The following is a 72,089-nucleotide window of genomic DNA, read 5'->3' on the forward strand; positions in this document are numbered from 1 at the left end:
GGGGTGTTTCAATGATTCCCGTGAATTTAAAGAAGACATTTTTTTATTTTATCTGGATAATCATGGAAGAATGAAAAATACAAATAATCATGATACTCATAATACTCACATGATAATCATAATACAAATTTACAATCTTTATCTTCTTCGTAATGGCTGCATTGCATTCTGTAGTTCTTAGTTCTTTTGTCATTGAGAGAGGGGGGTTGTGTAAATTAAAGACTGCTACAGTACAAAACTTTTACACATGGCCCCCCCCTTCCTTTTTTTAGTGCAGCAGCTATGAAAAAAAAAATGAGTGCAGTAAAGTGCATTTAAGGCATTGCGTATATCACTATATTGGACTATACAGAAACTACTGTCAAACTATATACTGTACAGTATAACTGTATAAATACAGTAAACTGTACAGTATATACTGTAACTCTATAATACATTATAACTACTGTATAACTATAACAAGTTGAAACAATTTAAAACAAATTTAAAACATTATATATATTTAGAGTAAAAACATGTACTACTGTAGGCTAGACACATCCTGTACAGGATTTAATACTGTACTGTAGAAAGTGGAGAGAAAGGGCTGACATAAAAAGGTTACATTGGTTATTTTGAGTGCCATACTTACCTGTATCATACTTTCTGCACCTGTACTTACAGTACCTTACTACCTTCCTGTTGCCTGCCCATTACGCTGTAAAAGAATGGGCAACAGGGTCGCAATATGATCTATATATTTATTGCATCTCTCTACGGTGAGTATGTTTTTCCAAAAACTCAGTATGCCTTTTGCCAATTCATCCTTTTTTGACGGTTTCACCACTTTTCAGATATAATCCTTGAGCTGATGCCATACCAATTCGATGGGATTCAAATCTGGCGATCTGGAATTGGAGGGGGGAAAGAAGGTGAATTAGTTAAAGAGATATAAACAGTGTAAAATAAAGAGAAACCATTACCGTACTTACTCCGGTAACACAAAAAACTTAAGCGCTACGTGCAATAAAATAAAATACTAACAATAATAACACAATGTGTACAGGGCAGCCAGGAACACTAGCAGAACAACACCAGAGAGAACACAAAGAACATATACAGACCAGCGCCCAAAAAGAATCCAAAGTCCCTAATAGAGTCCAAACAGATGGAAGGGAAGATAATCCAAATGCTCCAATCACTGTAAAATCTCCAATCTGGGGGTCCGTGACATAGGGACAGAAACAAAGAAAAATAATAGTGTAATACGTAATGTTAAAATGGGACAAACAACATGAAACACTTAACAGAAGTCAAACATAAAACAATCAAGCTGAAAGAAAAATAACTGTTTAATAAAACAAACGGAGTCTGCTGCAGCGGGTCATCAAGGGGTTAAAACCCAAAACCCTACTTACAGCAGGACTGGAATAACAAGCATGTGTAGACAAGTGGGGCAGACGCCTGCAGCAGTGGGGGTCCTCAGGGGCTCTCTGTGTAGTATCTTTCCTTCTAGCTTCAAAACACATTCCAAGATGGCTGCCGAGTAAGGGAACTCCACACTCTTGCTTGCCAGCACTGCAGCTTCAATGATGCTGCTTCCTGCTTCACTTGACTGACACTTCTCACAACCAGTGTAACTCCAAGGCACCGTGACCTTTGACCCTACGCGTTTCGTGACTGACGTCACTTCCTCAGCAACCCACTGCACTCACACTCTGCCTGCAGCTGCACTGCACTCAGCCCTGTGTCCTTCTTGTCAGCGCTCAATGCACTGACAGCTGTGACACTGACAAGACTGCACACACACTACCTAAGGGCAGGGTCCCTAACCTAGGGGCCGTCCCTCAGTACCTACCCACTACCCTAACAGGGATTGGGGCCTGCCTGGGACTTGGCGATCTACCTTACTTGGTGTAGGAGCCACTTGCTCCCTACACCCTGCCTCCCCCTTCCTGCTCCCAGCTTCAACTGCCAAATGTGGTCCCCGCAACATTGTAGCCTTCCTGCACAGGAGAAGCTGCAAAACCCTATTTGCTGGCTGGCTGCACGTGATGTGGGTGAAAGGGCAATCCCCAGAGGCTGCTGGGAATTGTAGTCCACTTAGGACCTCTTTAGCATTGGGACCGCGTGCGCTAGCCTTACTGCGCCTGCACGATCCTGTAATGGCTACCGCGGTGGTTCTACGCATGTGCGACTGCACACCAACCTTAACATTGCTACCGGCACTCCTGGCACTGTACAGCGCGTGCTCGACTACACTGCGCAACCGCGAGCAGGCACAATGGCGGCCCCCGCTAGCCGGGTGCGCCGCAGAGCCTCGGAGCGCTCACTGCTCCGGCCCCCACCTTCTCGGCGTGCCGGTGGGTCCGTCGCTGCCTCTGGCGGCACCCGCGACCGCTTGGCGCGCAGGCAAGGGGGTCTCTGAGGCTGAAAAGAGACCGGGGCTACACTTAGATACATTAAATGCATCTAAGGCTGAAAAAGCACACAAGGCCTTTTTGGAAGGAATTAACCCAACCACTGCCTGCACCTAACAGGACTTATACTGGTAGGGCCCAGAAAAATAAGTAGCGGCCGGGAGGCTATGCTACATTCTCCCCCTGGTGAAACTCCAAAGGCTGCGCTTTGACTACAGTAGGCGTAACATCTCATACTGTACAACCTGTAACTTGTCCCTAACACAAAGGTGGTAAACAGTTGCATTAAACATGTGTATACAACAGTGTAACATTAAACAATCCCACCTAACTAACCCTGGCTGGAACCCCAGATCTAATATGGGGATTACATACGGCTATATCAATAGCAGTGGGCCGATCAGGCTTCTTGACCATATTGCCCTGACCGTCAGGTACTTTGACAGAATAGCACCTCCTTCTCCCAGACTCGGATATATATTCCACTGTCTATGTGTACTTTATATTGCGGCCCACTACAAATAGCTTGAGTAGGTATTTTGCCCTATCAAAATTATGGTATCTGGAGTCTCTGGCAGTATTTGAAAATTGTGCTATTATAGCTTCCTCCACCCACTCCATCCTGTGTTCCTCAGCACTTCTCATGAGGTTCTCTGGGAGATATGTATAAACATATCCCATCTTACGAAACCTGTGCACTAGCACTCTCTCTGCTCAGCTATACTTCATTAAACCCTTCTCTCTGGCTGTGCCAGGTAGCACCCAAAACATAATGGAGGTTCTATGGTCGCTTCCCTAACCAGAAGTAAGGCAGTCACTGACCCTGACAGACTACTCTTAGTTGACACCTTCGGTACAGGTACGGATGAGGATTTCTCCTCCTGTTCCATCCAGTTCCCCCATGATACAGACTTTTCCACTGGTGATACAGACATAAAATGCATGGCAGACATATCATCACATTTCACATTTCTGTTTGGGGCCACGGGACTCACCGGGGATAAGGGTCTAGGAGTCAGGGGTCTTACTTTAGGACTGGGGGTGGTAATGATCGGCGGCACAGAAAGGGTAGGTGTGACAGTGACTGGAGCAGAACGGGGCAAAGTGGACACACTAAAGTCTCTGAAGAGGAAACTCATGGGAGTCTCCCCGGGAGAAGCGATAGCAAGGTCCACAGTCCCGGCTAGGTTCAAGTGAAGTAGCCTTAAGGTATCGGGCTTCAGCCTTGGCCGTGGCATTGAGAGAGTCTTGTTCTTCCTTCCGTTCTCTACAATGAAGGAGGAAGGGGTCCTCAACGGACCTGTCACTCACCGGAGCGGCAGCTGTAGCAGGTATGCCCATCCGGCCGGACGCTTTGCGGCCTTCTCAACTCCCGGCGGTGGAGCTGTAATCGAGGGGGACGTCACAGACATTTGGGTGGTGCCGGACAGCACTTTACAAGGGAATTGCTCCAGCAGCCTCAATGCATTGAAGTGCCACTCTGCAGCGGTCACGTAGGCGTCAGCTCTAGCGCGGGCCTTGCGCATCTCCTGTTGGCAGCATAGGGACAGATCAGCAGGCCTCTGCACTTGGTCCCAGCGCGGATCAGCATAGTAGATCTCCCGTGGTCCCCCGGCGACGAATACCGTAACCTGCAGCTCTGCAGCAGACTCGGGTACGTAGGAGGTCTCGGCAGGTACCTCGCTGATGTCATCGGCCTTGTCCTCCGATTCAACGATGGGGATCACCTCCGCAGATTCCTCCCTCTTGGAGCAGCTTTCCGGAGCGGTAGCAGAGCGCACCGTACAATATTCTGGTGGAGCTTCTCCACAAGGCATAGATAGCTGGCTACTCAGGGTAATTGGCACACTGGACACGGTATGGCACAGCTCTGGCAGTGAGGTGGCATTGGGCATGTTATGGAGAGCACTCCCACAGGCTGTAGGCCCCAGAAGGGAAACTTCTTTCCGCCTCACATGGCGCACGGAGTGTAGCTCCATACTCAGCTCAGCTTCTGGATAGTCAATCACCATTTGTAAATCAGGGTAGAACAGTTCATACACCATTGCTAGGTAGTGCTGAGTGACATCGCCGGCAGATCCTTGAACTAGCGCGTCAGCTTGCGCACCAAAGTGTAGAGCGTCCGCAGCTCTTCTGTGCTCATGTCAGGATTGGGCCATAAATTCTCCTCTGGTGTTGGCCGCATGAATGGCACACGACACACTGGGCAACTCCCTTCACTAAAATGTATTTTATTGTAAGTGCGCATTTTTATCACGTATATAAATACCTACCTTTATACCATTGATCTGCACCATGGATATGTCCTTTTGTCTTTACATTTAATCATCACACTGAATACCTGGAGTGGAGTGCATCAAAGCCTAGTTACAGGAGACCGTATTTCTAAAGATACCAATTGTTGCCCCTACACCACTTACATCTAGTAAGTAGGCTACATTCAAGAGCCAAGATTTCTGTGAAATTATTCACTTATACCGATACACCTGCACTGAGATTGCCGTTTTCTGTTGTTTTTTCCGCATGCTCCCCCTGGGTTGCAAGATAAATGTTTCTACTTTCTGGGGACCAGTGAAGACAGTCCCCACCAGAGGGTTCGAGCAGGGAGTTGCAATATTTTATTTTTATTCACACGACATTTGACAAATATATTATTATGTATAAATCACTCTCACAATAATTGATTGGATTTGTTATATGACACTTTAGTATTTAGTGAGCACAAACAGTGTTTAGCGCCTTTTTTCTGCACCATCACTCTGTCACAATTGTCTAGGTAGTACTGAGTGACATCGCCGGCAGATCCTTGAACTAGCGCGTCAGCTTGCGCACCAAAGTGTCGAGCGTCCACAGCTCTTCTGTGCTCATGTCAGGATTGGGCCATAAATTCTCCTCTGGTTTAGGCCGCATGAATGGCACACGACACACTGGGCAACTCCCCATCTCTTAAAGCTGTCTGCCTGGATAATTACACAGCGGGCAAACTCCTAGCAAGAGAGTCTCCTGTGGTTCCTTAAGCACCAGGACTCCTCCGGTCAGCTCGTAGACTTGATGAATTTCTTCCATAGTGCATATGATGAAGCAGCTCTGTATACACGTCAGTGCTGTTAGAGTACACATGCAATCTGGCTCTTCACATCCTGTTTGTTCCGGCACACCCAGCTCCTCCCCCTGGTGAACATGATAGTCCAATCAGGAGCAAGGAAGGGGGCGTAGTTTCGACAGTTCACGCTGTTTTCTTGCAAACTGCATCAGCAAAAGCTTGCAACTGCATGCAACTTTTGCAAAACACCATGTGGCTTCCCTGGTATCGGTGGGAACCGCCATTTTAATAGTTAGAGTCCAGCAACCATTCGGATTCCTTTTCAGGGGGAAAACACCATTATTTGAGTGCTAGACAGTTCCTGTGTAAATCCCTTTTTTTTCCCCTTCAAGAGCCACACACAATAAAGCATCTTTTCTGCTTCAATTACATGAGAACCATGCTCCCTGGGGAAAGCATCAGGGAACGCCTCATTTTTCCTTTCATCAGTACATCGATGAGTGGGTGCACTGGGGTCCCTGGTGACGCCTCAGAGGCTCTGTCCCCTTTTCTTTCTTTATTGGTGGGTACCACGCTCCCCGGTGGCACCTTGGGGAACTCCCCACTATTTGGCTCATCATTATTGCAATGAGAGGGTGCACAGGGGTCTCTGATGAAGCCTCAGAGCCCTGTCCCCAAACTGTATATTCTACGAGCTGACCGGAGGAGTCCTGGTGCTTAAGGAACCAGAGGAGACTCTCTTGCTAGGAGTTTGCCTGCTGTGTAATTATCCAGGCAGACAGCTTTAAGAGATGACCGGACCCCCTACTCTTCTGACACTCAACTGCGCAGGCGCTACGTGTAATGGCCACCGCTGACTCTTCTGCGCTTGCGCGAGCCTTCGCGCATGCACGCGCATACACAACATGGTGGCGCCCTGCGGAGGGAGCCGCCGACGAGCTCGTTGCCACCTGCACCTTCCCGCAACATCCCCCGTGGCCGCGGAGGTAAGGGGAGGGAAACCGGAGGACCGGGGAGCCAGAGGGGATCTGGCTACACATACATACAGGGACAAGCAATGGTTGTTTTGACAAATGCTTGCTTTAATGTATTTTACATGTAGATTGGTAATTTGTTTTTTTATTTATTATGCTCTTTATTTTGTGTTTGTATTTAGTATGCTGGCATTTTTGGTGGTGTTTTAAATTGTTTATTTCTGGCTTTTGATTGGTGTTTGATTTTTAATGTTGGATTATTTTGTGACTTTTGTTTAAGAATGATGCAGTTTATGTGGATATTTATTTTATTTATTCATGGTTTTGTTTTGGTGTTTGAATTGTTTTATGGTCTTTATTTTGAATTTGATTAATTGAATGGTGTTAATTTTGTTGTGTTTACTTCTTAATTTGTTTTTATTTTGTGATTGCTTGGAATGCATAGGAGATTGTTTGTGATTGTTTTTTTAAAAGTTGACCATTGACTGGCACAGTGTTAACTCTTGCTCATATTATATGGACATGATGTACCCACTGTGCCATTCAATTGTTTTATTGCCATTTGTTATGTATTTAGTTGGCTATGTAATGTGTTTTATTTGGCATTGTTATGTGTTTTATTTGGTCCTGTTTTTTTATTCCTTCACCATTTTTTGCTATAGTGGTAAATCATGCCCATATTATATGATATTTATTGAAATGTAGGCTATGTTTATTGTTGTTTTAAATACAGGATTAGTACCGCAGGCCAGCGGGCACCCACGGGGACAACCTGAGGACCCCCGGACGCCCACGGGGACCACCTGAGGACCCACAGATACCTGCGTGGACCACCAGCGGTTAGCCGCTAAGGTAATGAAGTTGCCTGTAAATGCATTTTTCATGCATCTGATTCATGCCGGGGGTCTTTGGTGCTGAAATTAATGGATATCAGCTCTGGAGTCTCCCGGCATCAATCCGATGCAGGAAAAATGCATTTTATTTTTTAAGTGCCGTCTCGCCGCTTCTCCCCACCTTCTTGCTAACTTTTTAGCGAGGCGATTTGGAGAGAAAATCTCAATTCTAGATTGGCGAATAGCCCCGAAAAGCTATTAGGGGCTACTAGAATAGCACGAGTTTGAAAACATGGTGAAAAGTGCCTTTTCGCCGTGCGCTTGGCGAATTTTTTTACATGCTAAAAAAAATTGTCAAAAATCTCTCTTATCACCTACTTTTAATGAATAGCAGTAGGCTTTTTTGGCGAAAACGTGGTGAGAAGTGACTTATTGGAGCTTTCAGCATAGGCCCATAAGTCAGAAAAAGACATCCCCATGCAGAATTTTTTAGATACCTCCAGATCCGAGCATTTTATAACAAATTCAGATCTTGCCCCTGTCACGGGAGACCAATGCTTTTAACACAAAAAATAAATAGTGATTTATTTACACACGAAAAACACAGAGCTAGATATACAAAATAACACGAAAAAACACTTACTGGAACGGTGCAAACCGAAATAAAATGTCCACGGAACAAACTTAACAAAAATAAAGTCTCCAGCCACCAATTCCCGGGAGCAGGGTTGGTGCACAAAAAGAGCAGTGAGACAGTCCTTGGCTAGGGGCACTTCATGCAACCCCTGTTTCTCCGCCGAAAGTAAACTTTTCGTTCTGTCCTTGCAGGATTCGATCGCAAATCCTTAGCTCTAACGAACTCCTGAAGCGGGGTACAATCCTTCATTACGATGGAATTGTCTTTGTACCGCACAATGTTTCTTAGATGAATCTCCTGTCCCCACTGACTGCACAGGCTTTTAAAACCATTCAAGCCTATCTGTACTGTGTGCAGCCAATCTTGGTGTGGGAACCAAATCTCGACACTATGGCAGAGTTGCCCACAGTTCCTGCAGCTGGGCAGGGGGCCTCATGGTATGCCAAGGGTCATGCGCTAACATCATACCTGAGCTGCTTAGCATACCTGACCAAGCCCCCTTTCCGGCGGCAGAATGCCTACCTCTGTTTCGGACATCTGCTGGGCAAACTGTTTATAATAACTCCTAAAGTAAGTTCAGTGTTCTGTCACTGTCTTTGTTAAGTCTGGACTTTTGCCGACAGCCCGGCGATGCATCAGTAGGGTGCCTTATAAGGCCGCACTTACTGTAAGTTATGCATGATTCACACACTACTTCCTGGATGCCTCCCATTGGTCCTTTATATACCCTGTCTGAGCTTCCTTTAATTGCCGAGCATAACCTTGGTTTGTGACGCTGCATCTCGCTGCAATCCTGTACCCTGTCTTGCCTGCCTTTTACTCTTGCTGCCTGACTCTGCCTTGGACCTTGGACTCCCTGATACTCTCCTGTACTGACCCTGTCTTTGGTATACACCGATTCTGCTTTCTCCTGCGCTGACCCTGGCTTTGACTTTACGACAACTCTACTCTCTCCAATCCTAGCCCGTACCCCAATGATCCGCTACTCTCCACTCCTAGACCCGGCAAGTATCACGTTTACGCTTTCTTCTATAATCCCGACCTGGCTTGCAAGACCATCCTACACCCTAGACGCGCCCTCGAAGTTGTGGTCGGCGTTCTATACCAATCCCTACCTCAGCCCCGTGGTCGCGCATCGTTTGTGGTGAGCTACATGTTACATCTGTACGGATAGCAGCACCCCATCTTACAGCTCCACCCCTCTACTGTAAGTATGAAGCCATGTTCACACTAAATATTCACACTATGAAGCTGCATGTTCTAAGTGAAAGATTCACACTATGGAGCCACGCATGGTTCTCTTTATTCTTTTTAAGGTTCTACTGTATTTTGAGATCAGGTCTGTCTGAGCAGCTGCAGTTTGCCTTAGTGTTGGGATCTCTTCACCACCTCCTTGGATTAACCCATTAACATCTAACATTACTGATGGACCTTTTTGTGAGGAATCGCCACTAACACCATTTATTTAGACTTTTATTTCAACTACTTGTTTGGACTTTACAGTACTTTTGGACTTGTCCATTTATCTAATTTTGCATTTTATTTACAGTACATACAGTAGCATAGAACAGAGCAAAACAATCGGACAAACACACATGCAATTAGAATAATTTTAGTTGATAAATAGTGTCCACTAGAAAAATTTTAAACTATTATTCCACTTTTACATATATAGTTATTATTTTTCAAAGGAAATATATGTATACTAATTCTTGTAATTTATATGTATTTATAATAAATGTGTTTCAAAGTTAGGTTTATGTGCCACCATATAAATTTATATAATGGATTGCATCATGACATCATGATATTAGAGACTATTTAAATCAGGATGAAGACTGGACATTCCATAATTCCTGAGAAAGCCCCAAGCGAGTGAAACACGTAGGATTACAGAGACAGTGACACGTGAAGTCAGCAGTCCCCAGGATAGATCAGACAAACACACCGATACCAGCCGGTCCTCCCACAGTGATATCATCCAGATACGATGTGCCAGCTGAGCACTGGAGGTTTCGACATATGACTTTGAGCAACAGCTTCGGCATCTCTCCACAGATATTAGCTGGTCTGATATCCTATTTCAAACCAGCTAATGTGTGAGTTGGTTGTCTTTACCTGATACTTATTTTAAATGTAACGGTATTTCTGGCCCGGCCTGAACCACCCAATCTCACATTGGCCCCTGTGGTCTAACCGGACCCCATTACAGTGTAGATATGCCTGACGGTGCACCTGTTGGCTACAGGACTCCTGAGTCTCCCGCATGATGGTGTGTGGGGAGGACCCGTCAGACAGGCAGCTGAGGTAGTGTGCTGAGTCTCACCTAGTTCCAGTGCAGCGCCTCCACCTCACCAGGGTGTGAGGGGAAACCTCCATAATTACTGCTGGCATGCCCACACTTACCAGGCCTTACTGCCAACAGGAGAGATGACTGTAGGCATTTTACACGACCGCTACATTCTCCCCCTGGTGAATCCCATCGTCCTCGCTGGGACCTAAATTTGTATACCTCTTTCCAGGAAGCACTGTAACGGAAAACATAATTAACATCACACATGAATACAGTCATCCGCCAAGCCCGCCCCGACCAGCAGCCACAGACCCGCAGGATGCGTTAGTACCCCCTAAAAATAGTGATCTGGGTCGGGTTTCCTCACCTCCCTGTTACCCATATCCAGGACCGTGACATAGTAATGCCTAGGCGATCCTCTCTCTGGCATATAGGTCACCCTATGTTTGTGAACATTTCTCCCTATGCTCCACACTCGCATCAGGGTGTCTATCCTTTCTTCCGCCTTCTTACCTACAATGGCGCTCCCCCTATTGACTAAATACAGCTCTATAGTCTCTTGGAGCCACTTTTCCCTATTGTCCTCAATTTCATCCATCAGGGGCTCCGGAACATAGGTATACTCCAACCCATGGGATTTTTTATATTTGACTATTATAGCCCTCTCCGCCCTACTGACCCTGGTCAGATCAGCATTACCTGCCCTCCCAGGTAACACCCATGATAGGGGCTCATCAGGATCGACTGGATCTGACAGTGTGTCAGGACCCATGGGCGCTATGTCTCTACGCTCCAGCTGGAACCACCTCTTCTGTAATTCCCTGTCCCTCTGCTCGGGTGTAAACTCTCCCTCTTTCCACCAGAAATCTACCACGTCCTCCCGCCGGATGAGGAACCGAGTACGGTCCATCCACGCGGAGTACCCTTCAAATAACGGGGCCCACCACCGGGTCTCCTTAAATGGGTTAGGTCCTGGTTCCCTGTCGTCATCAAATGAAAATACCCCTGACGACCTTGTGGATCGCGAGTTGAACCACCTCGAGGACCCCGGAGCCTTTACTGCCGGTTGGGGTGCTGTATCTGCTACCCTCAATTCTCCCCCTCCCCGTGAATCGCCCTCCGTAGCGCCACTGCGCTGCCTTTCCCCAGTCCGTCTTCCCTCACCCCCCGGTGAATTGTCCACGTACTCCAGGCTAGGCGGTGAACCCGGTGACCGTGTGATGGGGGTAGGGGTATTAACTATGGCGGGGGTTTGGGCATAGGGGCACGGAACGGGACCCCACGGGGTTACGACCCGCTCCTGGCTGTCTGTAGACTGGTCCAAGGATGATGTCTCACCCTCCTCAGTCCTGAGATCGTCTCTCCAATTTCTGGGCCTTGTAAGTGATCGGGGACCTTCCCCCGATCGCCGAAACGTCGCTGCTTTTTCTTCCTGGGTTCCGCCGTCGCCACCGGAAGTGACGTCCTCCCCGGAACCGGAAGCGTCGCCATCTCGCGTGGGACCCCCATGCGGGATCTCTTCCTCTATGACGACATCCGGTTGCTCCGCCGTCGCCACCGGAAGTGATGCCGTTTCTCCACGTGCGCGTTGGGCCTGGCGCGGCCCTTCCAGCGCTTCGCCGTCTGCTGCAACCAAGTAAGTAATAGGGCTGCTTGGCTTACCCGTCCGCAGGGGTGTAGGCGTCTCTCTCCCATCTCCGCCAGGTCCTGGGATGGCGGGACTCCGTCGGTCGGATCGCCGATCTGCGGGTGACGTCCTGCCACTCACCCCACGGGGTGTCGTTCTCCCGGTATGCCTTTTCAGCTCCGTTTTTACTACCGCCAGCTCACGGAGGTCCTCGTCTGAGTAATCCCCTCGCCCGGACTTAGGGGTCTCCGGGCGGGGTGACAGTCTCTTTTCCCCGAACGCGGGGGTTGATTCAGCCGCCTCAATCGCCAGTGACCCAGCCGACTTGACCGGCTCCAGTCCCTTGTTTCCGGGACTCGCGCGGTTGATCCATAGCGCGCCCGGGGACTCGGCGGAGCGCCTTGTCACGTCCACCGGGGGGTCAGCAGGCTGTATAGGAATGAATGTGGGCATAGGCCACAGGTACAAGGTCCCGCAATGAGGGCAACGTGCCGCCGTGTTGACCGTGCCTCCGGGCAGCCCGCATTGTAGGCATAGCCCAACCACCGTCTCGGTATTGGCCACCCTCACTACTAGCACCCCGCCGGGCACTGAGTAGGGCTGTGTAGAGACCATTGTGCCCACAGTGGAGGAGCAGGCCATTCTCTTTACAGGAGCCACTTCCTGTACAGGTCTCTCCTTCTCAGTGGTTCCTCGCAACTGACTGATGGAAGTTGCCGGATCCGCCACTCCCTGCTTCGGCTCCTCCCTTCTTTGACAGAGCTGGAACCCGCCCCCAGGGGTTGCAATAATGGGCGGGTCCCACAGGGGAATATCATGCCCCTTAATTAAGGCAGCACCTCTCTCAGTCCTGGTGGGCGCGGTCTGCGTTTTCGCGCCAAATTCCTCCTCAGAGCTGGAGTCTTTTCCCGCGGCTAGTTCCCGCCTTCTCCTTGCAGCAGCTTTTTGCGCAAAGTATCCTTTCTTGCAATTCACCTCCACGGCCGGAACTACTTTTTGTAGTGGCGCCGTCTGAATATCAGTCCCTGGGCCCAGTGGGTGCATCCCCACAGGCCATAGTTGAAAGTCACTCCCCCTGGTAGAAATCAGGGGAGGGTCCCATAAACTCAACGGTTGACTCAGCACAGGGGCTGAATTAGTCACTGTCCATCCCGGCACAGCCATAGCTTTCGCGCCATGCCCCCCTTCAGGGCGGGGCTCTGCTGTTCGCGCCATTCCCGGCCAGCTTTTTGCAAGTCCTGCACCAGCCACATTTTCTGTAACTGTCCCATGCGGTTTCCCTAGCAAGCGGGAACCGCCATTTTGGTTGACTGTTGAGCCCAAAAAGTCCATCTGTTTGCTCTCCTCACGGGCTTCTCCCCCAATTATAACAATTTCTTCACACTCTTCAAGGGTGGCCCCTCGCTGTCCCATACAGGATAAAAACGGGGCAGCCATAGCCTTCGCTCCGCTCCAGAGCAGCCTGGTCAATGACAACTCGGCGACAGTCTGCTCTTCAGTGGGTTGCACGCCACGGGTGCCCTCCCCATCAGCCTCTGTCCGCCATTTCATGTTCTCCGCACCACGCGGATCCTCCACTCTCTCGTAACAGTTGTCGTACATGGGGCTCCACTCTGCGGGGCAGCCACCACACCGGTACAATAAAGATTAGCTTCAGATGCACCACTACATGTGTACCTTATCTAGGTGTGACCCAGTGTTGCACTACCTCAGGCTAGGCTCACTCTCTCAGTGTCTGCTGTGGCTCCTTCCTCCCAGTCTGTGCTCCCTACGGTGAGTGTCTGGAATGGGCTAGGTACTCTGGCTCTGCCATGCAGTACTTGGGGCGTCTACCTGTCTTGGTCAGCCTAGCGCAGACCCTCTCCAGGACTCCTGACCAAGTTAACAGGCTATCCCTTCTGGCATCCTACCAACTAGCACTGCCTGAAGGTGACTCGGTCAGCTATAACCCGGCTCCAGACCCCTCACTCCTTTCAGGCCCCTAGGTCGTCCCTGCGAACTGACAATATCCCGTCAGCCCCTCTGACCACCCCTAGGTCCGTCCCTACGCAGCACAAAGTGGCAGCAGACACTTCTCCCTGTTTCCAAGTGACCTAGCTAAAAGCCTGTCCTGATGACAGATCTGATCTCAGCAGCTCGCCTCCAAATGTAACGGTATTTCTGGCCCGGCCTGACCCACCCAATCTCACATTGGCCCCTGTGGTCTAACCGGACCCCATTACAGTGTAGATATGCCTGACGGTGCACCTGTTGGCTACAGGACTCCTGAGTCTCCCGCATGATGGTGTGTGGGGAGGACCCGTCAGACAGGCAGCTGAGGTAGTGTGCTGAGTCTCACCTAGTTCCAGTGCAGCGCCTCCACCTCACCAGGGTGTGAGGGGAAACCTCCATAATTACTGCTGGCATGCCCACACTTACCAGGCCTTACTGCCAACAGGAGAGATGACTGTAGGCATTTTACACGACCGCTACATAAACATAACAGCATTGTTGCACTATAGTCTCTCTTTTTGTTTCCACTTCTATACTGTACATTGGAGAAAACTTGTGTAAGGGGGTCACCCCCGGTTCCCCTGATTTTCCTTTGCCCCCTGCCTTACCCCTCTGGCAGTGGGGGAAGGGGACGGCGACTTCTCTCGGCGGGCACCTCTTGGTTTTGGCGCGAGCTTCGCCCGTGCGCAGTAAAGATCGCGCACGCGGTCCCCATAGAAAAGAGCTTTGCCAAGGACTACAATTCCCAGCAGCCTTTGGGGACTGCACTTTCACCCTTGTCACAGGCAGCATTGAAGCCAATAGAGCTGGCAGATTCTCATGCTGCAGAGTTGCAACAATGTTGTGTGCAGACAGGGTTTTTGTCAGTTGGAGCACGCTAGTCAGTCAGAGACCGGAGCAGCCCAGGGAAGGAGGTAGGGTACAGGAGTCAGGGACTCCCTGTACTAGGCCAGTACCCCCAGGGCCCGAGATAGCTCAGCTCCCCAGTAAAGTGAGTGTTGCCAGGGACAGCCCTCAGGTTAGGGACCCTGTCACTTGCATTAGTGGGAGCTGGGGAACAGAAGGGAAGAAAGGCAGCAGCGGACTTAGTGTTAAGTTGCAGGGTGTTGCTGCATGCGCTGATAGTTATCAGTAAGTGAGTTGGAGTCAGGGAGCTGTGAGGGAAGGAAGGGTGCGGGGAGCGAGTGCAGCTCCTGCACCCATATAGGTACTCACACCCCAGGTAGGCCCCAACTCCCCACTAGATTAGTGGGTAAGTGCTGAGGGAGGCCCAAGATAGGGACGCTGCCCTTAGTGTAGTGCTGCCTTGTCAGAATCACGGCGGTCAGTGCTGTGAGGTCTGACAGGCAGGCACCTTGTTGTGTAGCACGTTGGCTGCACACATCCAGTGGGCCACAGCTTGTTGCTGCAGGCGCTGGGATTAGTTTAGTAACAGTCAGGGCTGGGAAGAGTTAGGGGAGTGGGGCAGGTCATTAACCCCTATATGCCCCTAGGAGTTTCCCCCAAAGCCATTTCAGGTTGCTGTGCTGTAGGGACGGCCTATAGTATAGCGCGTGACACTTAGTGCTGTAGGGACAGGTCCTATGTTAGGGATCCTGTCACGGTAGGGTAGATTAGACAGGGACACAGCGGACGCTGCGGTTCCTGCTACGAGGTTCGGATCCAAGTTGGGGTCCGCAGAGACTGTTTCCAGGTTCGGATCGCCCCTGGCGGTCCGCGTACAAAGGAGTCCGGTGTAGGATCAGACGGAACCATCACACGACGGATCCTTTGTGAAGCCAATTGGAGATCCGAGCATGGGAGTGCTCGGCAGGTACTATCTAATACACAAGTGCACCAACGGGCCCTTAGTTTAATAGTGACTGCGCAGTCACCCATTGACTCTCTCTGCAAGAGTGCGGGACATTGGGTGGGGTTCTTTGGACACTGGGTGGGATCACCTGGTGTTGGGGAAGCGTCCTGCTGGACGTCGCAGTAAGTGTCTCCTCTAGAGAGAGGGACACCTGTTCTGATATGTTATGTGATACCTGTCATGATGTGTTATATGCTGTTCCCAGTAAATGGTATTAGTTAATATATAAATCACTGTGTATGGTATTATTGATTGTCCTGCGAGGAACCACTCCCCCTCTGGTGGGAGCCATCGCAGGTGGAGGCGCTGCATTGTTGTAAGTGAGTACCCCTAGTATAATTGCCCCAGGTTCCCCGTGGCGGAAGCTCAGCCCTCCTGCGAGCCAACAGGTAATGCACCACACCTATGGTAATCTTGTATGTTCCCTTGCACCCCACACTATATCTGCGATTGGGTGGGGGGGGGAATACCCGTTACACTTGGAAGGACTGATACATGCACAGAAGAATTTGAATTCTTCCAGACCCAATCGCTTGATTAAATCCACCAGCATTTGAGTGATATCACTATATTTTTCCACCCAATTTTGATTTACTTTTTAGTGTTGCACTATATGTTCTTTTCCATTTACTACATATATATGTATATATATATATATATATATATATATATATATATATATATATATATATATATATATATCGGGGATAGTCTGAATACTGAAGTTCCTGCTCTATTTACAATACTGTAAATACCTAATACTGTATATTTTTTGCTCACAGTTATTAACACTTTTTTTTATTAACACAGTTTATTAACACTTAATTAATATAAAAAAAACTAGGTCCTTTAACATCAGTATTAAATTCATTTCACATTTTTAATATTTATTTAGATCAACACTGATCTAGCTAGATTATTTCAACCTATTTTTCAGCTTGTTGGGAGGATAAAAGATAATTTTGCTTTCAATATGAAAATAATTTTCCCATCAAGATTCTAGAAGAAAATGTGCATCAAATATTAATATTTTTTTCTGACACTTACCTTTATTTAAATCTAATGTCTTGTTACATGTTAAATACATATTTGTTTGCAAATTAATTATTGAATGGTAAAGTGTAGTAAACTCTATAAACAAACACAGTGCATAATGCCAAAGATAATTGACATGATTGAAGTCTCTGGATTAAAATATTGTTTTTCCTATTGTTTAGCACAGATGGCAATGGTAATTAATATTGTGCTTGCAGCATTTGTGGAATTCCTGATGACAGAATTTACAGATAATATAATAAATAGGTATGTTATGGTGCATAAAAATGGTTCATGGCAATTTATACATTTATCAATGTGGAATTCTCTTTTGTAGTTGCATTTAAAAACGTTATTACTGTATATTATTTAAGTTGTGGTGGCTCTAAATAAAACACTGGAAGACATGTATTGAAATAAATAAAAATTCTAATTCTAGAGAAATGTCTCTTAACTGGAACTTATCCCAACAATATGGACCATGTGCCACCGGATGGACAGTATATTGCACTGCGTGCCATATTGCTTAAATAGGCAGACATTAAATTGCATCTAATAAGCTTCCACTAATGGCATGAAAACAATAGTACAGATTCATATCTAGCTGTTTCTCCAAAACAGACAAAAAACTTTGTTTGAACATATAAATATATTTTAGTTATACTGGAGGGCAAAGCCCACTATAGGACCATAATCCACACAATAGTTATAATAAGACTCAGGGCCGCCAACAGAAATCATGGGGCCCAGGACAAACGAAAGGAGCAGGCCACCCCCGCCCCTGAAACCCATAGCGCACCTACCACGAAAAAATATTTTTTAGCGTGCAACTTTTACTTAACTGTTGTCTCCTTATTGTACTACGGAAAAAATCTGTTTATTTTTATATTTTCAACAAAAGACAGGTGACTGCCTGCCTGGGTGGGTGGGTGACTGAGTGACTGGGTGGGTGGGTGACTGAGTGACTGGGTGGGTGAGTGACTGGGTGAGTGGGTGGGTGGGTACGTGGTGGGTGACTGAGTGACTGGGTGGGTGACTGGGTGGGTGACTGGGTGGGTGACTGGGTGGGTGACTGGGTGGGTGACTGGGTGGGTGACTGGTGGGTTACTGGGTGGGTGACTGGTGGGTTACTGGGTGGTTGACTGGGTGTGTGGGTTATTTATTTATTTATAAAATGTTTTACCATTGAGAGTTACCTCTCGTTTTCAAGTATGTCCTGGACATAGTTAATATGACAAATAATACATGGTTACAAATACAGTTACATAAATGAACAGGGTATACATTATATACAATACATTGCATGCACAGTTAGAGAAGATGTATATAATAGACTTATGTAACAGTTACAGACCAGATTAACATGTGAGACAGCCTTAGTTTTGAAAGAACTTAAACAGGTGGTGGATGTGAGAGTCTCCGGTAGGTTGTTCCAGTTTTGGGGTGCATGGTAAGAGAAGGAGGAGCGGCCGGATACTTGATGACTGGGTGGGTGGGTGACTGAGTGACTAGTTGGGTGACTGAGTGACTGGGTGGGTGGGTAACTGAGTGACTGGGTGAGTGACTGGGTGGGTGAGTGACTTGAGTGAGTGACTGGGTGGGTGAGTGACTGGGTAGGTGGGTCACTTGAGTGACTTGGTGGGTGGATGAGTGAGTAAGTAAGTGACTGGGTGGGTGAGTGACAGGGTGGGTGAGTTACTTGGGTGAGTGACTGGATGGGTGAGTGAGTGGGTGGGTGACTGGGTGGGTGAGTGGATGAGTGACTGACCTTGACTGGGTGGGTGCTGCTTCCTGCCAAACCAGACGCTTCCCCCTGCCCCCGATATCCCTGCGGCTCCTGTCCAGGGTGGGAGGTAGGCTCGGGGTGCGCTGGAGGTGGGTGGCTGGGGGGGGTGTGACTGAGTGACTGGGTGGGTGACAGGGTGACTGGGTGGGGTAGTGGGTGACTTGACTGAGTGACTGGTGGGTGACAGAGTGACTGGGTGGGTGGATGAGTGAGTGACTGGGTGGGTGAGTGAGTAGGTGGGTAAGTGAGTGGGTGGGTGAATGAATGGGTGAGTGACTGACCTTGACCGGGTGAGTGCTACTTCCTGTCACGCCAGACGCTTCCCCTCTGCCCCCGATATCCCCGGGGCGCCCAGGTGGGCGCTGGGGGAGGTGGAAGGGGGGCGCAGGATGTGGGTGGCTGGGGGGGGGTGCAGGAGGTGGGAGGCTGGGGGGGCACGGGAGGTGGGCGGCTGGGGGGATGGCAAGACTGCGGATTCCTCGGCTGGAGGCAGGCACGCGGGGGAAGTTGGGTTGGCGTGCACAGGGGAGCTGGTTTGGTGTGCGGGGGAAACTGGGTTGGTGCGCACGGGGGAAGCTGGGTTGGTGCGCACAGGTCTGCCATGGCGCTTCCCCTCCATCCCACGTAGAGAGTGGGGGGGAACGGGCCCACAGGCACAGGCCGGACACCCTGCTGTCCCCGCGAATGGGCGCTTGTTCCTCGACTCTGCGCATGCGCACGCGGGGGTCGACGCCATTTTTTAAAAACTTTTTTTACATTTTATATATAAAGGGCCTGGCCGCGCAGGGGGCCCGGGCGACCGGGCCCCCTGATTTATGGGGCCCGGGACGCCATCACCGGCTGTCCCATCCTGTTGACAGCTCTGATAAGACTGGCTCTAATGCATTTGACCATACACTTGTTCGTTAATGCATTTACTCGAGCATACATGATTGCATACACTAATAAATACAAACACACATACTGTAGTTACGCTCATAAACATACAATAAAAACATAAAAATTGATGGCATATGTGATCCACGTGGTCCACTTACTGTAGTCTGTCTATTTTGATATCTTTCAAAGCGTCATGGGAGTTCGTCTCGAAGTCATAGAATGAAAAAACATATCATAGTGTAAAAATGTTTACACAGTGAAAAAAAGGTGAAATTCATCCAAAATGACTACTCACATTTTAAGTAATCAAATCAGACATTCATCCAACTTAAGGGGTGGATGCGCCCTATGTGTATACAGCAGCCACCAATCACAACCTCCAAAGGAGAAAAAAGAGAGACCATATAGTGTAGAGGTAAAACAATTATAATATCAAAACATGATTCAAGGCTTACACTTCATACGGTCGATGTGGGCACTCATAGGTAGCGGTTGACGGATGTCACTTGGACTCGCGATTCCTCGGGGTACTCGGTCACCTCCGCTCTCTCAGGAGACACGTGTATTATCACTGATTTTATTAATTGGATTTATCACGTTGTCACTGTCACAATAGTGGTTATTATTATATTTTGGGTTTGTTTGAGCGCTATTGTCATTGTTTTCATCACACTTTATTTTGCTATCTGTCATGCAATCCCCGACCCTATTAGACCCTTTGGTTTCTTGAATATGCAGACTATCCCAAGCATTTCTAATCAATTTCTGTATTAGTCTCTATCACCTCTTTTGGAAAAGTATTCCATGAATCCACTATCATTTCAGTGAAGAAATACTTCCTCACATTTCCCCCGTGATTCCACCCTCCAGTTTCAGAGCACAACCCTTTTCCAGCATCTTTCTTTCTCTGAACTATGCTTCTCTCGTGTATTTTGTTGAAAACCTTGAAAAATTTGAAGGTTACAGAAGCTAATACCTTTCTCTATACAACCCATTATACTGTTTTCCCCATTGCTACATTACATTGCTTGTCTACTAAGTCAGCGGAAATAATGACTCCCTTTCCTCTGTAGTGGTTGACATTATAGTGCCATTAATCCCGTATTCTGTCTTTGGGTTTTTGTGTATGCTTTTACACATTTTGCCATTAGTTGCCACACTCCATCTTATCTTCCTAATCATTATTTATTTTGTTTATTTCTCCTGGAGTGTAAACTCTGTTACAGATCTTTTTGTCAACTACAAAAAAAGCATGGGCCATCAAAAAGGCCAGATCATCAGTAATGTAGCAAAATAATCTAAAAAGGACTAGTCCCATTAGACTGTAGGTCCACTGGTCACCTTCCCCGCTGTGAGTAGACGCTAGGGGCCACAATTCTATTGCATATTCCTCAACCAGTGTCTTATCCATTCAACCATATTAGAAACCAATTCCAGGCATTGCAACTTGTTTAGTTATCTCCAATGCAGGACGATGTTCAATGTTTTACTAAAATCTAGGTCAACTATATCTACTGCTCCACCCTGTTCTATTACCTACAGTAGTCCCAAATGTATTTGACAGGATCTCCTCATTGTTGATCCCTGCTGTCCGCGATCTTATAAATTGCTGGATTTTAGAAATTCCAGTTTTGTGGTGGGATCACATATTCCCTCCTGCAATCTGGAATTACATTGTTAATAGGCAGTGATTTCATAGCTCTTTTAGAGACCTGTACTGGAACAATGTGATGCACTAGTGTTGCTGTGTGAAAACTGTATGTGTATATGTTCTAGTGCCTATGAAATTATGTACTTAAAGAGGAGGTATTTATTAGTTTAGTGTGTTGTGACAGCGATGTTCGTGACAAGATTTGATGGGGTTATCAACTTCTTTAGCAGAGGATGATGTAACCCCTTGTAAAAGGAATGCAACACTCACACACTATCCCCGGCCAGACTCCTCTCCAATGTACGGTCAGCATTGGACTCATGATGTACACGGCATCAGCCAATGACATTGGACTTGAGAGACGAGGGACTAACAGTGAATGGAGTCTTTAAAAGGCCCTGACAGAGCACGCGGGGGAGAGCTTATGCAGAATGAGGAATCTCAGATCTCCCGGTGTCAATACTGAGCTAAGCAGCGATCTACACACATGCTGGTTGAAGGGAGTGAAGGTTGGTCCCTTGAATAGGGTTCAAAATAAGTATGATCGGCAAAGAGTTGGAGGCACATGCACCGTCAGAGGGGATCCTCAATGGCAGCCAAGTAATGGGTACCAAAGCTTTTACGAAGTCTAGGCCTGCTAAGTATTGTATTGTATTGTATGTCTTTATTTATATAGCGCCATTAATGTACATAGCGCTTCACAGTAGTAATACATGTGGTAATCGAATAAATAAAAGATAATATAAATAACAGATCATGGCAATAAGTGCTTTAGACATAAACATAACATTAAGGAACAGGAGTCCCTGCCCCGAGGAGCTTACAATCTAATTGGTAGGTTGGGAAAACGTACAGAGACAGAAGGAGGGAGTTCTGATAAGTGCGTCTGCAGGGGGCCAAGCTTTATGTATCATGTGTTCAGAATGTTCACAGTGCTATTCGTATGCTTCTTTAAGCAAATGTGTCTTAAGGTGGGTCTTAAAGGTGGATAGAGAGGGTGCTAGTCGGGTACTGAGGGGAAGGGCATTCCAGAGGTGTGGGGCAGTCAGTGAAAAAGGTTTAAGGCGGGAGAGGGCTTTAGATAAAAAGGGGGTAGAAAGAAGACATCCTTGAGCAGAACGCAAGAGTCTGGATGGTGCATAGCGAGAAGTTAGGGCTGAGATGTAAGGAGGGGCAGAAGAGTGTAAAGCTTTAAAAGTGAGGAGAAGAATGGAGTGTGAGATGCGGGATTTGATTGGAAGCCAGGAGAGGGATTTCAGGAGGGGAGATGCAGAGACAGATCTAGGAAAGAGTAGAGTGATTCTGGCAGCAGCATTTAGGATAGATTGTAGGGGAGACAGGTTAGAGGCAGGAAGGCCGGACAGCAGGAAGTTACAGTAATCAAGACGGGAGAGAATGAGGGCCTGAGTCAGAGTTTTAGCAGTCAAGCAACAGAGGAAAGGGCGTATCTTTGTTATATTGCGGAGGAAAAAGCGACAAGTTTTAGAAATGTTTTGAATGTGAGGGGCGAATGTGAGAGAGGAGTCGAGTGTGACCCCTAGGCAGCATGCTTGGGCTACTGGGTGAATGATCGTAGTTCCAACAGTAATGTGGAAGGAGGTAGTAGGGCCAGGTTTGGGAGGAAGTATGAGGAGCTCTGTTTTAGCCATGTTGAGTTTAAGGCAACGTAATTACATAACATCAGAGTCCAACAGTGTTCGGCACTTTCACAAAGGCCCATATATCTAGGATCCTCAGCTTGAAGTCCTGCTTGTTGCGCAGAAGTCCAGGATCCGCCGTTGCTTGAAGAGAAGTCACCGGTAAGTGACTCTGTTTGCTCTCTCTGCGCAGCTTTTCCAGACCCCGCTGTATTAATCCTTATGGGAAATTAGTTTACTGAGTTTTTGGGCATAGGGAAGCCCTGATCAGGCCGCGGTCAGGCTCTGCTTAGTTGCAGTTTTCTTGCACCAAAATTTGAAGTAAATTATACTCCATCTGTAGGTGTAGCAACTCCTTAATGAGGTGGCTTTCAAAATCTTGTCCCTGGTCGGAATGGATTCAAGCCATAATGAACAAAGTAATTTTCCGACAAAATGTTGATAACGGTAATGGCTCATTGGTCTTTGGTCTGGAATACCTGGGCTTACCTGGTGAAGTAGTCAGTGACCACTAGAATATTGTTAGTGTATTTTCTAGGCATACTGTAGGAAATGTATAACCACTGCTCAACCTTAATATTCAAATCACATAGGTAAAAAGTGGTGCATGGGAAATAGAGTCACATTATGTGTAGGAATAATCTAAGATGACCATCAAAGAAGAAATCCCATAAGTTTGCACTCAACTAAATTATAACTCTGAGTGAATAGAAATAATTTTCAAGCCATATGGGTTACCAGAAGGTTAAAACACAAAACAAAAAATTATTTAATAATACATAAATTAACTCTTCTAATTGAAATCTATTTATAGTTTTAGCTTATATATAAAAGTTATCTTAAAACAATTCTCTAAAGAAAGCAGCGACGGAGCAAGTCAGCAAACCATGGTGTGGATGTATTAGTATAGGACAAATGTCTGTAATCAATATACTATCACGACGGTCCTATTTGTTGGTATAAGTGCATAAATACAAAACTAATCAATATAAGTCTGTATATAGTGCAATTGGCAGTGTGGAAATAGGCTTGAGTATGCCTAGCTATATTCACTTCATACACTAAGACTGGCTTACATATGCCCAAGACCGTCTCTAATGCGTCACTGCACAGATTGCATCTATATTCCCATAAAGTGTATACTCCTCAAAGATGGGACATAGTACTCCTTAAGTGTGCATCGTGTCTATAGTGCGCTAAATATCACCCGTTTTCTCGATGTAACCCGTCAGTTACTGGGTAATTGCCTCCCGCTCCGTCTTCACGCTCCAAAACAGAAACTGGCTGACGTCATTGGTCTGCGCGTCGCCTGACACCCAACGATCGTTTCACGCCTCTTGGCGCTTCTTCACGGGGGGAGGAGTGTACCATTACTCCTCTGAAGTATGTATTTATACACCTCCTGGGGGCGGGATTAGGGGCGTTTTAATAGTAACAAGAAGTCCCTATTGGTTGGTCTCCCGCAGTCTAATTAACTGATTAGGTGGCTCTTAATAATATAGCCGTTTCAATCGTTATGAATAGCATATGCATGGATTTGGGTCAGAATACTTTTGGTTATACATACGACTCTTTGTACTGGTGACGTGACATGTTTGTATATTGAATTAGACTGTATACGTATTGCAGGGTTAAGTAGTAGGTGAACTGTGCGTACATGAGTATACGAGATGCACTTATATAAACATGCAACATATGGATTATGTATAGAAATGACCGCTAGCTTATTAGACCGCCCTAAAAGGTCAATACGGTCTTGCTGATGTTATATATATATGTAGGCTGACTATATATTGCTTAGGTGATAGAGGAGGTGTGTATATAGATCTATATCAATATCTCTATATCGGTCCCACTGATGTACATTTATACCTAACAGATATATGTAAGTTGAGTATAGATTAGGGCTGGGTTAGGTATGTGATACCCAATTCAGTCCTGCAGGGCTGATAGTGAGATGGGCTGTACATATATGAGTCCACTAAATATTAGTGTATATATATTTTGCCGGAGGTACAAAGAGTGAGAGGTAGGTTATGTATTGAGTGTAGGAATGACAGCTAGTTGTTTAGACCGCCCAAAAGGGTCTATACGGTCTTTCTAGTTGTTAAATATATTTACGCTGACTATTATCAATATCTCTATATCGGTCCCACTGATGTGCATTTATACCTAACAGATATATGTAAGTTGGTAGATAACCCTCGGCTTAGTATAGATTAGGGCTGGGTTAGGTAAGTGATACCAATTCGGTCCTGCAGGGCTGATAGTGAGATGGGCTGTACATATATGAGTCCACTAAATATTAGTGTATATATATTTTGCCGAAGGTACAGAGAGTGAGAGGTAGGTTATGTATTGAGTGTAGGAATGACAGCTAGCTGTTTAGACCGCCCAAAAGGGTCAATACGGTATTTCTAGCTGGTAAATATATTTAAGCTGACTGTTAGTTGCTCAGGTATTAGATGAATGGTGAATATATAAATCCCTCATTCAGTCCTGCAGGGCTGAGGGTCTTTAGCGTATATATCCATTTACACTCTTTTTGAAGGAGTAGCCTATTCCAGTCTCCCTTTCGTGGTCCCTGTGGCACCAACTCTATCCCTGCGAAGTGTAGATTGTTAGAGCCACCCTCATGAACACCATTTACATGTCTGGCCAGGGGTGTATCTTGGTTGTTACGTATGGATCCCAGATATTCCAGGATTCTTACTTTTAGCTGGCGAAAGGTTTTACCCGCATACATTTTGTTGCATGAGCATGTAATGATGTACACGACTCCTTTGCTATTGCAGTTTATGAAATCATGAATTTTAAATGTATTCTCTTTTTTATTATCTGAGAATGATTTTGTGGGAGGCATGTGGGTACATGCCTTACACCTTCCACAAGGAAATGATCCCTGCGGTTTGTGGTCAAGCCACGTCCTGTTGGGTATTGGTTGATAGTGACTTTGTACCATCCTGTCTTTTAGGTTTCGTGATCTTCTACTTGTAAGTGTTGGTAATGGATTCAATACTTCTATCAAGTCCTCATCCTCAGTGAGTAAGTGCCAATGCTTAGTGAAGATACGTTTCAGATCTTGCCACTGTGTATTATAAGTGCCAATAAAGCGTATTACTTCTTTTGTGTCAGTCCTCGATTTATTTTTGGTCAGAAGCATGTCTCTCTGTGTATATTTGGCTCTTTTGTATGCTTTCTGGACTACATTCTTGCTATACCCTCTATCATAGAACCGTTGGCTCATTTCCCCTGCCTTGGTCATAAAGTCTGCCAATGTGGAGCAGTTACGCCGAAGGCGGAGAAATTGTCCTGTGGGTATGTTTTGGACAAGGTGGTTAGGATGGTGGCTGTCCGCCAGTAGAATGCTATTAGTAGCTGTGGGTTTTTTAAATAGTGTGGTTTGCAGATACCCATCAGCTTCTTTACAGATGGTTATGTCCAAAAAATTAATGCAGTTTTTATCCATTTGCATAGTCAATTTTAAATTGAATTTGTTGTTATTCAGTTTATCACAGAACTCATGTAAGCAGTCTGATGAGCCTTTCCACAACAAGAAAATATCGTCAATGTACCGGACCCACATAATAATGTTGTCCGCATACATTTCCAGGTCAGAGCCGAAAACCACGGTTTCCTCCCACCAGCCTAGATATAGATTGGCGTAGGTGGGGGCACACGTGGTCCCCATGGCCGTGCCCTGGATTTGGTGGTAATACTTCCCATTGAATATGAAGAAGTTGCTTTTTAGTACAAATTCTAACAAATTAGTGACGAAGGCATTATGTCTTTTAGCCTCTGTATCTCTTGATCGTAAAAAGAAGCCGACTGCCCCTAGGCCAAATCCATGTGGGATGCTAGTGTATAGATTCACTACATCTAAGCCCACCAGGTAAGTGTCATCGTCAATTTGTACATTATCAATTCTCAGCAGGATGTCTTTTGTATCTTTCAAGTGTGATGGGAGTGAGCTCACAAATGGTCTTAAAAATTTGTCGAGGTATATGCTGGCATTTGAGGTGACATTTCCTATCCCCGACACTATCGGTCTTCCGGGTGGTAGGGATAGTCCTTTGTGTACCTTTGGCAGGTGATAAAATGTGGCTATCCTCGGGTGATGTATGAGAATGAATTCGTATTCCGTTTTGGTGATCACTTTGTTCTCTAAACCTTCCTTCAGGATGGTAGTTAGTTTAGTTTTGAAAGAGTCAGTAGGGTCTATGTCTAATATTTTGTAGCATTTGGGATCTTTGAGCAGATTTATACATTCCTGGATATAGTCAGCTTTATCCAGAATCACTATATTACCCCCTTTGTCCGAAGGCTTTATAATGATATTAGTATCTGTTTCCAGGTCTTTTAATGCTTGTATTTCTCTATTAGATATATTACTGGATTTTTTTGTTGTTTGTGTATGTAATTCTTCTATTTCTTTCGTAATCAAATTAGTAAAGACCTCTATGTTTGAGCATGTCTCCATAGCGGGCATAAATTTGGATTTGTTCCTAACGTTCGTGAATGGACCTTCCCCTGGTGGTTTTTCACTTTCCTTTAATAGGTCTCCAAGGAGGCGTATATTCATACGGTCAATGTGATCGTAACCCTCCATCGGTGTGTTAAGATTTAATCTCTTCTCGCGTCTAGTGTGAAACTTATGGAGTAATAGTTTGCGCAAGAAGAGATTCAGATCTTTAATACACATCCGGCAAAATATATATACACTAATATTTAGTGGACTCATATATGTACAGCCCATCTCACTATCAGCCCTGCAGGACCGAATTGGGTATCACATACCTAACCCAGCCCTAATCTATACTCAACTTACATATATCTGTTAGGTATAAATGTACATCAGTGGGACCGATATAGAGATATTGATATAGATCTATATACACACCTCCTCTATCACCTAAGCAATGTATAGTCAGCCTATATATATAACATCAGCAAGACCGTATTGACCTTTTAGGGCGGTCTAATAAGCTAGCGGTCATTTCTATACATAATCCATATGTTGCATGTTTATATAAGTGCATCTCGTATACTCATGTACGCACAGTTCACCTACTACTTAACCCTGCAATACGTATACAGTCTAATTCAATATACAAACATGTCACGTCACCAGTACAAAGAGTCGTATGTATAACCAAAAGTATTCTGACCCAAATCCATGCATATGCTATTCATAACGATTGAAACGGCTATATTATTAAGAGCCACCTAATCAGTTAATTAGACTGCGGGAGACCAACCAATAGGGACTACTTGTTACTATTAAAACGCCCCTAATCCCGCCCCCAGGAGGTGTATAAATACATACTTCAGAGGAGTAATGGTACACTCCTCCCCCCTTGAAGAAGCGCCAAGAGGCGTGAAACGATCGTCGGGTGTCAGGCGACGCGCAGACCAATGACGTCAGCCAGTTTCTGTTTTGGAGCTTGAAGATGGAGCGGGAGGCAATTACCCAGTAACTGACGGGTTACATCGAGAAAACGGGTGATATTTAGCGCACTATAGACACGATGCACACTTAAGGAGTACTATATCCCATCTTTGAGGAGTATACACTTTATGGGAATATAGATGCAATCTGTGTAGTGACGCATTAGAGACGGTCTTGGGCATATGTAAGCCAGTCTTAGTGTATGAAGTGAATATAGCTAGGCATACTCAAGCCTATTTCCACACTGCCAATTGCACTATATACAGACTTATATTGATTAGTTCTGTATTTATGCACTTATACCAACAAATAGGACCGTCGTGATAGTATATTGATTACAGACATTTGTCCTATACTAATACATCCACACCATGGTTTGCTGACTTGCTCCGTCGCTGCTTTCTTTAGAGAATTGTTTTAAGATAACTTTGATATATAAGCTAAAACTATAAATAGATTTCAATTAGAAGAGTTAATTTATGTATTATTAAATAATTTTTTGTTTTGTGTTTTAACCTTCTGGTAACCCATATGGCTTGAAAATTATTTCTATTCACTCAGAGTTATAATTTAGTTGAGTGCAAACTTATGGGATTTCTTCTTTGATGTTCATCTTAGATCATTCCTACACATAGTGTATTTTCTATCAAGTTCCAATGCCAGAAAGTCCATGCAAACCAAATCTAATGGCCTATTGCTGGTTATATTTACTAATGGGACAGCCCTCTTAGGCAAGATCTTCCCTGGTACAAACAACCACAATTCTTAGAGTATTTTTCAACATTTCTGGCCATGCATGGCCAGTAGAACTGGTCCTTCACTAGTCCCAAAGTATTGTCAGTACCCAGTTGACTATGGCTGTCATGTAGGGAATTAGTACCACCTGCTTGTATTTGTAAGGGAGTACTAACTGTTTAGTTACCAAGTGTAAATATTGTGACAGAGTCACTGACTCAGTAAGCTGGAATAGAGGATGTGTGTACTTTCCAGCACTAAACCAGTTAACCTACAGTTGGAGATCAGCATACACCTGCAGCCTAATTAAGCAGGAGGCCGGAGAGACTGCAGGTTTAAAAGCAGGAAGTGACTCACACACAAAGAGAGCTTGTTTTTCCACAGGAATGTGGAGAGACTTCTCCCGGCTGGGAAGCCGTAGCCGTAGCTGTTGCTCTGGTCCCCCATTCCTGCGAGGAGCTTTGCTGCTGGGACCAGCTGGGACCCCAACCTAGGATAAAGATTAGATAAAGTTTGCTGCAAGCTGGACACAGCCTGCTCCCCGGAACCGTGTTCCTGTTTGCTACTGGAGCTGCAACAGAAAAGACTTTATTATTATACTTATTGGTTATACTTTGTGTAGCATATGTTTTTGGGCATAACCAGATTAGCTGGCTGCCCTGTTAGTGAGGGCTCAAGAAGTGAGTTAGTTTCCCTAACGGAAATAGGCTTTAATTTCTAGAAAATAGTTTTTAAAGGGACAGTGCACCCGTAGTTTATTTTGGTTGTGGCTAATAAACCACTATAGTTGACCGTTTCCCATCGTGTCTAGCGTCTTACTGACCCCGCCGCGAGGCCGTCCTGCCACAATATTTATTGGCAATATGAAACAGCACTCCACTTTTTATTACTTGATTATGCCATTGTTTTACTAGCAATCGGCTCTCAGTGTGCGTCCCTGTGACGGTTGAGACGGACTTCTGTTTGCTCAATGCTAGCCATACTTCTTTTAAACCTGGATTTGTCTTTTGTGCCTTCAGGAGTGAAGCCTACTTCATTGGGGCAATTCATCCATGGCTAGCTCTGCAGAATAAGTGTAGGCAAAGGATACAGTGGTGGAGATAGCCCTATACTTTCAGCTATCCGGTTCAGGTTAACTGTCATTGTGCGTCATGGCATCTCAATTTGTTTGCACAAGTTCATACCCCAATGATGGTCATTTTATTCCACTGACTGTCAGCCTCCCTTGTTTCTTTGCGAATCAGAGACAACGTGTTAGAGTCAATGTTCTGTCTTCCTGGTCTGTATTTCAGGTTAAAAATCTTAAATGGCCAATGCAGCTAGCCACCTATGACCAGTGGCATCCAATTTAACTGAGGAGAAGATGTATGTGAGCACCACAAATGTTGCTCCATACAAGTAGTCAAGTAACTTGTCGACTACTGCCCATTTCAGAAAGAAGAGATATGTGTAAGTATTAATATTTCACACTAGGGTATTTGTGCACCCACAGTTTACCTTTATAATAAGGGAACTTTGTTACTGGCTTTGGCCAGCTTTTAACTTCACTAAATCACAAATAAGCATATGCTTCATTTATTTAACCCCTTCAAGGCACTTTCACATTCTTCACAGAGTTTATTCCATAGGACAATAAGAAATTACATATATTTAGTGTAGGTACCTGCTAAATGGAGTCTACCTCTATGAGTTTGGCAGGCATGAATCATATTTTGATCAAAAGATGCAAAGAAATTACACCTTTGTTACACAGACCTAGGTTCCAAATGTAAAAATGTCACTAGTTGTTACGGGAGACTCCTGTGGCGGGTAGGATCTCGGTGGCCGGAACAGCAGGAGCGTAGTAGGGGTCACAAGCAGGGATCAGAGGCAGGCGGCAGATAGCGAAGTCAGGTAACAAGCAGGGGTCCGAGGCAGGCGGCAGGTAGCGAAGTCAGGTAACAAGCAGAGGTCGGCAACGAGGAGACTGGAACAGGACAGGCGAGCAGGGACAGGTCTGGGAGCAGGGACTGAGAACGGGAACAAACAGGATACCAGAATACCAGCAAGGGCCTTACTGCGAACAGACTCAAATACAGGTACAGGAACAGATCAGGATCAGAGGCATGTGCATAGGAGTCTGACTTGAAACAGAGGCAAGGGAGGAACAGGAATGGGAGGTTTATATAGGCAGGCTGGGAGGTGGAGCGCAGGTGCAGATGTGTCAGGTATTAGAGTCTGGAATCTTCCTTAGTTTAGCAGCAGCAATCCCGGTGGACAAGTATAGGTACTGCAGGCTAGAACAAGACATTGAGAGTGGCAGCAGTCCCGGTGGCCAAGCATGGGTACAGCAGGCTAGAGAATATGACATTACTCCCCCCTCCCAAGAGTGTTCTCCGGACGATCCTCCAGGCTCTTCCCGGAGGCCTTGATGAAAAGTGGACTCAAGGTGACCCACCTCTGGTTGTTTGTCAGCGGGCAGATGGTACTCCACAGGTACATTGGGTGCTGCAGGGAACCTCCGAATGGGTGCGCTCAACCCAAAAGCAGGGGCAGAGACATCAGGAACGTGGGCATCAAGGACGGGTGCAGCCTTTCCACATGAGTCAGTGGGGACACAGAGTTCGCGCTCCATGGTCTCCTCTTGCGACTGCCGTTTTGTGGCATCACCTAATGAAAGACCAGCTATTTGAGTTTTCGGCTCTTGAAGCTGTCCTTCTGCACTTCTTTTCCCACTCAAAGCAGTTGTCAGTTCAGCTTCTTTGGAGTTGAGTTGCGACTCCATATCTCCCAGCTGAATTAGAACAAGGCTTAAATGTATTTCGTTTTCTTTATTTCTGACCTGTAGCTGCCGGTACTCCTCCCAGACCTTGTCCAGCTCCAGCTGCAGCCGGGCCTTCTCATGGGCTGTGTGATTCAACACTTTGCAGGCCTCAGCCACCTTGACCTGATAGCGCAGTGTCAGGCCAACCACTTGACGGACGGACACCTCCTACCTCTCTTTTTTGGCAAGCTGTGTCTTGAGCTCAGCGATCAGCAGCGCTGTGAGATGTGTGTTCAGCTGTCATCTTTAGCTCTTCCTTTTTTAGGTATTGTTGCAATTTCCACTCCTCAGTGAGAGATCCCTGGTTAAGTGCATACTGCAATTCTCTTCTCAGGACTTTCATCTCTTCACTGAGATCATTTTGAACTCGCTTCCATGCATCCCTCATCACGTCTTGGAGCTCTGCAAATTCCTTTGCTATGATCTCAGCAGCTTGTCTTTTCCAGGTCTCTTTCTCTTGGGTGTACTGGCTGTTAGGGATGGAGCAGTGGCTCTGCTCCTCTAAGTCTTGCTTCAGTGTCTGGAACGCCTTGTGCTCCTTCTCATACAGGGTTACCTGGGCTCTAAGCTCCTCCTCCAAAGAGGCTCTGGTTATGCTCAGTGTGGCCTTCAGCTCCTCATGCTGCTCTTTGGGGACACACTGGGTACTCAGATACTCTTGCAGCATTTTTACCTTGTAGGCAGTCTGGAAACTTTCTTCCTGCAGAACTCGCTGCTTTTCCTCAGCATTCACCCATTTCTCTTTCTTGTCCTGCAGATGTGTATGCAGTTCTTGCAGCTGACTCTGTAGCATATTTTCTGCTTGTGTGCGCTGCTCCAGGGAGACACGTTCTTCTTGCAGCACTCTCTCTGCATCCTGCAGTGCTGTCTGCACGTCTATTTTTTCCCGGGCCAACTGTTTCTTCTCCTCTCCTAATTCATGGAGTTTCTTATCTCCTTCACTGACTTGGACATATAGATTCTTGCACTCTTGGGTTACAGTTTCAAAACTGATATTTATCCCTTCGAAGATTTCTCTCAATGAACATAGTTCTCTATTGAAGTGGCAACTCTTCTCCTTAGAGGCTTCCAGCTCTAAGTAAGCCTGTGAACCTCTTTCTGAGATGCTTCCAGTGCTGCGTCAACTTGAGGCATGAAAGTCTGGTACTGGGCAGAATCAGCGTAGGCCTTCTCCAGCTTACTTGACAAGATCACCCTGTCATTCTCCAACTGATATTTTTCTTTTTCCAAGTCACCCTCTGCTTTTTCCAGTGCTAATTGCATCATTGACTTTTCTTCAATCAATAGTCTCTTCTCCTCTCCTGATTCATGGAGTCTTTTATCTCCTTCACTGGCTTGGACAAAGAAGTTCTTACTCATTTGGTTTATAGTTTCAAACCTACTATTTAACTCTTCGGAGGCGTCTCTCATAGAACGTATCTCTGTTTTCAAGTAGCATCTCTCCTCCTGAACGACTTCCATCTCTTTTTTGAAGTAGCAAATCTCATCCTGGGAGACTTTAAGCTCTGTATTAAGCCTGTCAATTTCCTTCATAGAGATTTCCAGGAATTCGTTACTTTTAGAAGCGAGACGCTGATCCTCAGCAGCATCAGCATATGCCCTCTCCAGCTCACCTGACATGACATCCAGGTCACTCTCCAACTGGCTTTTCTTTTTCCTGGAGAACACACTTAGCAATTGCTGAGGATAGACAGCTCTGTAGTGCAGCCTTGGCTTCTTGCGCTTTATCTAAATATCCATGAAGACAATCAATCTCTTTTCGTGCAGATTGAAGTGTCTGAGTTAGGGCATCTTTTCCTGGATTAAATACATCGTTCTTTTCTTCCACTATTCTTGGGATAAGTCTGTGAGTTGCCTTAAACTGCAGCATATCTCTTTCATCAAATGCAGACTCTGGAGTTAAAGGTTCATCCTTAATTTCAACTTCCACAGTAATACCTCCCTTCTTTTTCCTCTTCTTCCTTGCTTTGAGAAGTTCTGAAGAATCAGTGGTACTGTGTTCACATTTACTGCTCAAGACTGTTTTTTGAGTGGGAGCCATAATTTCAGACATGGGGAAACCACACTTCCCAAGAAACCAGTAAAGAGGAAATGTGTCTTAAATAGAAATGTGAGTCTGAAAATCTGCAGTGGCCCACCCACAATGCAGAGACAATTCTTGTCCAGGTAATGAAAGTCTGAAAATGGCAAAAACAGGTACTGCAGGGAGGGTTTTTTTTTTTTTTTTTTGTAAAAGGGAATTCTTCTCAGGGAGAAAGTGGCACAAAAAACCCTGCAGAAACCTTTGCAGCAACAAAATCTTCAGGATCCCAACTGGGATTTCAAAAAACAAAAAAAAGTACTTATCTTCCTCCAAGCGGATGGGGTCTGCTGAAGCAGGATGGCAGAGAATCTGTTCCAGCAAGATCCAGAAGTGGCCTCTGTTTTCTGTCACGGGAGACTCCTGTGGCGGGTAGGATCTCGGTGGCTGGAACAGCAGGAGCGTAGTAGGGGTCACAAGCAGAGATCAGAGGCAGGTGGCAGATAGCGAAGTCAGGTAACAAGCAGGGGTCCGAGGCAGGCGGCAGATAGCGAAGTCAGGTAACAAGCAGAGGTTGGCAACGAGGAGACTGGAACAGGACAGGCGAGCAGGGACAGGTCTGGGAGCAGGGACTGAGAACAGGAACAAACAGGGACAAGCCAGAATACCAGCAAGGGCCTTACTGCGAACAGACTCAAATACAGGTACAGGAACAGATCAGGATCAGAGGCATGTGCATAGGAGTCTGACTTGAAACAGAGGCAAGGGAGGAACAGGAATGGGAGGTTTATATAGGCAGGCTGGGAGGTGGAGCACATTTGCAGATGTGTCAGGTATCAGAGTCTGGAATGTTCCTTAGTTTAGCAGCAGCAATCCCGGTGGACAAGTATAGGTACTGCAGGCTAGAACAAGACATTGAGAGTGGCAGCAGTCCCGGTGGCCAAGCATGGGTACAGCAGGCTAGAGAATATGACACTAGTATCTTTTAGTGCAATTGATAGGAGCAAAGGAATTGTTCTTGGTTTTCCATACGTAACTTGTCGACTACTGTACATTTCAAGGCCAGAAACTTAAGTTTGTGCACTGGGTAATTATTTTCTGATGGGGCTAACCCCCTGCTCATAAATGCCACAGGCAGAAGTTACTCGAATGTTTCTATAATATAGACCTCAGTCCTTCTAGGTTGGTGTCCACATGTAATCCATAGCACTTTTGAGGGTCGACAAACGTTCCGTACTGGTGCATCAGTGAGACAAGCGTTTACGGCTTTCAAGGCCTCCTTGCACTTGGGAATACACCTATCTCCAAATGGTTAATTTATCTTGAAGTATCACTGACTGGTGGCACCAGGGGCCATACTGTGTCCTCGAGTCAGTTGGTAACCTTTTGCCTGTTGTGTCAATGACCCTAAGAATGATCGTAGCTCTGTCAACTGCCTGGGCCTGGGCCAGGAAGCAATAGCCTCAAGTTTGGATGGATCAGTAGTCACCCTGTCTTCAGAAACGATTTGTACAACATATGTGATGGACGTTAGACAGAATTGACATTTATCCAGTGATAGCTTCAGTCTGCTCTCTCGACTCGTTCCATCAGCCTCTGGAATGTGGCTGGGGCTCCTGACACTCCTTGGGGCATGCGTTCAATTGAAAAAAACACAAAGGGCATATGAAGGCTGTCTTCTCCTTGTCTTGCTCACACATGGGAATCTGGTAGCGAACTGAAAACCATTTAATCCCTGTGAGACAGTCCAATGCATCTTGTATGTGTGGCATAGTATATTGGTCAGGAGTGGTCCACTTGTTCAAGGTGCATATCCTTCAATGCACATCCTTCATGCCCCACTCATCCTTACTGCCATCACTATTGGCAAAGCATATGGACTGCAGGACTCCAAGATTTTATCTTCCTCCATCAATTAATTATTATTAATTATCCATATCTGGATAATTGGTATTTTGCCCATTATTATACTGTATGTGTTAAGGGGGGAGGAGGGGGGCAGCAGGGTTCACATTAATTGCCATTGGGGTTATCTTTGCTCCTATTGAGAGCATAGGTAACCATACTGGCAATCAATGAGTGTATTGGTGTTTGTATTGTATTTTAATGTAAATTGGGGGTGGAGTGGTTGAAGGGGGTAGTTTCCCTGTGGTGGGTGGTTAGGCCTCTCGGGTGGGTATTGGAAGGGATTAACCCCTTCATTACCTTACCGGTTACTACTGATAAGGTAATGAAGGGGTTAACCACTCCCACAACCTTCACGGTAGGCCTAACCACCCACCCTGGGGCAACTTTCCCCTTCACCCACTACCTCTACCTCCAATACGTGGCCGTGATGCAGTATAATTTAAACATGGCAGAGATACTGACACAACCTATACCGGGACCTGTAACTCGAGAAGCAGGGGTTCCCCGAGGCTGAAATTAATGCGGTTCAGATTAGGAGACCACCTGCTTCAAAAGTGTTATTTAAAAAAAAAATAAAAGCCGTGCAATCGCCTGTTAGAGGCACGAAGGGAGAGTGACTGATTCTGAAAATTGTATTATTGTATTTTCACAAAGTCTTTGGGCATTATCTCTAAACTGTCATTTACTGTAATCCTAATTAAAATAATGTCATATTTTAAAATATTTTGTAGTCATCTAAAGTTATTAGGGGAATAAGTGATGGGCTACATTTGAATATATGGGATATCATATCATATTGTACGAAATTAACAGGAATAAGGAAAGGGTTACATTGCATTTAGATTTGAAGACACACTAGTGCCACCTATCATTACTGTGCAGTAGTGCAACTCAATTTTTGCATTCACACTCGCGAATCAGCTGCGAGCAGCCGACAAAACATCGGTAGATCAGATGCAATCCATGAGACCCAGCGAAATTAAATGACGCTGTATCTGTACACAAGTGTACAGTATCTTATAACTCAGTTCTAGCTGAAGCTAATTCATCCACATGCCACAATGGTAAAGCAAGGAAATGCAGTCAGCATGGAACTCCTGTCCCCAGGGACATTCATTACATTTTTTTGGTAAATTATAGCATGTTCTCCGTGCCATCTTTCTATCGCGTAAATATTTTGGGTAAAATTTGTGTAAAATTAACTCTTTTATTACATTTTAGAACAATGTTGATGAGTCTGTTGCAATATCTGTGCATTTAATTTTCTTTTTTTTAAATATTGTTTGCCACACTCATTCTGCACAGCTTGACAACTAATTGAAAGACTCATGCAATTTTTAGTTTTTTTAGGCAATAGCAATTCTACTTTAATGCAGTACAATATTTATAATCCATTTCCTCAGATATTCTGTATCAATGCTGCTGTAGGGTGGCAATCATTAGGAGTGGCGAGTGGATTTAAATATCTGAAACACAGGCAGATAATTGTATGTTTCTTTTACTCTTATATAGTGCTGAACATACACTCAGCTCTGTGTAAAGTGAGATACACGTTGATTTAGCCAGATAACGGGGCCTGTACCTCAGGAAGTAGGGGGTCCCCGAGGCTGAAACCTATGCGGTTCAGCTCAGGAGACCCCCTGCTCATGTACACTAGTATCAAAACACACATAACAATAAAAAATTATTAATTACCGCAATATTGTGTGGGAGCAGGGGGTCTACTGAGCTGAACCGCATGGATTTCAGCCTTGGGGACCCCCTGCTTCCTGAGTTACAGGCCCAGATATGGGGTGCCGATATCCGCTGTGCTTTTAAAGCTTCCACGTCACATGACCGGGGGATTCAAATCATGCACGGGTATACAGGCACCTCATAACGGGGCCTGTATCTCAGGAACTAGGGGGTCCCCGAGGCTGAACCCAATGCGGTTCAGCTCAGGATCCCCCTTACTCCTGTACACTTTGATTAAAATGTATATAGAATTTGGGCACCTACACGCTAAGGCAAGTAAGGTCTTACAACAGTGTCCCCTGAGGTTCGTGTATGTCCCCTTAGTTTCCTGGGGGTATCTGTGGGAGTGTCATTGGAAGGAGTAAACCACTTCACTATAATATCGTTCTTAATTACTTTCTCCATGTTTTTTTTTTACATCATAGCTATGGTACTGTAGGGGTTAAGTGAAGAAATGCTGAACTGATTAAATGAGGCAAGCACATGTGAGAAATTATAATCACACGTTCGCAAGACCATTTTCATTACACACCCTATATAAAGCAGCCATTTGATTCAGCATGTGTCAGTGCTGTTGGGAGTGAGGGTGAGATAGACCGGACTTCGTGGTAGGAGGAGAGATTTGTGAGTGAGTTGTTGCTGATTACCGAGTGAATTGTCTTTTGTTATTCTATTTGTTTTCAAACTTTATTGTCTTGTTCATGTGAAAGTACTTTGTTATTGTGTTATTTTTTTTCTATTTGTTTTTTGTGACTGAGTGACTGAGTGAAATGGAGAGGAAGAGTGTATGTGGATATGGGAGTGGACGTGGGAGTGGTGGAGTAGCGGTGGCTGGAGGAGTGGTGGAGCGTGGGAGTGGTGTAGTGGCGGTGGCTGGAGGAGTGGTGGAGCGTGGGAGTGGTGGAGCGTGGGTGGCTGGAGGAGTGGTGGAGCATGGAAGAGGAGTGGCACGTGCAGGTATGGTACGTCCTGCCAGTGCAGGTAAGTCCCGTGCTACCTGTGCAGGTAAGTCCCGTGCAGTTACTTCACGTGCTGCCAGTGCAGGTAAGTCCCGTGCAGGTACGTCCCGTGCTGCTAGTGTAGGTGGGGGAGTACAGGTGGGGGAGGGTAGCAGGAGTAGTGGACAGGGAGAGAGGGACAGTTTCCAGCATCCGAGCACTGAAGCAGAGCAGGCTGATGCTGATGATCAGCCTCCAACCTCCAAGCAGCGTGTGGAAGGGATACGAAACTCACGTTTTTCACCGACAGAAAATGATATCCTTGTGGAAGGTGTCATGGCTCCGTTTAATAAACTGTACGAGTCATTGGCATGTAAGAACATAAATCATAAAATTAAGTGTACTCATTAATAATTAAATGTATCTAAACAGTTAAACATTTAAATTTAAAACACTTATTAATGTAACATTAAGATGTTAAACATGTATGCTATAACGGAGTAGTGCTGCTGATGTATGGACACATTTTACTAGTCACGAATGCGCACATTATATACACTAATGGGTGTCTGTAACTACATGTAGATTTTCGTTGTGATACACATACTCATACTATCTGTTACAACATCCCTTTCATATATTACAATAGTTAATATATTAGCAGAAATTATGAAATCACACTACAGTCGTGTTTAATTCTTTATTCCATATACCGTATACACAGCACAAACGAAAAGCAGCCAAAAAAGCAAACTGTGGGCAGAGATCTGCACATCTGTCAGTGCATGTTGTCAACACAGATGAACAGCCGAGATGTGAAAAAACATTTTGGAGACATTAAACTACACCTTAAAAAAAGATGGCAAAGGCTGGTCGCCATGCATGTGGAACAGGAGGCAGTCCTCCAGCATCTCTACATTTGTATTCTTACGAACAGAAGATGTACCCCATCATGGATCACCAACTGGTTTTTGAGATTGGATGGGGACAGGGACATCGGCCCGGCTCTTTCACAGCCGTACAAGGTGAGTACTATGATAATAAATCAATGTCTAATTAATGCAGAAATAGTGATTAAAAGACAACCATTTATACATACAGAAAATCTTCACTGTAGTTTATATGATGCTGTCAACTAATCGATAAATTACACAGGTCATTATGTTCACTTTTTCTAAATCATGCTAGTTATGTAACTGATACACTTATACAATTTATAGCATCTAAATAAATGTGCAGTTACATTGGATGTACACTTGTAGGCATGTGTGTCTACATTTATTATTATTACTATTATTATGTAGCTATACGGTCATGGGTGGCCCATTGTAGGTAGTGTATGTAGTGTATGTGTGTTAATGGTAAGGTATATATACATATATATATATACTGTATATATATATATATATATATATATATATATATATATATATATATATATATATATAATGCAAAAAACAAGACAACAGCGCACAACCCTAGTGCATTTCCAAATGGGGGATTTATTAATAAATAAAAAATAGGTAATGCCCTAATTGAAATCACATAAAGGTATCTTTACTCTGGAGGCTGGAAACCGTCTGTAGGACCGCATAGGGTAGCGAGGAATCGCTCGTCAGACCTCTTCCTGGTGCGGTTGATAAAGTTAGCTGACGCTGACGAAACGCGTCGGGTGACGTCATCATGCTACCACGAGGAGCAGTGTAGTGTATTGTGGAGTATCCCTTTACTCGGTATTGCTGTTGCTGTTATTAAGCTGTGCTAATAGAACTTGGCCTGTCACAGAGAGCTGGTGGGAGGCTGCGCATGCTCTTTTCAACCACCTGGTTGTGTGCTGCTAGTCGGAGCTAGTGTTGGACAACAACTACACACACATACCATCTGCACCAGGAATAGGTCTGATGAGCAATCCCATGCTACCCTATGAGGTCCTACAGACGGTTTGCAGCCTCCACAGTGGTACTGTACATCCAGAGTAAAGATACCTTTATGTGATTTCAATTATCTGTTTTCTTGTAAGTGAGCACTACCTATTTTTTATTTATTAATAAATCCCCCATTTGGTAATGCACTAGGGTTGTGCGCTGTTGTCTTGGTTTTTGCAGACACCCTTGGGGAGTGATTCTCCCAGATACAGCAGCCTCCCTACTGCTATTGGCAATCATTTGAACCCCTACAATTTGGACTTTTTTCACATTTATTTGTGATGTCAGGATTGGACTTGGTCTATATTTATATTTTTTTCAAGCAATTTATATACACATTAAGTTTGTATAGTTTACATTGTTTAACCAGTGTGCATTCAATTTGTCATTAGCGTTGTATGTTTTTTCTGTTTATATATATATATATATTTATATTAGAAGATGTAGATTTTTTTATAGACAACATTTCTATGATAGGAAGTGCACTACACTATGTCACATCATATGTGCACATTAGCACTATAATTATTAATGTCCGTATATGAAAGTGAACATTTTTTGTATGTATGTTTAAAAGAAAATCCATATTGTATATTTACATCATATACTGAGATAACGATCAATCTTTTCATGTTGTATTTTTACAGCCAGAGTCGCAACTGCTGATGGTGAGATCCTAAACAATTTCTATTCCCATGCACATTCTGTAATGACCACACTTTCACATAAGCACCTAAAATGTTGCACACACTACTTACTTTCACTGGCGTACAGTCATGTGTTTTAAACGTAACCATCAGAGGTCTTCATAAAATTCCCTGACATCTTAAGTGTGTCCAAAAAATACATTTTTAGATGGACAATAGCATACTGTACATGAGTGTGTGTAGGCGTAATATTAGGAAACATATTAGCATTAATTAACTCAATTTATTTTGTGTTTTCAAAATCGTCAAATAAAGGACACCTGCATTCAGAGTAGATCTGTGTACACTATAATGTAGTGGCAATAGGCCAGTTGACGTTGTACTCTTGTGTTTTCCATAAATTGGATAGCACCAGAACTGTGCATATATGCTTCATGTGTGAATTTAAATTGTATTGTTCTAAATTTCATTACATATCCACCATTTCTAAACAAATATTATGTTTTGATTAGGTGATGTGAATGGCATATGCACATAACAAATAACATGGGTGTTCCAAAATCATACTGATTTATTGCTAAACAGTTGAAAAAATGCATAACAATATAAATCTCCAGCCAAAATAAGAACAGTAGCACATAATTAGTTTGTCATTATGTTCATAACAAATTATATTTTTAATGTTATAGTTATGCAAAACAAATACTGTATATGATCACCTGCGCTTCATCCATGCAAGGAGCATGCAGCTAGGTGAAAAATTGGTCATACAATAGTGAAAAACGTAAACTGAATCCCTGCGCTTCTGCCTAATGGGTTAACAATATATGTGAAATAAATATATATACATGATGTGCAAATCTATGAGATAAAGGAGACTTTTAGTTACATACTTTGATCAAATAATGCCCAAGCCTGCCACCAAACGTGTGTAGTGCAGTTAAAAACTGGTTAATACCAGTGAGAACACTTACATGTGAAGTGAATGGTGGTAATCCAGGGACCATACTGAGAAAATACCTAGAAAAGGGAGGGGTTAGTCTCCCACAAGTTGCTTATATATGCACTTGCAGGCAATTAGGCCAATTATATTTACACCTTACTCAGTATGGTCCCTGGATTATCACCATTCACTTCATCCAATATAGAAGCCAATTAATATTTTGTAAGCACGCTGCAGAAGCTGGTAGACAGTGTCGCCAGCTGACTCGCATGTAAGCATCTGAGTCATGCGAGTGCACCCGTATGCCATATATTGGATTATCCAAAGGAGCATTTTAACCAGCAGTCTGCCACTCATTCTGCCTACACTGTGCAAGAGAGGGGCACATCTGTGCACCCTACTTATGAGCTACTATCGATCTACCCTCTCACTAGCACTGACCCTTTATTGACCAGCTCTGATTAACAGAGCAGGTGTCGGGTCAGTGACATTTATCCTACAGTTATCACTTATGTACTGTGTGAATAATTATTTATATACTAAAGGTATACTCTATGTGCGGGGGTGACAGGCAAACCATAAACTAAGTTGTGCCTGCTTTTTCTACCAGTGTAGCTAGTGTCTGTACAAGTGCTATACATTTGCCAAATTCATCTGGCTGGGGAATACATTAACCCCTACACACCCAGCTCCAATACACCTAGGGTCTACCATCTATCCAGGTGAACTGGGATTGATTTAATTACCCTGACTTTACTATTTACACTACACAGCAACGGGATTTTATTCACTACTTGTTCTACTCCTTGTAGTACTTACCTAGCTAGTCATCGGTGTCGCAGTACCACGATTACTGTTCTTGGCTACTAGCAGACCAGGCTAGGGTCAACTTCTGTGGCCGTTGTTTTACTGTGTATTCAGGATATGTGCACTGATACTTACAACGAAAGTTGAGTTTCACACCTCTGATTACTCTTACAGGTGGTTCATCATATCCACCTGTCCTGATTGCAAGACACTCCTTTAGAGTGCTCCTGTCATCTTTATTGTTGATCCAGAACCTTGCATTGCATGTTCATAATTTAGGATCCAAGCATTTAATACTCGTTTTATTCCCCTACATTTTAAAAGTGGTTTATTAAAGTTTGTTTTAATTTCTTCACATTTCACCTATCAGATGTATTGAGTGCCCAAAACTAGGTTTCTTCTCTCTGTTCGTTGTTCATATTACTACCTAGGGAGCACCTACATCACCATTACATTACATTATATTTTGACAGTGGCGGGGGTTCCCTACTAGTACCCAATGATTCTACACCAGAAATATTTCTCAAGGGTTACAATCATGAACAGGATAAAGACGATCCTGAAATAGAAGACGAAGAGGACAGTGACCCTCTACAAGCAGGCCAAGGGACAATAGATGTGCAGCTGCATTGTCATCATTAAAATCTTCTGAGGACTTGCTTTTCAAGCATCAACAGGCTGTGGCAGACAACCAGCAGAAAACCAATGAGACCATTTGTGAAGAACTGAAAAACATGTGAGGCATTTTCAATGAACAACTGGATACTCTAAAAGCCATTTCTAATAGTCTAACTATTATTGCACAATGTATGTCACAAGCACAGCCACAGCCAATGGGACAGCCACAGCCAATGGCACAGCCAATGGGACAGCCACAGCCACAGCCACAGCCAATGACAGAAGCACTGGCACAGGCAATGGGACAGCCAAAGCCACAGCCAGTGGCACAGCCAATGGCACAGCCAATGGGACAGCCACAGCCAATGGCACTGCCAGAGCCACAGCCAATGTCACAGCCAATGGGACAGCCACAGCCACAGCCAATGGCAGAAGCAATGGCACAGGCAATGGGACAGCCACAGCCACAGCCAATGGCACAGCCAATGGCACAGCCAATGGGACAGCCACAGCCACAGTCAATGGCACAGGCAATGGGACAGCAACAGGTACATCCACTGGCAGAGGCACTGGCACAGGCAATGGGACAGCCACAGCCAGTGGAACAGCTACAGGCACATCCACTGGCAGAAGCACTGGCACAGGCAATGGCACTGGCACAGTCACTGACACAGGCAAATCAACTGGCACAGGCACATCCACTGGCACAGGCACTGGGACTGGCACAACCACAACCACACAGTACCATCCAAACTCACACTACTGTTGTGGCCCCAGCAATGGCCGAATGTGTGGCACCTATTTGTGCAACACCTAGCACTTCAACAGTATCTTCCATGCCTACCACTGAAACTGAGAGCAGATCAAGGCCTACCACCCGGTCTTCACGAAAAAAAACCACAAAAAAAATAAGCCATCACATAACATCTTATAAAACTTTCCATTAACTATTGATTTGGACCATAGGATATACATCTCCATGTTGGCCCCTTAAAAGATACACTAAGCGTATACAAAATAACTATGCATACCTCTGTTTGTGGTTAGTTCAAAGTAGTCAAAAATTACGGATAAGGGAGTGCATGGTATGATACATCTCATATCAATTCATCTTTCATGATTTCTGCCTGTCCTGCTCATGTATAGTGTATCTACAAATATCAATGCTGCATTTAATTATATATAGTACATGCATGACGGATATCTTATTAGAACTGTATACACAGTGAAGTGTGAAATGATTATACATATTTTACACATTTAAGAAGAACTTACTTTACTTCATTAATGCTAAAGACACATACTGAGCATGCTAAAATATTTCATGTGCATACATATGTGAACTAAACAGCACTGTGATTCTCATGTCTGTTGAAGGATCATTATCATGCTGACATAAGAAAGATCTAGTTATTTAGTACACACAGATAAACATAATAATTAATTATTGTGAACATTTGCCAATTTTACTTAGACACAATATTCTTTCAAATAAATGTGTGTTTCGTAGTTTGTCTAATGAATTATGTTGAATATGGTCAGAAAAATGATGCAATACACTTACCACCTTTATGTGGAGAAGATTACATGGACACTTCTTCCTTTGTCTAATGACCTTGGACAGTGTTGAACACATTCCGAAAATGTTGATACTTTTGTACACAAGCTGATTTTAAGGAATAGTTAGCGTTACTTTCCTCCATTCCATAAGAATACATGATGTTAGAAATGTCTTCAAACAACAAACCTCTGTTGTGTTACGCATACAATATCTAATATATAGTGCTATTCAATACCGAACAGAGAAAAGAGCAACTGTATCAGAGAAATATGAATATATCACTGACAAATACCCATTTTATCAAAATAATCCAAAGCCTGATGTATGGTGAAATTCGATGCGACAGACTTTATCAAGCAATGATTGTTTTTTTCAGAAGCCACCATGTCCCGGAAAGAGGGGTGGCTGTTGGTCACTGCATGAATCATGTATGCGTATGTTTGCTAAAGGAAATTTAAGAAGAAGAGAGAGAAATTGCAGACACAACTACCATGATATAGGTGCACGCAGCAGTGCCTTAAATGTCCTGCAAAATTATTATTCTTTTCAACCGGAGGTGTACAACCAATACCAGAACCATGACGGAGCTAGCTATTATGATAACATGCATACTAACAACCTGGCTCAAGCACATGAAATTACCACAAAGTAAATATCTGTATCCGCCTCAGTACATGACACAAGATCCAAACTTTTACAGAGCAAGCTACAACCCGAGCGAGATGAACACACAGAACAAGCAATTGACTGACTACAGCAGCTACCTCCAAAACACCCCTTGCATGCCTGCACCAAATATGAATGCAATATAATACAGGTAAATATAACAAATGTACTTTATGCAATCTGTGAATCGCTTCTTTCCGAATGACATGCATATGCGTTCCATCCATTACGCATGCGCGTACCAGTGTGAATTATTTTTTTAGTTTATAAACATTTCCGTGCCCCTTTTACCTCTTCTCCGTCATCTGTTAATATTACAGAGATCGAGGCGTGAAGAGCACCAGATGCTGGCATAGACATCTGAAAGAAGGTAAGACTCAGTTAACGAGATCCATGTCAAGATTGTTAAATGTGCTGTGCAATGGTGCTGGAAATCCAAGCTCTTCCTGCTTATCCCTTAAATGTAATTCCACAACGTATGAACCCCTCAGTTCGAAAAAAAGAAAATTTATTTTTTATGAGTTTAACAAATATGTCATATGTGCAGAAATGCAGTAGATATATTCGTAGTTATTGGAGTACTTTGCCTATGATACATGAGGATGTGTTTGATTTGCTCATTCTGAGTTAGTCACTTAGATAAATATGCGGAAATGCTGCAGATTTACAGTCAATATGTAACATTTTGAAGGCTAATTCATGTTGTTTAGCATTATGTATATAACGTTGTTGCAGTGTTAGTATGTGGGACACAATACATTTCTGGAGTATAGGCAGTTTGTACATTTTCACTTGTTGACAATTCATATATTTGTTAGATAACGTATTCATGATTCGTATTCATGACTAACAAACATTTATAAGTAACATTACATACTGTATCTACTTCTTTGACAGATGTTGACATCTCCATTTCACAGACAGAAGATCATGTGAATTGAAGTATCCAAACACAGAACAACTTACACCTTTTACATACTGCGCACATAATGAAAACAAGAATTAGGCCATTTGATAAATAACGTTGTCACTCATGCTATGAGACACAGTAAACTGTACATGATAACTTTGTTAGATGTAAAAGAAAATCTTTTATTTTCTAATGTGTATTTTTGATTTTTTTTAATTCAAACTATTATCGTAATTTATAAATAATTAGAATAGATACAAAATAGTTTGGGAACATGACAGTAAACTTTTGAATTATAAACATTTTGTCTGTGCACCATATTACGGATAGCTCATGTTCATGCCCCTTTACACAAGTCATAAATACTATGGAAAATGTTTTACTACGTTGTGTGAAGGACTACACATTGTGTTATCATAGAACTTCTACATGAGTAATTGTATGAAGCATTCACATGAAATATCACTATTGCAGTGGGTCAAGTTGCCATCAAACATATGTCGCTGTTGTTAGGGACACATACCAGGTTACTGATACAAGATATCCCCATGTCAGCAGCTTATACTTCTGCAGGCATATTAAAAGAATGTATGTTGTAATTGTTCATTAAGTGTCAATTATACAATTAAGTAAGGAAAGTTAACAATAACAATTAACGGAGCAGGAGGGTGACATGGATGTGATGAATGGGACCTTCGACCCCCTTCCATCACCAAGCGCCCCCCCTCCATCACAAGATGTAGTGTACATGTATGCCATTGAGGAGGACATGACAACCCCGTCAAGACCACGCTAGGAGACAACACGGCGACCACGACCGGAGGAAAGCTTCCTCCCAGACATCCTACCATCGCCTGTCGCCACAAGCACACCCGCTCCCAAAAGACCTACACCCGTTCGCATCGAAACAGTGCCCGACATCACCCTGCGCGATCTGACAGCGGCGCTTAGGGAGAAGTATAGGGTGATGAGTGCTGGTGCACCCCACAAGTATGCCTTGATCATTTTTAGCACCATGTTCCCTACACGTTGTACTGCGAGTGGGTGTTGAAAGTGAACTACGATGGGAATCGCGTAAAAAAGGCCCTTCCTGCCAATTTAAGGAAAAACATTGTGGAAGAATTGCGGCGCTTTTATACAGTTACAGATCCTGTAATGAAAGGCGTTAGAGACTGCATTAATGGCGTTTTGCGCCATGCAAGGAATCGGCCATGGATGGACAATGTGGAGGACTGTCAGTGAGACCATACTGTTGTGCTGAACTGTATTGTACTCTCCATGTTTTGCCCTACAGTACCTGCTGTACTTAAACAAAGGAGATGTTGTTGTGTTTTTTTTTTCACAGGACATACACAACTCCAGTCCCTGAGGGCCGCAAACAGGCACGGTTTTCAATGTTGCCCTGAAAACCTGCCCTGTTTGCTGCCCTCTAGGACTGAACTGGTGCAGGTCTGACTGACAGTGTTGCGCACCATCCCACTGTACTGTACTGTATACAGTACTGGGTTTCTTTAATAAAGGAGATGTTACTTAAAATGCTTCAACATTGTACTGTATTTGTAAATAAATGTTTTTGTACTGACCCCACCAATCAAAGAACATGTTGAATTGCCTCACATTGTTTCCATTTGCTCCTTTGCCAGTGTTACAAATGTAGAGGCTTGCTGCACTGTTTTTTACTGCCTGGTCACGCAATTGGCGTAGGAACTAGGGCAATTGGCATGGGAACTAGGTCAATTGGCGTGGGAACTTCTGTTCTAGGGCACCTAGAAATAAAAATATTGAGCGCAATGGCGGAGAAAGCTTTGAACCGGCTAAGTCAGAATTAGCAGAGACCTGGAACCCACAACTCCGGTTCTGTTCGACCTAGAGGGCTCAGATTTGGTGACCATGTAGTCCTAGTTGCGGCAGGATTGCATGGCAAATTGCGACCCTCGCGTTGAAACAGAACGGAGTCAGGGTGATGTTAAAGTTCAGGTTTCTGCCATTGACTTGCATGGCAGAAAAAAAGCCACTTTGGTAATGTGCTTTTAAATTGTCTTTTGGTACCTCTGGTTCCGGGGGTCGTGCAAGGTTGATATTTTGCCACTATGGCAAGGGTCCTCCCGCATGAGGACCAGGTAAATTTCAACCCGCTCAGACCCACAGAACGGGTTATGTTACATTATACTTACTGTATATACAGGATTTATATATTTTTATTTTAAAGATATTAAAGAATGTACTGTATTGTATTAAAAACATGTGACTGTAAACCATAGTGACTGACAAATATTTTCACACCCTGATGAAATACTGTATCAGTGTACTCTCAATTCTCACAGTGCTGTGCACATCAGATTTACATTTCAAATTCGAGATGGGATTTTCAAAAGCATTACCGTTCAAACAACAGCCCTCTAAGGGTTGGGGGAGGGAGATGGTGTGATTAGACGCAGGCGTGCTGAGTGTTTGTAGCTCGGCTATGGGCGGATTAAGAACACAATGGCAATATGCTTGGCTAGGGAGGGATTAAAAACTCTGGAGGTGTGTGGCTGAAATAGTTAAACGCACTGTAATTTCAAAAGGCAGTTCATCATAATAATTTGATGAATAAACCCCCAAAGACATCCCCCAAATACAGTACATAAAAAGCAAGTCACTTTAACTCCCTGTGCCCCATGCACCAAAAATGTTTTGTGGCAGAAGAATTTAATAAAGGCTGCAGAATGTATTATTGTGTATTGATGGTTAGAATTGCTGTGCACTTTAAATGTTTCAACATTGTAAATAAATGTTTTTGTACTGACTCCACCAATAAAAGAACATGTTGAATTGCCTCACATTGTTTCCATTTGCTCCTTTGCCAGTGTAACAAATGTAGAGGCTTGCTGCACTGTTTTTTACTGCCTGGTCGCGCAATTGGCGTAGGAACTAGGGCAATTGGCGTGGGAACTAGGTCAATTGGCGTGGGAACTTCTTTTCTAGGGCGCCTAGAAATATAATTCATTTTGCCCCTAGATGTTAGGAACCCCCTCACTTGACCCCAACAGGGTCCGAGCAGTAATGGCGGCGAGAAAGTGTCCTACCATTGAGCGCAATGGCGGAGAAAGCTTTGAACCGGCTAAGTCAGAATGAGCAGAACCTGGAATCCACAACTCCGGTTCTGTTCGACCTAGAGGGCTCAGATTCGGTGACCATGTAGTCCTAGTTGCGGCAGGATTGCATGGCAAATTGCAACCCTCTCGTAGCAACAGAACGGAGTCAGGGTGATGTTAAATTTCAGGTTTCTGCCATTGACTTGCATGGCAGAAAAAAAGCCACTTTGGTAATGTGCTTTTAAACTGTCTTTTGGTACCTCCGGTTCCGGGGGTCGTGCAAGGCTGATATTTTGCCACTATGGCAAGGGTCCTCCCGCATGAGGACCAGGTAAATTTCAACCCGCTCAGACCCACAGAACGGGTTATTTTACATTATATTCGCGCAATTGGCGTGGGAACTGCTTAGGTCCACGGTCAAGTTCACGGGCAATTGGCGTGGGAACTTCTGTTCTAGGGCACCTAGGAATAAAATTATTTTTGCCCATAGATGTTAGGCACTGTATACCACTGTACAGTATACTGTGGAAGACACATAATGAAACGATACTGAATATGTAGAATAAATGCATAGTTTTATTTATTCGGGTTTATTACACAGTATACTGTACGGCCGGAAAACATCAGCATACAGTACAATATTATCCATCGAAATCCCCCCATTAGCCGTTTTCTTTTCTGAGGAAAATGAAAAGTTTTAATGTACAGTAATGGTCAGCCCCCTAAAGAAGTACCCAGCCAGCCCCACCAAAATAATACGGCAACAAGATCGTACTCACCATTGAATTTCCCATTCAGCTTGTGCCGGCGCCGGTCCACTGCCAGTCCAGCTTTCTTCATCATCCACGTCGATAGTTGGCAGCGGGACTAGTCCACCTGTAGTTAGCAGGTGAGGCTGGAAATCGCTTAGGTACATGCAAGCTTCATCAAAACTGGACGCCAAATCCAGCTCAGCCTCAGGCTCAGCGTTGTCACTGACAGTGGGACTGTCATTGGAAGCCGGTGCTGGTGGGGGTGCTGGTGCATTGCTTGGCAGCGACTGTCGCTTCTTAGTTGGTTTTAACACGACCCTTTGCCTTTTGCCGCCTCCATGATCATAGATACGGGAAAAACCCGGTGATACACACCAATACCCTCCAACAAATTGGGGCTCAATATGGTGAAAACAGGGGTCACTACATAACCTTTTCCTTACTGCACGCTTCCACGTATGAGGAGTTGGTGAAAATTTGTAAAAGTCATAGTTTTCGATAAAATACTGATAAATTTGAGCAACTGTTGCCATCTTATCCTCTGTTGCATTAATCGCGGCCCATATCAAATACGCGTAACTTCTGTCAGGTTTTTGGAAAGCAGGTTGCACTTGAACACTCATGGCGGGTGGGTCTCTGGAGAATAGTGTAACACAAACTGAAACTGGTCTTTGTCTTTCATTAATATGAAAAGCCTAAATTGATACATTTTGGCAACTCTTCCTTCAGTCTTAAGGCCAAGGCCAAGTTACAATGGCACACTGTGGTACATTATCTTTTTTAAACGAAACACCTGCAAGCCCACACATTACTGATTCGGCGCATTACAATTCATGAATTTCTGCCATCTGGCGGACACGCGAAGCATTGCAGCCTATTTAAATCCGAACCATTATCAATAAGCCCATCAACCGCGCGTCAGCCGGGCATGACCCTGGCTGGGACGGCAAAAGGAGCACGGCATGCTCCAGGTGAACAGCGTGGCATTCCAGGAACAAGCCAGGTAAAAGCCGGTGATTTGTAAGAATAAAAGCTGCCGCAACAGTATAAGCAATAAAACATAATGTCACCTAATAAAGTGCTTAAAAGAGGTATAGAACTGTATTTATGCTGGCAGCTTTTCGTATAGACATGAAAAAACATGAAATGATACATAATATAAATAATGCATATATATAAATCCTCAGAGGAGCATAGTGTTCCATAGTGAGTCGCAGGGGTCCATGGCAAGATGCACAGAGATCTACAGAGTCCATCGGCTACCTCCTGTCAAGAAAGCATTTGAAATTTTGTTGTTCATTTAGACCCCTGCCATTATTTGTCTGCAGTGTGTGGATCCAATAAGCCTCACGCCTTAGTAAAAAGGTGTCTCTGTCGGGGTTTCCTTGTCTTGGTGCTATGTGTTCAATCCCCATCACTCTGAGGGATGCCACATTGTGTCTGTGTTCTACACAATGCTGTACCAGTACAGTAGGGTCGGTGCCCTTGCGTATCACACTTTTGTGTTCAATAAATCTCACCTTTAGCATGCGTGTAGTCTTACCTACATAGACAAGACCACATGGGCACCTAATGATGATACCACAAATGTAGATCTACATGTGATGTGATTTTTAATTGTGATCTTTCTACCACTATGTGGATGACAGAATACGTCCCCAGTAACAAGACTGTTGCACACTGCACAATTCATACACCTGAAGTTACCCTGTTTGCCACCTTCTAAGAAGTGGGGCGTATGGTAGTCAGTTTGTTGTCAACATGTATCAAGTTGTGAGACAGATTCCTCCCTCTCCTATAGGCGACCAAAGGGGGTGTCCGACAACTATCTGCTAACACCTCATCATTCTGCAGCAGGTGCCAATGTTTTCTGATTATACCACACTCCCCTGCTTCAAACTCTCAGTGCCAGTCACTCACTGAGCCACTCCCTCTCCCTACACATACATACAGTTTCATTCACAAAAACAGTGTTTCTGCCATGATTGGTTGCAGAGCTCACAATCAATTCACAATTCCTCAACCTGGCTCAGGGGCACCCAGCCGGGCATAAAACCTTTATTAGTGGTCTGGGTACCCCCTCACATCACAGAAACCTTACTTATTAAGTTATGTGTACAGCAGGTGAAGTAGGAGGCATCTGATTTGGGTACCATTCCTTCAGGATTGGGATGGCAATTTATTTATTTATAAAATATTTTACCAGTGGAAATGGAGGCTGCAAGTCTGGGGTTTGGAGAAAAGGTTAGCCGCAGAATTGTGAGATGGAAATTTTCTCAGTTACGCGCTTATATTTGTTTATAAGTTGGTTGGGGGTATAGGGTGTTATTTTTTGGGTTGCTAAGTGTAAGGAATCCGTTTCTGGCTTTGCTTGTAGCCTTGCAGATCTCTGCAGTTCACCTAATACTCCCTCTTGCAATCACTAGCACCTGTGCTGGCTTTCACTGCAGCCTTTGTCCTGTACTCTGTCATTGGAGGTATCTCACACACCTCCCTCCTGCTATTGGCCCGTCACCCTTTATATACTGCTCTCCCCACACTGCTTCACTGCCGAGCATAAATCCTTATGGACGTTACATGTATTCTGGCTTGTCTCGTGTGTTTATACATTTTCGCTATGTTCTAGTTCTCATCTCTAAGTCCTGGTTCCGATGGCCTGCTGTTGTTCGTTACGCAGAGGCCTCAGTTCTGCCTGCCTGGATTCTGCAACCTGCTGCATTCTCCCCTAGCAGAGGTTACTGTGTGGATCCCGTGGCCTACTGCTCTCTCCCTTTGCAGAGGCCAGCTTTGGACTACTGTGCTGAAGCATTGGTTTACCAGTGCTGCCTGGCGGTGTGCCCCACTCTGGTCAGCCTTCTCCTTCCTGGGACTGGTACCATGGGCCATGGTCGCCACTTGCGCAGAACCCGCTCCCGCCCTGCAGCTATTATGCTGAAGCGGGACCTACTTGACTTCCTGTTGCCGAAACTCCGCTTGGATAACGTTTACCCTGATGTCTCCTAGCCTGACCCTGGCTCGTCCACTGACTATGCCGCTCTCTCCAGTCCCGACCCTGGCTCGTTTGACTATGGATTTCGCATTCCGGATCAGCCTGAGCGGTCTAAGGTCGGTGCTTATATAACCCCTCCTCAGCCACGCGGTCCGACCCTGGTTTGTGGCAAGCACAACCGTGACACTAAGTCTTAATTTCCTGCAGGTACAGTATCACCACAGTGGAATTATGGAGTTACAGGCACTCTTATGTGCATTGGACAGGGAATCATGGGGAGCCTTGACCCTATGGTAGGCAATTGGGATTCCTTCAGCACCAAGCGCATGTGCAGTGGAAGAACAGCTGTGGTACAGTATGAGATGGTCCCAGGTTTTACCAAAAGTACTGACTTGGGGTACCGGTATAAGGAGTTGATGCATGATTTGTGGTGGGATTTAGCCCGTCTGGCAATGGAGCTCCAGGGAATGCTGGTGGTATGGTTGGAGCTCCAGAGAACGTTGTGGTATGGTTGGAGCTTGTTCCTTGATGTGTATGGAGGCATGTTAGGTGCAGGAAGGCTATAGAAATATGCAGGTGGAAACTAAATATAACACACTTTACGCTACCCCCTGGGAGATATGGTGGCTACAGTGTATGTGGTGCGTTATCTGCGGCTCACAGGAGGCCTGAGCCTCTGCTGCTGGGAGCCAGGGGTGTGCCTTATCCATCTGGTGACAGCGCCTCCACCTGTACAGAATCCTACTATGTTGGATAACCCCGTTACAGTACCCCATGCAATAATACACACACTGATAATAATGATAACAGTTTACTGCATATATAAGAAGAATAACAAACAATAGTACCATGTCCTCACCAACTAGGCCTCACAGGGCTGTAACCCCACAGTGTCCTCCAACTAATGTCCCTACATGATGGATTATTCCCCCAAAGTACTGAGGGGCCCGTGGGCACCCAACCACCATGGTGTCCACAAGTAGCAACCCACCCAAATGTGTGAGAAGGCGCTGTCCACAACTAACGTGCGTAAATTTGGTGCACTTCATAATACCTGCCGGGTACTCCAGCACTCGGTAGCACCACAACGAAGGGATGAGATCCACTTATCCAGATATGATTGTAGTCAGCGACAACCTCCGCCTCCATGTGGGGAGACCTCCCGCGTGGATGAAATCAATGTTGAAGATAGTCTCTGATATAGATATAGATGCAGCTGATTTCAAGCCTCCCTTTCTTGCTGTTCCTTAGCAAAAACCATACCCCGGCACCATTACCAATTTTTCCTTTCTTAACTAAGGTTTAATTCCTCCCTTACAAGTAAGTCGTCACCTTTTACATTTCTGCCTTTAAATGCACAATCCCACTAACTTAATCCAACAAATAGTTCATGTTATAATTGTCTTGCTCTTCTTCAAAGTTAAGCTATGGGTTCTTCCTTTACAATCATGCTGCTTCATTGGGGTTGTATGTAACATACTGTATATTGCCCAAATCCATTCAGTCCTAAATATAAATGTGATGCATTTTGGAATTTACCAGTTGGTGTTGCATTGTGAATTCCAGCACAATAGTTATCATAGTGGCATTTAATGTATGCGATTTTGCTATTTTCAATAGAAAAAACTATGTTAATCTAGACCTTAACATTTTAAATATTCTGTAGAACTCACTACAGAGTAGAGAACATTGAAATACATTTACAGAATAGCCGCTATCAATTTTCTAAATGAAAATCCATTTTATTGCTTTGCTTTTTGTTTTGATAAAACATTTGTTTTTCAGAAAAAGTTGTTAAATTATTTGCAAAGATAAATTATAGCAATTCACACATCTTTGTCCATGGAATATTACGATTGGGATATTATATTTTGTAAAGCCGAATTATCATATGCAAAGTGATAATATAAAAGGCTACATTAGTTATTGTCAATTTAAATTCTTTTAAGGTATGGACACATGCAATTATGTTATGTTTAATGCCTGTATTAACCAGCCTCCTCCTTTCTCCCATAACTACTGTAAGACTAGTTCAGCCCTCTTCCAGTCTTCTGTACCTATAATCAACATTTCTTAATTATGATTGGTCGAATAGGTACAGTATGTTAATGGTGCTGAAGATCATTTCCTAAACACTCTTAATAACGTTGTACATGCCAGACTTGACAACATTGGTTTTCCGACTTTCTGTTTTGAAAGTTCTATCAGGACTTGTTTTGAAAATGTAGCTTAGCTTTGCTTCCCTTTATATGTCCCCTCTTCAGTCATTTGATTTACATGTCCTCCTTAGTTTTTCTCTCCCTTTACTTACATACCTACATGTTTTGGCCCTTGCTCTTCTGTTCGAGCCTTCATTTTACACCTGATTACTTATTTTGTATTCCTGTGGATTCACTAAGGCAAGATACAGAGTATCACACATAGATCCAGTATTATCTGCCAATGACTAAACGCCAGATCGGAGTGTGATACCCTGCATCATAGTTTAATGAATAACAGCAATAGTTCGTCATCCTCATTATATTGCTATGCACTGTGTTGCCCGGAGGTGATCTTATACAGATGTAGCAGCCATTAATGCTCCCAGTGGCGTGTTACAGCGGGACTCCTACACGCGCCAGTTGGTGCAATAATGCCTAATACATCTGTATGTCATATTTACCAAATTGAAGCAATGTAGAGCACGTTTGCTAGGGTAATAATTGCTGTTTGTTACCTTTTAAACAAATATAACAAGTATTGTATATAATTTTCTAAAGCTGTAGATAAAGCAATATCCCACACGTGTGTTTTCTTTTTAAATAAATCAGTTCTGTTTATGAAAAAATACTTGTAGCATTTTTGTTTGTAGCATTAGGATCCTCCCTTGCCCTTCGTTTTTTTACTTCAGGCCCACCCACAAGGCTGAGATCCCCCTCTACTGTACCTGGCTTAGGCTCTCCGACAAGCAAGAGCAAGCAAGAGCGCCTCCAGGGCCTCCCTACAATGGAACTAGGACTTCGCCCACTAGCCAGCTCTGCCTCCTCTCCAGGCGGCTCTTCCTTCACGCTCCCTGGCTGCACCGAGCTATAACTCTGCCCACTAGAAGGCTCCACGTTCTCTTGCTGGCTGCGCTCTCCCACTCAACCTGCAAAGGAGCCGGTACAACCAACTCTAAGAACCAAGCAATGAATTAAAGGATTATTGAAATGGGGAATTTGGGTGAGCTGTAAATTAACCTGTTACAGAGCAATTTTAACAGCTGCAGACCAAGCAATACCCTACTTTGTTTTTAATAAATCAGCTCTGTAATAAGAGAAAATACTTGTAGCATTTTTTTAAAACCACTGTGAATTACATTTTTAATGTATTATAATGTAACAAGCATTTTTTGTTTCTATAGCAACTATTTACAAAGTCACATCCTTTTCCTTTTCTGAAACGGGCTCTGGCACACCCCTTTTTGAGCCCTGCCCTCTTAGCAGTGCACCGTGTATCTAGTGACTGCCTGGTCATATGATCTTCCCCACAGAACTTTGCATCTTTGGTCCTCTTTTGCTGCACTGAGAGCCATTTAGTGAACCTATGAGCTGAATTTTTGCGGATCGATCGGCAACGTAGCTAATTACTTATTGTGTGGATTGTATTGATTCACATATTAAAGGAAAAAAGATAGTTAAAAAAACGACAGCTTGGACTGCTGCTTTAAAGTCTTAAAAGTTTAACTTCATAATTAACAAATGGTGATCTTTAATTAGATCTGGCAGTTAATTGCATTAATGTTCCCATGAACCAGCTATGGCTTGACACTTGTACCACAATATTACTGTACTTCTCTGAGAAAAAGTACCTTGTCAACATGCAGGAAAATGTATACTGTATACTAGATGGAAAAAAAATCACATTTACAGGAAGAATGTGAAGGATAAAAATAATAAACTTTCTTCACTCTAAGTGGTATGTAAAAGGAAATATACAGTAGTCTAAGATTAACACAGGAATTATAGTTATGGCAGGAATAATTTAGTATTAAGGACAGAACATTGGGAGCTATGCTCGGTGCTTGCCACTAGTTTTAAATGCTCATGCACAGCATCAATGAATATGATTTATTTGTTAGTCCAATTAAATGTACAGTATGTAATATTCATATTTTACATGATAATTTCAATCTACATAGACTCAAAATCATTTGAAATTAAAATTCAAAGATAATTTTACTTGAATAAACAGAGACTAAACAGATACATTGTTTTTCAGACCTACAGTATTGACATATATGATGTGTTACCCTGTTCTGGATTCTTGTTTTTTGTTATTTTATATTCACAATCTCTGTCTTCAAATATATTATTCTTTGATGCCTGTGTTCTAATTCTCAGTATCTAGCTACAACTGGTGAATGAACTCACAGCATTCTAGTAATCACTGAGGGGACACTGGAGATCACTCTATCTTAGTGAGCCAGCAGCCCAGATAGAGGTGCTGTAACACTATATAGCTGTACGCAGCTAGCCATTGCCACGGCCCATTGATTCTATCGCAGTCACTTAAATCCCTATTTGTTTAGATCTTCTAGGCTCCCTGTAATTTCTGTGTAATCATTAGTGAATCACCAGTTAACACTATTATATCTGCACTGTGTACTTGTTAATGATGTGTCCCCATGTATTTTATATTTGTTTATAAGACCGAATAAAACAGACTTTTAATTCACTTCCACCTGCTCACAGGGCATATACCTATACTTTTCATCTGGGGTCATTCACCATTTGCCAAAATCACATTTTCACACCCAGTGGCCGATTACCAGCTTGATGTTCCCTTGCTACATAGATTTGCTGCTATTTGATAGATTAGCTAGTGCACCCTATTGAGGGCTTTTTCTTTCCCTACTCTCCTCCTATGGAAAGACCTTTTGACTTAGTATCCATCTCCTTGCGAGTAATACTTCCATAGTTCACCCATCCGTCTATCCATTAGAGATTGAGCGGGTGTTTTTCCCTCCCCCATATTTCGTGTATAATAAAAGTCCAGAATATTAATTGAGAGCATGCGATGAAGAGGAGAGAGCAGATAAGGAAATTGTGTTGTTGGGTTATAAACATTTCATTGAGTTGTTGAAGTAGATCATTACTTTGGGAAATCTCTTGGATGTGGTCCATTGTGTTGTAAACCACTGCAAAATCCCGCTTGTTCTCTATGCTGGGCAAAGTTCAAGATCTATTGCACCCGATTAGTGAATATCTTTATAAAAGATTTGTAAGTGATTGGAAGTAGGCTGCTTAGTCTGTAGTTCTTGAGGTCTCCTTTTCTCCTTTCTTGTGACTGTGGATATCTACTGTATGGCATTGCTCTATTGTTTGAATTGTTTGAATTTTCCTTTTCTTTTCAATACGCATGTAAAGAGCTTTTCAAGGATTTTCTCTGCTTCTTAACCAGCTTCTCCATCTTCCCATTCTTCATGATTTTTATTGCCTTTTCCACTTCTTATGGAAGGACACATGGTACAGCATTGGTGTTCTTTTTCTCACTATTCCTCTGCTGGATTACGCCCTGTGTTAACTATGTTCTCATAGTTTCCCCAACTGTCTTTATGATGTGTTCATAATTTTATTGTTGATCGTTTATCTTGTTTGAGTGCAATGATTTGCTTATTCCTAATCATGTCACAGGTTTGTCTTCTTAAAGCTTTTTATTATCTTCGATAGTCTTTTTCCTCATAACATGTACATTTTCTTACATCTTCAGTTGCACGCTTGTGGATCATTTTACATGACTGCCTATTCAATTCTTGTTCTTGTATCTTGGGATTGCTTAATTTCTTGTCATTTTCTCATTAACTAGTTTGTTTAATCTGATATTTTCTTATCCTGTTCTTTGTTAGAGATTCCTCCAGTTTTTCTGCTCATTCAACTACAATCTTCATAAATTCTTCATAATTGTTTGTTTAAGTGACCGTCAGTTGTAGGTTACCAGATTGAGGTTTTGAATTACAGCTTTTGTTTAACCTCCATGGATTCTTTAGACCCTCTGCTTTCATGCCATGTGTTCCATACCCTGTAGAGATAGGTCAAGAGGCTGTGGGAACTGCCCAGAAGGGTGTAACTGGAAGCTGCAGGACTCTGAGGCCATGAGCCAGGTTAGCCAAGAGGAAATCAAACTGCCCAGGGGATGTGCCTGGCACAGGAGATGGACTTTCCTCAGGAGCTTAAAGTAAGAACAATTTAGTCTTCTTTTGTTGTACTGCCTGTGATTCAGCTATCCCTGAGTTTTATATAACCAGTAAGCGGGGTAACCGTCCAGGATCGTTAGGGGCAAAATGTGTACTGTGTAGTTAGTGCTCAGAGAGGAGCTAGGCATTTTGTTTTATAGTTGCTATATTTTATGCCTTTAAAAATAAACCTTCTAACAGATTCTTATGCTTCCTGCCTTTAATGTGAGAGCAAAGATCCTGCAACGTGGCTGAGTTGTCAATATATATATATATATATATATATATATATATATATATATATATATATATATATATATATACAGTGGTTGACAAATCACCAAAAAATCTACTCGCCACACAAAAAAATCTACTCGCCACCTAGTACCAAACGTGTGCTGCTTGGGCCAATATTTACTCGCCCGGGGGTTAAATCCACTCGCCCGGGGCGAGCAAATGTATAGGTTTGTCGAACACTGTATATATATATATATATATATATATATATATATATATATATATATATATATAAAATATTATACACATATACACACACACAGATTTATGTCTCTTTACAAAATCCATATTCATAATATTAATTCATAATATGCTTATTTTAATGTCATCATATACAGAATTTTTCAGATCATAAAGAAGGTTCTTGTGCACAGTGAAGCTGTGTTTATGGATATATTTTTTTGATGCATTTGTCTTGACAGATGTCCGTCATTGAACTAAACAATGAATAAAACACAAAAGGGTGTTTTGTTGATGTTAATCAACATGTAAGTGTTTCTCTCTATCAGATTATGTAGATCTATATATCTATATCTATGTATATATCTATAAAATCAAATCCTTAGTAATGCTACTATGCTAATCATGAGTGTACTGCCCTCTTTTACACCAGGATATTCAAAAGGAGCTATGAAATGATTTGGACATGCATTACATATAGAATAATGTCAAAATTAATTAAAAACATTATGAAGATGCATGTGAGAATTTGCCAACACAGGCATTTCTAAGACAATGCTTAGTGTTTAAAAGTTAAAGTACTGTTTGTGCTAATGCTTTATAACAGTCAAAATTGACATTTGCAATTCTTATATTAAAGTACATTGATTTTATTGCTACTATTTCATCATATTTTTCTCATAATTAGGGCATCTCCTCCTACATTTGGTACACCTAATAATGTCAGTATCAAACCTACTTTACAACAAGAGCCTTTTCTGTGATTTGCAACAAATGGGCATTGAGTGCTCTGACGTGCTGCATAGGAAGCAAACCTCTAACACTATTGGTATGTTGGGTCAGCAACAGAACCATTTTGGCTTTGCTATGGTAGCAAAAAAAATTGCCTTCATGTTCTTTGATTTTTAGAATTAAAATCCACTTTATAATTTTAGTATTCCTGCTGTGCCTCTAGTATTGTGTAAAACATTTATGCAGCTGATCCTTATTATAGCAGAATATATTTCAACCCAATTCTCTCGTAACTATATTTACAGAGATAATTTTCACAGCAAAACGAGTTCTATAAAATTAGGGGTAATCATGGACAGGTGTATGCAGTAAAATTTTCTTTTTTTTTAAAACTGTGTTTGTGATTTGCAGTAAAGGAAACTTTATTAAAGACAGCTTGAAATGTAATATTTTAAGTTGACTTTGCATAATGTAACTAAATAGTTGCATGCGATTCAGTACACATTGTTTAAATGCTACTTTGGGATGGGAAAAAGAAAATGATATAATCTAGTATTTGATAAAAAGAGATTACTGGTGCATATAATATTCCTTACAGGCAGGCATTCCTATCATGTCATATCAAAGTCTAGCAAAACGTTGAAAGTTGGAAATGTTATCAAGCATTAGCAGGCATTTAAAGAACGTCTCTTGAATATTTCTAGCATAAAAAAGTATTTCATGTGATGTAAATGAATGGTAATTTTCTGACTTTAAAAGAGAGCTATGCCAGTACATTTCAGTGTCCTGGACCCATTTCTGCAAACATGGAGATGCTTTCAATTTGCTCTGCCTGCCTCCTTCCCTTAGATGGCTGTGATTGCAGGGAAATTAATCCATTTAAAAATCTGCAGCTTAAACTTAAGAATTTTCAGTTTCTCTCCCTCTCTCTCTCTCTTTTTTAGAATATCAATAAGTTCCAATTGAAGAGTGGATTCTTTTGCAATTCAGGCATGTGCCGGCGATAACGGGCGAGTTGGCATGAAGAGAGGCAGAGATGGATTAATTATGCAGAGAACATGGAAATTCTGCTTATCATCGGCTAGCAAAGGAGCCCAGCTCACATAATCAGCAAACGAAGGGAGAAAAAAAATAACAATGCAATTGCACCTTCCAGGCCATCATCACAGTTTTTTTTTTACCCCCTTGTAATTAAAAAATAACATACAATTATAGTCCTATCTGCTGTGCAGGCAAGGAGTGGGTGTCCACAAAATAATTGCAGTGGGATAATAAAGCAGGGAACAAGAACTGTCCGTTTCTGCTCTGCATTGCTACACTACATGTCCCCATCTTTTCTTTCTATTTTTGTCGCTTGGCCTTAACACTTTATTTTTTTTTTTACTGCAGTCAGAATGAGATTGATATTTCAGGTGACATCCTATCTGAGTGTCCATGTGCACAACAGCCCAGTCTTATCTTAGTGGAAGCAAACATGTATATGACAAATATGTAAAATCTGAAATGGGGGCTCTCCTGTTCCAGCTGATCACCTGTGATCACAGAGAACCTCCAGTTTGCAAATCATTTTGTAGTTACATGTGTAAGCACTTTAAACTTACTGTATTAAAAATATATGTTACCAGGGACAATAGATTGAGATGGTTAAGTGTCTAATTTTCAAATACATCTTGTATATTGTGTATACATATAGAGAAACAGATATCACTTTAAACGGAACCAACAGAAGCAATTACAGATATGGATACGAAAGTCCAAAATATGTATTTAATTTAAATTGACGTCTTTGCTGTAGATGAATATTAGTGTAACCCTAAAATCTTGGTTACTTGTTAAACAAAATGTCAAAGTTAATGTTTTTAAAATTAGGATGATAAAAAAAATTGCCTTTGACCTAATTTACAAATGTATTTTTTATATTTCAATTAATAAGAAAATAAGTTAGCATGTACAAATCACTTTCTGCTCCAGTTATTTAATCAAAAGTTCCATGTCCTTATCATTTCCCCCCCCAAATTGGTAATTGTTACATATCCAAACGTGTGCTGTGACAATTCATATGTAAAACATTTCAGAATATTTTAAACTGAGGCTCTTGTTCCTTTATTCTCACATAGCCTCGTTGATTCTGACACAGTTGGCTGGTTGTTTTAAGGATGACACAGCAAGGAAAATGTATCTCCACCTTCACTATTATTGTATATGTTGCTGCAACATCAATATAGAGTTGCTAACTTGACCCTACAGTATGTCTTGGTTTTGTCTCTAAAATGTTTACAGGTTTTGGTTTTGATTTTGGTTCTTGCCTTGCCTACGGTCTCTTGGTTTTGGAGGTGGTTTTGGATTATGGATATATAATCCACACGTAAAATTTGGATTATGGATATATAATCCAAACGTAAAACAGCAGCACACGTTTGGTACTAGGTAGCCACCTAGTACCAAACGTGTGCTGCTTGGGCCAATAGGAGCTCACCACGATGTTAAATCCACTCGCCCGGGGCGAGCAAATGTATAGGTTTATCGAACACTGTATATATATATATATATATATATATATATATATATATATATATATATATATATATATATATATATACACACACATATGGATATGGATTATGGATTATGGATATATATATATATATATATATATATATATATATATATACACAATATGTAACTCTTTGTACTGTGCTGAACATGTAAATATATGTACCAGATACTCTATTTCTTATTAATTACATATAATGTTACAAGAGACCCCATTGGAATAGTATTTAATTCATATTTAATTCAAAGTTATAAAAATGTGTGTCTATACAGTATGTGTGTGTGTGTGTGTGTATGTTTATGTTTATGTTTGTGTGTATGTTTATGTGTATGTTTATGTGTATGGATATATATACATAAACATAAACATAAACATAAACACACACACACATACACACACACACACACACACACACACACACACACACACACACACACACACACACACACACACACACACACACACACACACACACACACACACACACACACACACACACACACTGTATAGACACACATTTTTATAACTTTGAATTAAATATGAATTAAATACTCAAAACAGAAAGTGAATCCCTGCGCTTCTCCCATAGGGATAGCAATCAATGGGGAGTATATATATATGTATGGTGTAAATACCTATAAGAAAAAAGGAGATTTACACCATACATATATATATATATTCCCCATTGATTGCTATCCCTATGGGAGAAGCGCAGGGATTCACTTTCTGTTTTGCACATTTGTATGGCCATTTCCTTCACTAGCTGCATGCTCTTTACATGGAGAAGCGCAGTGATTATATTTGTTTTACATGAATTCAATACTATTCCAATGGGGTCTCTTGTAACATTATATGTAATTAATAAGAATTAGAGTATCTGGTACATATATTTACAGTGGCGACACACTTTATTCTCGCTCGGCTAGTCCCGCGAATTTGGGTATACTCCGGTGTATTGAGGTTTGTGATCGTTTTCTGCCGGAGTGTATAGCGTTATTTTCCTGGCAGGGATTGAAGCATTTTATTCCGGCTGGCTGCAATACTGCAATGCCGTGTAAAAACACATGGGGGCGCTTGCGAGCTGTTCTCTTTGAAGCCGTCCCCTATAATGAATTGTAATGCAGTATATATATATATACTGTATAACAACAGCCCCTATAACCCCTAACATACAGTACTGTACACATACAGTACTGTACAGTATATGCACATACTGTAAATGATACTATGGGCCGGCGGGGGTGAGATGTGTTTGCAGCAGAGAGAGATCCGCTGCTCTCTCTCTGCGCAAACAGCGGCACATTAAAACTTATTTTAAATATATTTTTATTTATAGTGTAGATGTGGAGGGGGTCTCGGGAGCTGAACCGCACTGGTTTCAGGTCAGGGGACCCCCTGCCCCCCGAGATACAGACCCCTTTATGAGGTGCCGGTATCCCTCTGCGTTTAAAGGTCCCGATCACGTGACCGCGACCTGTAAACCAAGCAGAGGGATACCGGCACCCCCAAAAGGGACCTGTATCTCGGGGGGCAGGGGGTCCCCGGACCTGAAACTACAGCGGTTCTGCTCCGGAGACCCTCTGCACATGTACAGTATAAATAAAACACATATATAAATAAACACTCGTTCTTTACCTTAGCGGCTATGCGCTATGGTAAAGAAGCAGCATTTCTGTATTTTTAATAATATTGTACAGTGAGCAGGGGGTTCCCTGAGCCAGAAATCTAAACACAGGGGGCCCCCTGCTCCTGCACAATATTATTAAAAGTACAGAAATGCTGCTTCATTACCATAGCGTATAGCCGCTAAGGCAATGAAGGGGTTAACCCACCGTGCCCGCTTTATTGTGGGTAGTGGGGGTGGGTGAAGGGGGTATTTGGCCCTTGGTGTGAGTTTAGGACTTGCGGGGGGGTTGCGGGTGCACTTAACCCCTTCACGACCGTAGCAGTTAATACCGCTACGGTCATGAAGGGGTTAACCACTCCCGCGACCCCCCCCCCGCAAGCCCAAAACAACCACCATTGGGGCTAATACCCCCTTCACCCACCCCCGCTACCCACAATAAAAAAAAACTCACACACAGCAGCCGCCAAAAAATAAATAAATAAATCTAAATAAATAAATAAATAAATGACTATAAATAAATACATTTGAAATACATTTTTATTTATAGTGTAGATGTGCAGGGGGTCTCCGGAGCTGAACCGCGTTGGTTTCAGGTCTGGGGACCCCCTGCTCCCCGAGATACAGCCCCCTTTATGAGGTCCCCGGACTTGAAACCAAAACGTTTCTGCTCCGGAGACCCTCTGCACATGTACAGTATGAATAAAACACATATATAAATAAACACTCGTTCTTTACCTTAGCGGCTATGCGCTATGGTAAAGAAGCAGCATTTCTGTATTTTTAATAATATTGTATAGTGATCAGGGGGTTCCCTGAGCCAGAAATCTAAACTCAGGGGGCCCCCTGCTCCTGCTCAATATTATTAAAAGTACAGAAATGCTGCTTCATTACCATAGCGTACTGTATAGCCGCTAAGGTAATGAACGGGTTAAGGCAAAATAAACAATTAATACATTCAATACATATTTTTAATGTGTGTGTTAAACTTCCCTGCCTTCACTGTAATCTATGTAAAACCCCCTCCCCTATTCTCTCTTTTAAACCTCCCTGCCTTCACTGTAATCTATGTAAAAAACCCTCCCCTATTCTCTCTTTTAAACTTCCCTGCCTTCACTGTAATCTATGTAAAAACCCCTCCCCTATTCTCTCTTTTAAAATTCCCTGCCTTCACTGTAATCTATGTAAAACCCCCTCCCCCTATCCCCCTATTGTGTGCGTTAAGCTTCCCTGCAATCTATGTAAAAAAAACCTCCCCCTATTGTGTGTTAAATCTCCCTGTCCTGTGTTTCTGAGTGCAGTGTACTGTATGTAAATGTGGGGAGGGGGATCCCGTGTAAATAACCACACCCACCCCCGCTACCCACAAAAAAAAAAATCACACACAGCATCCCCGCAATACATAAATAAATAAATCTAAATAAATAAATACAAATAAATACATTTGAAATACATTTTTATTCCTAGTGTAGATGTGCAGGGGGTCTCGGGAGCTGAACCGCGTTGGTTTCAGGTCCGGGGAGCCCCTGCCCCCGAGATACAGACCCCTTTATGAGGTGTTAACCCACCGTGTCTGCTTTATTGTGGGTAGCGGGGGTGGGTGAAGGGGTTTATAAATGTGAGTTTATAAATAAAATAAACAATATTATTTCTAGGGGCCCTAGAACAGAAGTTCCCACGCCAATTGCGCGCTCATTGCTCTTTTTTTACAATGTTGCTGGTCTTGCGGCTTTGCAGTCTGGCAGCAAAAAGCAGTTTGTAGTTCTGAGTGTGAGATAAATTAACCAATTCTTTTATTGCTGAAGTCGCCACAAAAAACTTTTATTTACAAATACAGTACAATACAATGGTGAAACATTTCAGTCCCAGCTATTTCAGCCACCCCACCCCCTCCCTTAGAGTTTTAAATCCAACCCTGAATGTAAAAAAAATAAACCTGGCCTATACATTCAATACATACACCCTCCCCCCCAACACCTACAGTACAATAATGTGCAAAATAACTATTATCCAGATATGGATAATAGATTATGTGCCCATTATTAAAAACATTAACTAGCATATTCAAATTAATAAAGTACTACTGACCTCATCAATACGAAGTGTCCGTCGCCAGCGCCTTCATTCTCTTGCCCACACAAGACATAGCCAATACATTGCAAGTACATTCAGATATCAATTAACCCATTAAAAACACCTTATCGGATAATAACCGCAAAGGTAATTAAGGGGTTAAGCCACATTGGCCCGATACCCACCCTTCACCCATGAATTTGTACTGTGGCTTCATCATGCAACTATATATATATACTGTATATATAGACAGAGAGAGAGAGAGAGAGAGAGAAATATACAGTATATATATATATACACACGTTATATACACACCCATGATAAACCAATATACAGTACAAATAAATGTAGAAGGGTTATCAAAACCATACTGTCCTACAACCAAACACTTCTCCATACATACACACTAAATTAAAATCAATTTCCTTTAATATTCATAACTGATCTCTCAATCTAAATCATCACTAAACCTCTGAAAAGCCATTTAAACAACTTACATTCCAATATAAATGATGCCTAATTATCGATACACCATATACATTCTGCAAATGAATCAACCAAGTAAACAAAAATCAATTAGCAATCATTATTTACATCCCTAAACAATTCACACTACACCCCGAACAATGAAACCATTAACAAATTCACACCTAGAGCAGAACAATTAAGCCTTTGAAAAAATATAAGTACCGAAAAAAATACAACCTTTACAACCAAGCCTATCCCTGACCTTCCTCAAACACACAATACAATACCAAGGAATACATCTATCTAATTTTAAAATACTTTAAACTCACAATAAAGCATAGCAGCATACACAAAATAATTTAAAACACATCTAATCCAGCTTTTAAAACATCATAATTTCTTACCCTGAATGTACAGTACAGTATACAGGCATACCCCGCATTAACGTACGCAATGGGACCGGAGCATGTATGTAAAGCGAAAATGTACTTAAAGTGAAGCACTACCTTTTCCCCACTTATCGATGCACGTACTGTACTGCAATCATCATATACGTGCATAACTGATGAAATAACGCATTTGTAACAGGCTCTATAGTTTCCCCGCTTGCGCACAGCTTCGGTACAGGTAGGGAGCCGGTGTTGCTGTTCAGGACATGCTGACAAGCGCATGCGCAAAGTGCCGTTTGTCTATTGGGCAATATGTCCTTACTCGCGAGTGTACTTAAAGTGAGTGTCCTTAAACCGGGGTATGTCTGTATATCTCTCTAGACATAAATACATACATACAGTGGCAAGAAATGATATACCACAAAAAAAAAAATACACATGTTAAAAAACCTTTTGAAAAAATTAACAAGTTAAATAAAATAAATTTCTTTAGTTAACTTACCATTACTTGCCCCCACCGATTCCCGTTGCGCAGCTTACTCACGAACCAATCCACGAACAAGAACCCATAAAATAATAAACCAGAAAAAAAAAATAAACTTTAAACTAAAAATCCAAAACAATCCACGGGTCTTCTATTTGTAATCCATCTTCATCTGTGTTCTTCTTTCTTCTATCTCCTTCCGGGCGGGGCAGGGCTTGGTCTTCTTTCCATCATCGGCCACGCCCTTGTCTTTTTTGTTCTCCGGAGATCCTTCCTCCGCGGCGTCTGGCTTCAAAATGAGACGACATAGGCTTTTAAAGGCCTATGACGTCACATTTTGCGTCATGGTTCCCACGGTCCTGATTGGGCCGTAAAAACCATGTGTTTTGGCCGACAAAAATTAAAATGATGACGTCATCTTAAAGGCAATGAAAGCACAGCCAATCAGAATGGCTTTGCTTCAATTGCCTTTAAGGTGACGTCATTAAAAGACACATGGCCGTGCACACATGGTACTAGAGCCAATCAGAGCGTGGGAACTTTATCCCTACTCTGATTGACTCTGGTAAACCATGTGACAGAGACTTGGGGGAGAAAGGATGTGACGTCAATGAAAACCTGTCACATGGTACGGTAGCCAATCAGAGCGTGGGAACTCCATCCCTACTCTGATTGGCTACCGTACCATGTGACAGGTTTTCATTGACGTCACATCCTTTCTCCCCCAAGCCTCTGTCACATGGTATACCAGAGCCAATCAGAGTAGGGATAAAGTTCCCACGCTCTGATTGGCTCTAGTACCATGTGTGCACGGCCATGTGACTTTTAATGACGTCACCTTAAAGGCAATTGAAGCAAAGCCATTCTGATTGGCTGTGCTTTCATTGCCTTTAAGATGACGTCATCATTTTAATTTTTGTCGGCCAAAACACATGGTTTTCACAGCCCAATCAGGACCGTGGGAACCTTGACGCAAAATGTGACGTCATAGGCCTTTAAAAGCCTATTTCGTCTCATTTTGAAGCCAGACGCCGCGGAGGAAGGACCTCCGGAGAAGAAAAAAGACAAGGGCATGGCCGATGATGGAAAGAAGACCACGCCCTGCCCCGCCCGGAAGGAGATAGAAGAAAGAAGAACACAGATGAAGATGGATTACAAATAGAAGACCCGTGGATTGTTTTGGATTTTTAGTTTAAAGTTTATTTTTTTTCTTGTTTATTATTTTATGGGTTCCTGTTCGTGGATTGGTTCGTGAGTAAGCTGCGCAACGGGAATCGGTGGGGGCAAGTAATGGTAAGTTAACTAAAGAAATTAATTTTATTTAACTTGTTAATTTTTTCAAAAGGTTTTTTAACATGTGTATTTTTTTTTTTGTGGTATATCATTTCTTGCCACTGTATGTATGTATGTATATATGTCTAGAGAGATATATACTGTAATGTACATTCAGGGTAAGAAATGATGATGTTTTAAAAGCTGGATTAGATGTGTTTTAAATTATTTTGTGTATGCTGCTATGCTTTATTGTGAGTTTAAAGTATTTTAACATTAGATAGATGTATTCCTTGGTATTGTATTGTGTGTTTGAGGAAGGTCAGGGATGGGCTTGGTTGTAAAGGTTGTATTTTTGTCGGTACTTACTGCACCGACACACTTTATTCGAGCAAATACCCGGTATGTACCTGGCAGATACCTGGAATGCGCCACTCCTCACCTCTGACAAGCCCCGTTGCATTTGCCTTCCCAGCCTGGGTTCATGCCTGGCTGATGGGCGGCTGATCTGTTAAATGATAATGATTAGGATTTAATAGGCTGCAATGCTTCGCGTGTCTACCAGATGGCATAAATTCATGAATTGTAATGCAGTATATATATATACTGTGCAGTATTGCAGCCAGCGGGAATAAAATGCTTCAATCCCTGCCTGGAAAATAACTCAATGCACTCGGGCAGAAAACAGTCACAAACCTCAATACACCCGGGTATACCCGAATTCGTGGGACTAGCCGTGCTCGAATAAAGTGTGTCGCCAGTGTATATTTTTTCAAAGGCTTAATTGTTCTGCTCTAGGCGTGAATTTGTTAATGGTTTCATTGTTCGGGGTGTAGTGTGAATTGTTTCGGGATGTAAATAATGATTGCTAATTGATTTTTGTTTACTTGGTTGATTAATTTGCAGAATGTATATGGTGCATAGATATTTAGGCATCATTTATATTGGAATGTAAGTTGTTTAAATGGCTTTTCAGAGGTTTAGTGATGATTTAGATTGAGAGATCAGTTATGAATATTAAAGGAAATTGATTTTAATTTAGTGTGTATGTATGGAGAAGTGTTTGGTTGTAGGACAGTATGGTTTTGATAACCCTTCTACATTTATTTGTACTGTATATTGGTTTATCATGGGTGTGTATATAACGTGTGTATATATATATACAGTGGTCGACAAATCACCAAAAAATCTACTCGCCCAACAACAAAATCTACTCGCCACCTAGTACCAAACGTGTGATGCCTGGGCCAATAGGAGCTCGCCATGATGTTAAATCCACTCGCCTGGGGCGTGCAAATGTATAGGTTTGTCGAACACTGTATATATATATATACTGTATATATCTCTCTCTCTCTTTCTCTCTGTCTCTGTATATATATATACAGTATATATATATAGTTGCATGATGAAGCCACAGTACAAATTCATGGGTGAAGGGTGGGTATCAGGCCAATGTGGCTTAACCCCTTAATTACCTTTGCGGTTATTATCCGATAAGGTGTTTAAGGGGTTAATTGATATCTGAATGTACTTGCAATGTATTGGCTATGTCTTGTGTGGGCAAGAGAAGGAAGGCGCTGGCGACGGACACTTCGTATTGATGAGGTCAGTAGTACTTTATTAATTTGAATATGCTAGTTAATGTTTTTAATAATGGGCACATAATCTATTATCCATATCTGGATAATAGTTATTTTGCACATTATTGTACTGTAGGTGTTGGGGGGGAGGGTGTATGTATTGAATGTATAGGCCAGGTTTATTTTTTTTACATTCAGGGTTGGTTCCGTGGTTCTGCGTGGGACCTCTGGAGACCACCTGTGGGTATCCTCGGGTATCCCAAGGGTATCAGGCTGGTGGTTCCATGGGTGACACATGCGGGGATGACGATGTGTGGTCCCACTTCTGTGGGGGCACCGCCGACCCGTAGGTGCGGGGATGATGATGTGTGGTCCCACTTCTGTGGGGGCACCTCGGACCCGTAGTGAGCACCCGTGAGTTCCCCAGACACCCGAGGGAACCACCCGAGGCCCCGCAGACATCTGTGGGTCTGACCCGGGGCTCCCAGACATCCTTGGGCCTACCGTGGGGACCCAATTGTGGCCCACGGTGACCCAAGGAGACCACCTGGGGGCCATGGTGCTGGCAGGATCCACCAGCAGGCCTCCAGAACCTGTGTAAAAAGGGCTGCTGGTAAACTGTAGGTCTGTCCAGGTGCCCTGCCAGCCCACCGGGGACTTGCGTGGGGCTGCGTTATGAACCCTGTATGTAAAAGAATAAATCTTGTATTTATGGGGGGGCACTGGGGGTGGGTAATGTATTTAATAAATATAATGCTGTTTATTGTGGGTCTTTGTACTGTTTTTATTGTGGGTACTGGGGGTGGGGTGTTTCCCCAACGGTATGTGGGTAGGCCTCCCTTGTGGGTACTGACTGGGTGGTTAGGCCTCACGGGGGGGGGGTAGTGTGGGAGGGTATGTAGTCATCCCGAGTGGTGGGTGAGGGTGGGTTAACCCCTTAATGACTGTAGCGGTTAATAACCGCTATGGTGATTAAGGGGTTAAGGGACATTACTTTGGATGTTTTAATTTTTGTGTCTGTTTTGCAGAAGCGGAGGGGCCATGGCCCGGATGGGGGGGGGGTAACGGTATGTGGGTAGGGGGTGAGGGTGGTTAGACCTCACAGTATGCACATTGGGTATCC

Source organism: Ascaphus truei, chromosome 2 (assembly GCF_040206685.1).
Source record: "Ascaphus truei isolate aAscTru1 chromosome 2, aAscTru1.hap1, whole genome shotgun sequence".
Lineage (NCBI taxonomy): Eukaryota > Metazoa > Chordata > Amphibia > Anura > Ascaphidae > Ascaphus > Ascaphus truei.